Source organism: Denticeps clupeoides, chromosome 16 (genome assembly GCF_900700375.1).
Source record: "Denticeps clupeoides chromosome 16, fDenClu1.1, whole genome shotgun sequence".
Lineage (NCBI taxonomy): Eukaryota > Metazoa > Chordata > Actinopteri > Clupeiformes > Denticipitidae > Denticeps > Denticeps clupeoides.
This window is the reverse complement of record NC_041722.1, coordinates 3,792,546-3,864,340: the sequence shown is the minus strand read 5'-3', so window position 1 is coordinate 3,864,340 and position 71,795 is coordinate 3,792,546. Positions and strand designations below refer to the sequence as shown.

The 71,795-nt window shown below is 43.3% G+C and overlaps 3 protein-coding genes across 6 annotated transcripts; all 3 read left to right on the top strand.

Moving 5' to 3' along the window:
- The first annotated feature begins 15,942 nt into the window (after window positions 1-15,942).
- On the top strand, window positions 15,943-20,216 carry onecut1 (one cut homeobox 1). Of its 2 annotated transcripts, none has more exons than XM_028956663.1 (2): window positions 15,943-17,237; window positions 19,645-20,216. In XM_028956663.1, exons 1-2 carry the CDS (start codon window positions 16,196-16,198, stop codon window positions 19,935-19,937), a joined length of 1,335 nt encoding a protein of 444 aa, XP_028812496.1. In that variant the 5' UTR covers window positions 15,943-16,195; the 3' UTR covers window positions 19,938-20,216. The 2 variants fall into 2 exon arrangements, with proteins under 2 accessions (XP_028812496.1, XP_028812495.1); XM_028956662.1 differs by having other exon boundaries at window positions 15,943-17,252.
- Window positions 20,217-31,639: 11,423 nt separating this feature from the next.
- Window positions 31,640-46,961, top strand: myzap (myocardial zonula adherens protein). Of its 3 annotated transcripts, XM_028957015.1 has the most exons (15): window positions 31,640-31,657; window positions 31,855-32,094; window positions 33,595-33,681; window positions 36,830-36,925; window positions 38,946-39,107; window positions 39,225-39,317; window positions 39,418-39,531; window positions 40,396-40,548; window positions 40,878-41,003; window positions 43,657-43,785; window positions 44,470-44,564; window positions 44,689-44,794; window positions 45,439-45,522; window positions 45,845-45,954; window positions 46,040-46,961. In XM_028957015.1, the coding sequence occupies exons 2-15, from the start codon at window positions 32,032-32,034 to the stop codon at window positions 46,374-46,376; spliced, it is 1,755 nt and encodes a 584-aa protein (XP_028812848.1). In that variant the 5' UTR covers window positions 31,640-31,657; window positions 31,855-32,031; the 3' UTR covers window positions 46,377-46,961. The 3 variants fall into 3 exon arrangements, with proteins under 3 accessions (XP_028812848.1, XP_028812849.1, XP_028812847.1); XM_028957016.1 differs by lacking the exon at window positions 31,640-31,657 and having other exon boundaries at window positions 31,728-32,094; window positions 45,890-45,954; XM_028957014.1 differs by lacking the exon at window positions 31,640-31,657 and having other exon boundaries at window positions 31,729-32,094.
- Window positions 46,962-48,045: 1,084 nt separating this feature from the next.
- Window positions 48,046-51,449, top strand: polr2m (RNA polymerase II subunit M). The gene is made up of 4 exons (XM_028957017.1): window positions 48,046-48,308; window positions 49,237-49,794; window positions 49,887-50,094; window positions 50,782-51,449. Exons 1-4 carry the CDS (start codon window positions 48,199-48,201, stop codon window positions 50,923-50,925), a joined length of 1,020 nt encoding a protein of 339 aa, XP_028812850.1. The 5' UTR covers window positions 48,046-48,198; the 3' UTR covers window positions 50,926-51,449.
- Window positions 51,450-71,795: the final 20,346 nt, after the last annotated feature.

Below are 71,795 nucleotides of genomic sequence, written 5' to 3'. Positions count from 1 at the left end.
TGGGTGGAAAAGGAGAGGGTGGATGGAAGAAAGAAAGAAAGAAAGAAAGAAAGAAAGAAAGAAAGAAAGAAAGAAAGAAAGAAAGGGGAAAAAACACCCACTTTGCTCTACTGCAGTGGAGTGGAGCGGAGGCCGGCGTATCCACACTTGATTACTATAATGAAATGTCCATTGATTGGGCCGGATTCGTGTGAGAGGAGCGGCAGCTGTTGAGTGGCTGACACCTCGGGGCTGCACTGCTTGTGCCGAGTGGAACCTGGGCCGCCCCGCTGCAGCCACCATGGCACAGGAGGAGGGGCTGCTCCACATACCCTGCACTGGCCAGGCAGGACCCTGTGTGTGTGAAAGACTGTGCATGTGTGTGTTTGTATCTCTGTATTGGTAAGATAGAAAGAGAGAGACATTGTAGTGCGTGTGAGGCAGTGTAATACTGTGTGTTAATGTTAGTGTGTGTGTCTCTCTCCCTCGTTCCCATGGCATCTCTCTGAGAGACAGCTCATTGTGTACAGGTCATTTGATTTAGAGGGATTAATTGAATTGAGCGTTTAGTGTGAAGGAGCTGAGGGCAGGGCAGGCGAGGGCCGCCCCCTCTGGACAGGTGACTTTTGTTTAGTCAGGCGACTATAGCTGCACCCGTGCACCCCGACAGACAAAAAAAAAAGATGGCTGACTATGTTCTGGTGCAGGTATGTGTGTGTGAGAGGGTGTGTTTGTGTACTGACCTCACAAATTAATAATCAATACAATAAATAAATTAATAAATAAATACAATTCAGCAGTAACAAATAATAATAATGATGCATAACTGAATGAGTCATTAACAATCAGTATATAAATACTATCTAATTTCTTGCTATTGTGTATACTAGTTCTGTAGTGATACTAGTATATATTGTGTGTACTAGTTCTATATATACAATAAAATCCTTAACCACAAGGTGACTGAAATGAATAGTAACAATGTTTAGTCTTTAAAAAATACATTAAAAGATGACAGTCAAACAATAAATTACATTCATATTTTAAATAAAATTGCCTCCTTGTTAAAATAGTAAAATAGACCAGTATTTTAATGATGGTCAGAGTGACGGGACATTACATTTGACAACTGCTGCTTTAAGAATTTAAGAATTTTCATTTGGATAGTTGCCACTGCTTTAAATAATTGCACATTAGTTTTTTCTAATGATAAATGAAAGAGAACAAGAAAATAAAAAAAATCCTGTGAAACTAAAATAAATGTCATAAATGTATTAGTATGTTGGCACATAAAACTAATTTAGTTCCAACCGCTAGTGTTCCTAAAGTAGTGCACAAAAAATAAGACACAATGTATTTTTAATTTACTGATTTGCAGAATGTATAGATTATAAGCAAGACAACACAATATACATAAAGTGTGTAATGTATGGAATTCATGAGATTAGATCATGTCAAAGAAACACATTGGATCGCATGTGATCATTTTATTGATGATTGGAACCCCAACACACTGACAGACGAACTCGCTGTTGAGTTTTTCGTCTTGATCCAGGCCTTCACAAGCCGGCGGTGACAATGGATCGTCCCGCTGTATCAAGCCGAAACATGGCTGCCATGGCACCGCAGCTATTTACCTTCTGTCAGACAGTCGGGTTCCTCCCCTTCACTGTTCTCCGCTCTCCTCTCCTCTCCTCCATTGTGTTTTCCTCACTTCCTCACTCCTGTCCTCACACATGGCTGTGGACAGGCTGGCCAGGGGCGCTCGGTGCTGTGTGGTGCCATTGATTTTTTTTTTTCCTCTTTCTCCCCCTCTCCGCACAATCCTGACAGAATCATAGCTCCATGGAAACAAAGAAAACTGCTCAGTGACAATAGGGGAGAAAAGGGCTCGCATTTAGGCTGTGGCCAATGACGCTTAATCACAATCTAATATTTCAACGTCCAGTCTCACAAATTGAAGGGAAAATAAAGCACCCAGCATATGTTAAGAGCGCACACTTTTATCGGCACACGTAAAACTTGTGCAGTCCACACAAGCATTATTTTTTATTGTTCATAAACTAAAACGGGTTTGTATTTTACCAGGCTGTGCGATATCTAAATGTCGGCTTTTGACTGCATCCATGAGAGCAGTAAATGTTAAATCAATGTGAAGTGCTGGTGCACCGAGTGCAAATACTGTATCCTTCCCCCAACAGAAATGCGTGATGTGATATTTTTTATGCTTTCTGTAGAAATCAACAGTGAACGTCATGTGATGGAGATCTTTCTGAATGGCATCCGTCTGCGTTTCAGTGAAGATTCCTGTTTTTTGGATTTTCGGATGCATGACTGAGTAAAGAAAATTAAAACAGCCCTATACAAAGAGAGTGGCGGTGATTTTGCTGCATTTAGCTGGAGTTTGATGCTCTGGGCTCGGAGTAATGATTGCGCCTCTCGGTAAAGGAGAGTCTTTAACGTTTACTAACTTGACGGACCCCTTGGGTCTCTTTGTTTTGGATGGGCTGGGAAGGAAATTTCACGGCAAAATAATCAGGCAATCCCAATCAATAGTGCCAGAGGACTGCATTGATTACAGCAAGTCCATTCTTAAGACATTAACCCCGGGTGTTTGAAAAGAGCAGTCACACTTCAAAGCTGCCGCATTCATGCGCCGGAGACCTCGTCTAAATACGGGGCGGAGGGGTGGGCTGTGGTGCTTTCTGTCCTATGGGCATATGTCTATGCACAGGATGCGCCGGCTGTAAATGCTGTCACACATCCTCGAAGAACGAAACCGTACTATTGTACGGCCAGCCTTCCATGCTGTTAGTCTGGACGAAGGGTGGAGACGGGAAATATTTTTTCTCAAAAGAAAAAAGAATAGAAACTTGATGATGGCAACATCACTGGTTCCTATTCACTGCAGCACCTCGGCATGAAGATACACTATCCCCGTAATGCAATTGAGTCAACCGTCTTTTTATCAATATTTAAATGACGCAGGTATCAAAATCGATTCAGTCTCTCGTACGCGAGGAGTCCTTCAGATTGGCAGGGCTCTCGGTGTAATTCATATCCACAGCAGTACGCTGAGTTAATTCTTATTGAATTGTTGCTGTAATCTGAATACGTTGAGTCGGGGGATTTTGGCATAGACCAACTCAATAAAGCAGCACCTCAAACTAGAGATCCGATGGTCAGCTGATGCGTGAAATAATTGGGGCATCAAAATTAAAAAAACATGTATTTTCTGTGCTGCACAATCAAATGACATTTAGGAACATTTGTAACATTGACCAATTAACAGTTAATCTGTTCATACAAATTGTCAAATTCCTATCTATATATGTTCATGTCAGTTTTTTTATGGTAATATCTACCTCCTGTTCCCTAACTGTTTTACTTGTTTGTTGATGATCTTCTGTCAAATTTGCACTTTACGTTTTGCCTTGCATTGTAATTGTTGCACCATTGGTTCTAGAAAACACTGTCTGTGTGCTTGTGCATGGCTGGCCTGACAAAACGACTCCTCACTGCCGTTAAAGAAAGAAGCTTATCTTAAAGTGCATTTTCTGGATTAATATCCAAATACAGGACAGGAATTCTAAAGAAACAGGACAATAAAAATTATTCTTTGCACTTGCAAATTAATGCTACATCACCCCTCAGCCTGTATGTGTTTTGGAATATTACAGTTTTAAAAATTCAAGAACACCACCACATCCCACTTCTGCAGAAATTGGTGCTTCCTGTTATTTGCACATAATGAGACAAACCTGCATTTGTACCCGGACACACTCACAGCCAAATGTCCCATCTGGTAACATTTCCACGACTCAGGGAGAGAAATCAATAGCAATAATTTTCTTAGGTCTCTTTGAAACACACACACGCAGGCTCACACACTCCAGTGTCTGTTTTGTTTAAGTTGCAATTAAATGTTTTTTTTTTATAACCTTTCTTGACTATGTGAGCATGCTACATGCAGAAGCATTTCTGGTCAATTTTTTTGAAAAATGTTTGCCAATTCTCGCTGTGCTGGTAGGTAAGGCTTTTGCTGTAATCGTGACTGGCATTTTGAATGCAGAATGGCAGGATAGGGAGTAGCAGTGTGCTTCAGGTTCTGCCTTCCATTTTGTGCCTTATAGGGATCCCTATAGAACCAAATATTCAGGCCAGACAGCAACATTTTTTTGATTGCATGGCATTATTTAAATTAATTTAAGTCATCATTTGTGTAAACAAACAAAAAAAGTTTTTATTGATTTGCTTCTCGCAAGTGCATCAGTGCATTATCCAATTATTCAAAACACGTGGTGGCTAATCTCATCAAAACGAGACCTTTTATTTTGTTCAGAGGATATACAGCTGTGTGTGTGATTATGCATGTGTGTCTGTGTACCATTTAACATAAGGTGCTATGATGGAATTGTGGAGCACTGAGGGTGCAGTAACGGCATGAGGGGAGCGGCTGTGCATTAGGGCTCGTCTGAAACCTTATCTGTGGGTCAAGTGCTGCAAGCTGTTGTCCGGCATGAGTTTGTTGTCTAAATGCCCATCAGGCAATAGTACAGGCCATATGTGTAGGCAGACACACAAAGACACACACACACACACACACACACATTATTATCCAATCATCTAGGTAATGATGTCCTCTATCACAAATTTCACCAAAACCCTGTTGGGAGGAATTAACACTTCCCGTTAATAGAACAATAATGCAATATACAGTATTTATAATGCCATATTTATAGCCAATATATCTGTAGACCAATATAGCCTGTTTTTTTAATCATTTTCTGCTTCCCCGCAATTATGTTATGTTAAATTTTCATTATCGTTAATCTAACTGTCATCAAATTATTGTAGACAAAAAGGTACAGTATACTATGTGGACAAATCTGTGTTGCCATACTAAATTAATGTTTCATATGCAGTGTCAATGGCAAATGTGTATATAATATTTATAAATCTAATATATAATGTATTATGTGCAAATGTGTTTCAACCACAGTTGATGATGTGTGTGTGTGTGTGTGTGTGTGTGTGTGTGTGTGTGTGTGTGTGTGTGTGTGTTCTGCAGATCTACTGCCCCCCTTCACAGCGACTTGGCACTTAGCCATAAGTTCCAGTCCTCGTCAGTTCACCCGTCTATTCAGAGCCGTTTTCGGCGGCCAGAAGCCCCCTGTACTCTCAATTAAACACCCGTCTGCTGCCACTTACACTAATTAAACAAGCTGCCCCCTTTACACTATCATAAGTGTGCAGTAAGGACTTTAAATAACCAAACTGGCAGGGCATTTAACAACTCCGTCTCCATAACAACTGTTTGCCGCTGTAGAGTGGCCTGTCAGCTAATGCGTTCAGACTCTGGGTAATTAACAGCGAGGTCCGGCTCGCTGGAACCCCACTGGCCTAGAGCTGCCGACAGACCCCGCATGTGCTACCCATCATGCACGGCTACATTACTCAGCATCCTTAAATTAAAGAGCCAACCATCCTAGCCTGAGCAACATCTGTACATACATGTGTGAGTGTGAGATTTGCTTTAGAATAATCCTTTCAGTGTGACTATATCTAAAACAGTTATTATTTTGCACTATGTGCACTACTGTTCATCACCCCTTATTCTATTACCATTATATTAGACTGCTCCAATTATCAATCCCTTTATGGTATTGCATGTTTTTTTATACACAACCTGCTTACCACATTTTTACCAATATTCTATGCCATGTTTCTATCATGTTCTGTTTCTACTCTATAAGTCTAAAATAGTATTGATTAAGTTGTATTGCAGAATATGTCAAAATAGTTTTGGTGTGGTCATCGCATGTGTGTGTGTCCTGGCCCTGGCTTGTGTTGAGATACTGGCCAGTGACATTGTGCAGAGAGGTCACACAACAGAAGGGTGACCAGCTGTTCATTTCCATTTCAAAGATGCAATCAAAGGCCACGAGCCAGTTGATCTTATGGCCTCCTGGTTCCAAATACAACATTTTATACATGTCCTTTTTTTTGCTTTTTACCAAGACCGTTTTTCTGTGTACAATAACTGGCCTAATGGAAGAGTCTTGGGGTGTGTGTGGAAATGTGAGATGTTATGGAGTAATGAGCAGCCATTTGGCATCGGACTTCCAGCGGCCAGACACCTCGTGGATAAATCATCTCCATGATACTTTTCTGTGTGATCGTACAATAGTTGGGGGTAATAGGCAGTTCTCGCATTGCAAATCATTTCTTATCGTATCTGGGGTGGCAGTCCTCAACTCCAATAAATACTTCAGATTGCTCTGCGTTCGGTGTGATGTGGCCACACCGCGATGAGCCGAGCTAAGATTGCCAACTCGATTTATTTGGTTTGCCGTTTCTCTCTTTCTCTCTCTGGGCAGATTTGATTACTTATGTCTGGCGTGGTGTGTGACTGGAGTCTTGCCCGTTGCATTAGTGCGTGTTTGATGGCAAGTCGACCCGTCTTATTCTCTAACGAAGGCCGCCATGTTCCTCTTCCTGCCTCTGAAACATCCCATTTGAACTGAAACAGTGGGTCTTTCATACCTAATAATAGTAATGTTTTAAGTATACATCTGTACATTACGCAGTTCAGCAAATATGAACACCTGCAGCACGATACACAATACGACAATACAAAGTGAAAAAGCAACTGAAAATGTGAAAATATTAATATTTCACTGCTTTGTTTTTTTTTTCATCGCTTTCATGTCTTGTTTCAGATAACACACTGACACACAACGCTCCATGCTGACACAACATGGGCAGCCATGACCGGCGCCCGGGGAGCAGTGTGTGGGGACGGTGCTTTGCTCAGTGGCACCTCAGTGGTACCTTGGCGGATCGGGATTCGAACCGGCAACCTTCTGATTACAGGGCCGCTTCCTTAACCGCTAGGCCACCACTGCCCCAGACGACAGGGACGAGCCGGGGCTAAAAGCTGCGAGCAGTCAGTTGTCCCTCTGCAGCAGTGTGCTGAGGTTGTGACCTCCATCGGATGGCCCCGGGGTTCTGTAACTGAGAGAGAGAGAGAGAGAGAGAGAATGCCGGAGGAGGAAGAGAGCAACATAAGGAGAGAGAGAGACAGGAGCCGCCCCACAAGCATAATAGGGCCAGGACGGCAAGAGATGCAAAGGAGGAGAGAAACATGGTGAGGACCAGTTACCTTGATGGCCGCAAATTTCTGATTGTAAAACCTTCAAGTAGAGGACAGTTGCAGGTCGGGTCAAACCCAATCGCAGCTGGCCTGGAACTCCTCAAAGCCGTTAAGTTTGAACTTTGGATTAATTCTTTCTATTCTATCTGCTATTGGTGTGTAGTACAGGACACCCCAGGAAAGGAAGACCAAGAGTTACCACTGCTGCAGACTCAAGCTCCTCAACATCAGAAAGCTTCTCAGATTAAAGCCCACAAAAATACATGACAGAGTTCAAGTAGCAGACACATCTCAACATCAACTGTACAGAGGAGATTGTGTGAATCAGGCCTTCATGGTCGAATTTCTGCAAAGAAGCCACTTCTGAGGAAGAGAAATGAGTAGACCTCAAGGAATGGACGTTAGACCAAAGGAAATATACATTTGCTTTATTGATGAAGAAAGCGAATGATGGAGTGCTGCATCAGATAACCTGGCTTCCTAAAGCCAACTGAGATGATTTGGGATGAGCTGGACTGCAGACTGAACAAGTGCTCAGAACCTCTGGGAACACATTCCGGTGACGACCTCATGCCAAAGCATATTCTAATTTGTCTAATAGTCCATATTAGATAATAGAAATGAGAAGGTGTGTGAAAGTGAAAGTGAAGTGATTGTCATTGTGAAACACTGCAGCACAGCACACGGTGACTCAACGAAATGTGTCCTCTGGTTTTAACATCACCTTTGGTGAGCAGTGGGCAACCATGACAGGCACCCGGGGAGCAGTGTGTGGAGGATTGGGATTCGAAAGACACTAAAGACATTTAACCCTGAGTGTCTCCAGGGTGACTGTCCCTGTAAATAACATAAATGTATATGATCATTTTAATAGTCATCTGTTAGCACCACTAAATCTAAAATGGACAAAAAATGTATTTATTTAAATTAAATTAATTAAATTACAGGTAAACATTAGAGTCACAATAACTAACTGTACTTTTACTTTTTATACTCAAGTAGATTTGAAGGCAATTACTTTTGTACTTCTACTCAAGTAGAAATTTTAATTTAGCACTTTTACTTGTACTCATCCACCACTGGTAGCTAGATTCATCCTGCTACATAGCTCAATCTGTTTCTTCATTATTTATCATAGAAAGTTCAGTGTATTTTCAGATGCAGATTCCACAGATATCCATCAGCCAGAACATTATTACTGTCTAACATTTTCTACACCTATGTTCTACTGTGAAGGCATGGACTCCGCCATACCTTTGAAGGTCTACTGTGATATCTGGAATCAGGCTGTCAGAAGTCCTGTAAGGTGGTGAGGTGGTGCTTGGTCAGCAACAATGTTTAGGTAGGTGGTCAAAGTCAAAGAAACATTCACATGAATGCAGGACTCTTCCCAGAAGAGCATTGTCCAAAGCATTGCATTGCCTATGCCAGCTTGCCTACTTCTCATAGTGCATCCTGGTACCATGTCTTCCACTGGCAGGGGATGCACACGCACCCGGCCAGCCATGTGGTGTAAAATAAAACGTGCTTCATCAGACCAAGACACCTTCTTCCATTGGTAATTGGTCTAGTTTCAGCATTTGCTGTAAAATTCAGAAATATGAGCTGCAAGATGTCTTCTACTGGACTAAACAACACATTCCATCCTTTTACCCTTCTATCATGATCCTTTTTCTACTTCAGCTATAAACATCACTTTCTGCCCAATTTATCTCACCCACTTTTAGGTGCAATACAGGAATATATGTGTTGACCAGGCTGGTATCGGCCCTGCAGCTAGGTTTTCTAAAGAAGATGATTGGCTGTACCATTAATGCCCCCAAACGGCCACAGCACCCAAAGCCAATGGATCTGAATGGAGAGTCCCTGGGAGGAGGAGCCAATGTGTTCTTTCCAAAAGACAAACACTCATCCACTTTGCCAGAGCCTCACTTTATAATGTGATTAGAGCCGCTCCAATCATTCATATAAACCAATACTAAGTGGCTAGCAGATCTTTCCTTTCCATCTGGCCTTAAACAGAGCCATGAAGAAAATTGTTGCACATTTCTCTCAAAATTAGATTTCCCCAGCCATTGAACGTGATTGAACCCCTGCAGCTTAAAGCCTGGCACGGCTGACATTTTCAGCAGTGCATTTCCACTGGGCTGAATGGAGTGAAGCCAGTCATTGCTTTATAATTTGTCTGTTTTTTTTTTTTTAGAAAGAACTTTGGCCAGTTGGATGATTCTAAATGCCAGTCCTGGCTCGCTGATGGCGGCTACACTCGAAACATCCAGCTGTTCCCCCAGAAGCAGCTCTTCGCATTGCTGGAGAGTCTAAGAGTTCACCGGTGCTCCGAGTCCCCCCTCCTCCCTTCCCGATTCCCTAATCACAAGTCCTTGGCTCCACCTCAGACACTGCGCCGGTGGATCACAACCAGGCCTGAGGTCTCCTGGAAACCGACGCCAGCCTTCTGGATTCCTGCAGCGGTTTGTGTATTGATTATCCTCGAGATTCGCGCCGAGTAAAACACTCGCTGCCTTTTATCTGGTGCCGGGCATGAAGAAACACAAACCTTCAGCGCCGCTCCAGGATCCGTCGACGGCGCCAAATAACTGCACAGACGCGGAAAAAGGAACATTTCTATGCAGAGACAATGGAAGATCCCATGCTCACTTTATACAGTTTGATGAAAGCCATTCTTTTATGTGTTGATCTATTTGGCGTCCTACATCAGGACATGGATTTATGTATTTGAGATTCTTCAACAGATATTGTATCCAACTCCATTTTTGTATTATTTATTAACGTCTTCTGTCCATGGAATTTCCCAACCTTGCGGGGACGATGCACCTCAAGGTCGACATTAAATGAAAATCAAAAGAATCAGCCTTTCAGTCAAAATGTTTCTCTGGGGATGTCATTTTGGAACCCTCCCATGTCATCTGCTGAATGAATCAGGCCCTGGTTAACCTGGCCGAGTGACTGTAAGGATTAATCTGTTGTCCTTTTGTCAAGGAATCCCGTGCTAGCAATTACTTGCCACTTGGAGCCAGTGGTTTAGTAATGCTTTAACCAGCCAAGATTAGCGAAAGAGAGGAGCACAATGGAGCGACTGATAGCGGCGTAGCGCTTTCTATTTACCAGGAGCAACCTGTGAACGGGCCAGGCTCGCACATAAATTAGAGAATGCGCGCCCGCGAAACACTGACACATTAGGCTCGCGCTGTTTTGGGAGCAATAAAGTTAATGCACACAAGCACACACACACACACACACACACACACACACACTCCGGAAGATAATTTATTGGGAGGGTTTCGTGGTTAATTGTTGGGGGCCGTTTTCCCACAGAGTCTGCGCTTTGTAAACACGCGGGGAAAATTCAGAACGGGGGACAATCACTCTTGTCCGAGATATGCAGCCCATCACTCGGTGATTTATTACAGTCATATCCTCCCATAAGCAAGAATTTTACAGCGTTTTATACTAGACCTCAATAGAGGTTTACGTCATATTATAATTCTAGATCTCCAAGCTTTGCATGATGCAATTATTTTTTCCTTTTTTTTTGTATAGCCCAAGATCACAAACAGTATGTTTTTTCAGGTATCTATTTTATTTTAGTTCTAAAGGTGAATGCATGGCCATGTTGCACATTTCATTTTCTTGCATTATCGTATTCATCGGCGTATCCTATAAATATCATTGAAGTATATCCTGTTTCCACATTCTCCACTCCACACGCATGTTGCCCAGAATGGTTCAGTGTGACGCGTTCCTGAAGCCAAATGCGATCCGAATCCGCAGTCGAAACATCTGTGTAGCAGTATAGTGGTTCAAATAGTAAATCCGGAAAGGATGCGCGACAGAGGTGGGCACGCATGGCGACCTGAGCCGGGCCTTTTGCAAATCTAACAGCAGCAGTCCAAGATACTGAGCTGTCCGGGGCGTAATTAAATATTGATGCTGCGAGATTAGCATGGTAAAAGCTCTATTCATCAACGAGCCCGGGTCTGCGAGAAAAACCGCGGTGTACTTCTCAGCAGCGGTACTAATTTGGGCCCCACTGAAACAATGTTAAATTATTCACATGGGTTCCAGTATCATGCTGCAAAAAAAAAAAAGGCTCTGCGGTTTGGAACATCCTGCGTCATACATGCCTGACAACTATTCCTAACCAGATGAGGAGATTTCGGAGGCACGCCGGTGTTCATTTTCTACTGGAGGGGGGGGGGGGGGGGGGCAGAACGGCTCCCGTATCTGAATTAGCTAAAATGCTCCCCGGTCATCAAAAGAGCCCAAATGAATGTCCAGCGTTTATCATCCAAACCTCTTTCCTCCGCCATTGTCCAGAGGTCACTGACCTTTTGCTCTCCATCACATAAACCTTAACTGAATGGCAGATGGGCTGCTTTTTCTTAGAGGTTCATTTCGTGTCGCTGTCTTTCTCTCGGTTAATCCTGGACGAAGAATCTGACGGTGGTCGGTCACCACAATCGCCGCTCAGCCCATAAACAACTGGATCCTGCAAAACGTGGCCACGTCACATCTCAGCACATTCTGACTGGAGCTCTTGGCTGTTAATTAGTTGTTTCTTATCGCCTGCATAACTACATCAGACGTATTTTTTTAATTGCTAAATATTTCACATTTCACACATATTGTACCAAATATGTTAATTATAAGCAAGTTATTAATGTGTTATGTGATTAGCTATGCCTGCAGCTGTTTGTTAGTTGTTATATTAAATTGCATTATAAGACATATTTGACTGTTAAGTTATTTTATGTGTATTGTTTGTAAATCGAAAAAAAAAAAACCTCACTCTCTGCACCGCAGTGGTTTAGAATCAAAATATGAAATGTGCTTTCTGCTAAATCTATATTTGTAATGATTTTTTTATTATTATTATTTGCGTTGTCAGGCCCACGGCGGAGCGGAGGGGTGTGTGCGCGCTGGCAGCTGACATCAGCGATCTCGGATCGAACCTTTCGATTGGAACCGGGACTATTTGCATACTGATCTCCATCCCGGCGCGGCGGCGGCGGCGGCGGCGGCAGCAGGCGGAGAGCAGCGCGGAGGAGAGACGCGACTCGTTTTCTGTCCTTTTCCAACATCATCTCCGCCGACTTTTCCCGACAAGTTTCACGGGACGGACGACGGCGGCGCTGCGGACCGGGAACCGGAGGGAGGCGGCCAAACCACCGATCACGCAGCCACCCATCCTGTCGAATGCTGCTGGACGGCAGCCGAGATGCGGTTTTTACGCTTCGATCTGCTCGGTGGATTGTAACGAGTCGGTGTTCGCGCCGTGATGGAGACGTGACCGTGTCCACCCGAGACCAGCGGCGACCCGGTGGCTTCAGATCAGCAGCGACATAATCTAACAGCCCTGCTCCTTCACCCACACACACACACACACACACACACACACACGCAGAGAAAACAGTACACATTTCTACAGATGAAGAGAAAAGATGGATGTTTCTGCAGAGGACTGTATTTTGTCAGAATAATTAGCCTCGATGATTTCATGTCATATATGAAAATGCGGCAGATTTGCGTGAATTTGTCTGCTCGCCTGCTGTTGGTCGGCTGCGAACTCTCGCGTTAATCGGCGTGATCTTCTCCGTGCTTGTTGAATGTGGCGCCGTGTTTGAGGTTTGATTCACCTGTTACCATTTTTTTTTGTAATCGGATTAACATTAGGAGCGAGATTAAGTAGGAACTGGGCGGGAACAGACTCTCTGTACCTGTTGCAGGGACGCTTTCTCTATCTCCCTGCGCGGGATATTAGTCCTGGAGTCCATCTGCTTTCCGAATTCCACGAAGATCACGGGCCACTCTCCACCTAAACAGCAGACAAGGAATCAAATTAAAAATGCAATCTTTTACTTTACCTCATTTTATTATCGGTTTATGGATTACAACAATCATACACACAAACATATATATGTATACACACACACACACAATTACTTAGGCTTATGTATCAAAATGAATTATGTACAAATTAAAAATCGAAAATATTTAACTTATTCAACTCTTTATGTGTGTGTGTGTGTGTGTGTGTGTGTGTGTGTGTGTGTACTGGCATGAGTGCGTGCGCGAACTCAAAAGTTTGCAAAAAAAATCTTCATCCTCTGTCATATAAATATTATTATTGAAATTTTAATTTTCGTTCAAAAAAGTTTTAATTCAATATTTTGATCCTAATGTGAAAGAATATAATAAAGATATGATAAATAAATGATAACAATTCGATGAGGTCGGCAGTAAGATCATATATTTCCCAATTGAATGTAAGTTTTATTTCATTTCATGGAGGGAAAAAATTATCCAGAGTATGAAGAGACATTAATTATTTTTCACAGTGAAATTTCTGACGAGGCTCTAATTTAAAATGTTAAAAAGGAGGTGATCGAAGCCGTGATGGAAAGAAATGCTCATTCCTCTCTTCTCCACTCGATTGAACTCCCGCGCTTTTTTCCCGTTTAATTCATATTTGCTGGGGGTCACGACAGCTCCTCAAACATTCATAAAAAACCCTTTTGTCCCCTAGAGTGTTATTGATTTTTGCTGGCCGTTTATAAATGCAACGTGTACGGTGTGGCGTAATCTGCAGCAGCTAAAACGAGCATAAAATTCATATTTTAAAACCGCACAAAACTCCAAATTAATCTACTTTTCTTTTCTTTTTTTGGAGGGGGGGATTTTTATAATATTTCTGTAATATTTCTATAATATTTCTATAATGTGTGAACGCGCTTTGTCCCATTCCGGAGCTGGGAAATAAATTGGTTTGAATAAAAGAAGTGTTAATGGTTCGCGGTTCTTTATTAGTAGTGTGGAAGCGCGTCTCGGGGTGCAGGCCGCGCCCCCCCCTTCGCCACGCAGAATATCGACCTGCATGAGAATCCGCGCAGATGCCGCTTCTTATTCCGCCGAAAAGCAGGCCGGGAGTCACCATCACGTTCACTGGTCCAAATGTGGAAATAAATGTGGAAATGTGTCAAATAAATACTCGCGTTGAGAATATTGGAATAAAATGTAAGTAAATGGTAAGTTTGGTGTTATTAGTTAAAGTCGCTCCGGCGTCGTTGGCCGATATAAATGATTGCCTGTAATTGCGTCATTATTCTCGACCCCGCAACCCCCTCCAACCCGCCCGTTATTAATTAAGGCAGCACGACACTGGCTTTACCTCTCGCTCCTCGCCGAGGCGCACGTCGCTGTCGCCGTCGCCGTCCTTGACCCTGACAGATGCGCGTGTGTCGTGTCACCGGCCGCGGCGCGGCGCGCCACAAGAAGCAGGAAAAGTCCGGAAAAGTTCATCTGCTCCCCCGCAGCTGTCGGCTTTTGGAGTCTTGAAGCGTCACCTTTGACACGCCCGCCTTCGGGCCACCGCAATCTGTCGCTGGTTTAACGCGATAAATAACGACACGAGAATAAACTGAACTTACTTCTAATATTAAATATGAATTTAGATTATTCATTATTGGTACTACTAGATGGATGGATGGATGGGCGGGCAGACGGACGGATGGGATTAATGGATGGATGGAAGGATGGATGCACGGTTGGACGGATAGATAGATAGATGGATGGATGGATGGATGGATGGATGGATGGATGCACGGTTGGACGGATGGATGGATGGATGGATGGATGGATGGATGGATGGATGGATGGATGGATAGATAGATAGATAGATAGATAGATAGATAGATAGATAGATAGATAGATAGATAGATAGATAGATAGATAGATAGATAGATAGATAGATAGATAGATAAGAGATGGACGGTTGGACGGATAAATAGATAGACTGATGGATGGATGGATGGATAGATAGATAGGATGTGCTGCATCCTCTGTGTGTGGAGGAGAGCAGGCTGTTTGGCCAAACAATGGTCACATCTGCTAATGTTTTCAGCGCCCCACTGCAACCCCCGGTCTTCTGCTTTCTGATGCATTATTGTTGTAATTAGGAATATTCACAAATAATTTCCAATGGGGAAATAAATGGGAGCGCTGAGTTTAGGCTACTAGATTGCTGCTTTTTGCCATCTGACTCCGGTTGTTCGGCCCTGACCCTGCCGTAATTAATTCCTTGGCGCGACGATAAGTAGCCCTAAGAATGAACCCGGAAGCCAAGACGTTGTATAGGCTATTATATTTTAAGGAAGACCAACCACATCGGCGGTCTAATTAGAGGTTTTGCGTCATGACGTTTATGGCCCAGCAGTTTATCAAACTCGCAGTTTTTCTATTGCCGCGTGGACGAAATGTGCGTTAGTGGCGCCGCTCTGGTGAGAAACGTCTTTAGCGTCATTTAGCTTGTGGCTCGACATGAACCGTTTTGGGGACGTTAAGCACTAAACCTGCACTTGAACTTCCTTAATAAGTGACGTCAGAGACCAGGAGCGGCGCGTGCCTCGTGCTTAATAAGGAAAATGTTGCCAGGTGTGCGCTTAAAATTCAATTTAAGATGGCTGATATCAAATGTGTTCTCGAATGCAGTGTAAAACAATGATGGAACTTTAATTTTATTAGTTAAAAACATAAATTTATATGTACCATTAGTCCCCTTGTTTACGCAGAAAATATGTACAATTCTTGGCAACAGTAACCCCAAAATGAGTTCAGTCTCGCTTTAAAAAAGCACACCTGGCAACCTGATATGTGTATTCGCGTGTGTGTGCGCGGAGTGGGAGGGAGGACGGCAGGGCAGTGAGCGGACTGCGCATGCGTGCGCGGCCGAAGCCGCAGCGGCGGAGCGGCGCGTCTAAAGAAACCCAGACGGCGCCAGACATGGCTAGAGATGGCGAGGGAGACGATCAGACTGCGACCACAGCTGCTGCGGATGCTCTGGCTGTAGATGAACGGGGACATTAAAAAAACAAAAAAAAAAAAAAACAAGCGGAAATATATATTTTAAAAAATACAAACGGAACTTTTGTATATATTTAAATATATATTTCAAATATATATTTTAAATATATATTTCACTTCTTTGGACACCTACAGCGGTGAACGTCAGATAGATGGTTTGTCCACAAGCCTGCGCGGATCATGAACGCCCAGCTGTCGATGGAGAACATGGGCGACCTGCACGGCGTGAGCCATGAAGCCGACCTGCTGAGCGGCGACAGGAGCGCGGTCACCCACCGCGGCGGCGGCGGCGGAGGCGCGCGTCCGATGGGCATGGCGTCCATCCTGGACGCCGGCGACTACCACCACCGGCCCCCGGAGCACGGGCTCGCCGGACACCTGCACCCCGCCATGGGCATGGCGTGCGAGGCGCCGCCCGGCATGAGCATGAGCAGCACCTACACCACCCTGACCCCCCTGCAGCCGCTGCCCCCCATCTCCACCGTCTCGGACAAGTTCCCGCACCACCATCACCACCACCACCATCACCACCATCCCCATCACCCCCACCAGCGGATCCCGGCCAACGTCAGCGGCAGCTTCACCTTGATGCGGGACGACAGGGGCCTGGCCTCCATGAACAACCTGTACGCTCCGTACCACAAGGATGTAACCAGCATGGGCCAGAGCCTCTCCCCGCTGTCCGGCATCCACAACTCCCAGCAGGGCCTGCCCCCGTACGCGCACCCGGGCGCCGCCATGCCCGCGGAGAAGATGCTCACCCCCAGCGGGTTCGAGGCGCATCACCCGGCCATGCTGGCCCGGCACGGGGAGCAGCACATGTCCGCGTCCTCGGCGGGCATGGTGCAGATCAACGGGATCCACCACCACCACCACCACCACCCCCACGCCCACCTCGGCGCCCAGAACCACGCGCAGCAGAATCACGCCTCCGTGCCCGGGTCGCAGGTCGCCGGCGGGGGCGGGGGCGGCTCGGGACAGATGGAGGAGGTCAACACCAAGGAGGTGGCGCAGCGGATCACCACCGAGCTCAAGCGCTACAGCATCCCCCAGGCCATCTTCGCCCAGAGGGTGCTGTGCCGCTCGCAGGGGACCCTGTCCGACCTGTTGCGGAACCCCAAACCCTGGAGCAAGCTCAAGTCCGGCCGGGAGACGTTCCGGAGGATGTGGAAGTGGCTGCAGGAGCCTGAGTTCCAGAGGATGTCGGCACTCAGGCTCGCAGGTGAGCGAAACCTCGGTAATTCACGCCCTTTTCTTACCTTTTACCTTTTAACATTCACGTGCCATAAATCCATCTATTTATATCGTTATATCCACGTGTTTCTAAAAAAAGAATAAAATAAATACCGTTCTGTGTAATGTAGGGCTGGGTGATCAAATACTCACCTTTTTATTTACATTTTCCAATAATCTCTTTCCTGCCTTCGTGGGGCTTTAATCCGTGTAAATTGGTTTGGCCTGTAATGTTGGTTTTAAAATAATGATGATGATTATTATTATTATTATTATTATTATTTTTGTCCCCGCATAAGATATCCTGCCGGGGGTTGTCTTTATTTATAATCATGGACGTGAACGTAGTAGAATTCGTGGTGATGTTTGCGGTAAAATCTCTGATTGATACGGCGATGAATCGATATCGGCCCTGTTGTAATCCCCGTGTTTGGTGAGCGGATCGCTCCGTCCTTGTTGACGCCGTGACCGTCGTGGGCTGTGCGTGGGACGCTCTGGCGGGCCGGAGAATGGCGATTTCGGTACAATCGAGAGATGGCCCTTGAGCCGGATGGATTCAAGGTTCTTTTTTTCTGCTTAATTAACTTAATTTGCTTAATTAAGTTCCTTTAACCGCTCCAGGAGGAGGTGGATAGTGGAAGTGAACGTGGCAGCGGGGCGTGTGAGTGGCAGGCCCTGTTTACCTCCGACATGCAGATTTAAATTTAAATGCAGTTTCCAGCGGTCCTACAAATAATCGCCATGATCGATTATTCGAAGTGGCGTGGAGTCTGCTCCTGCTTCCAATGCTAGAAATCAGTGTGTGTGTGTGTATGTGTGTGATGAAAGTAAAAATTACAGTCGTATATTTTTACACAGAAGAAGCGCATGTTTATGAATTGGATGGACAGTAATTTGCATAAATCAATAAGCGTGGATTACGGTGCAGAAGCGGCAATGAAGCCATCCGGACGTGTTTCCTTAAGACGCAGGGAACTGCGAGCTCAACGAACACGAAGTCTCATTATTCTAAGCATTTAACAACCCGGATTTATTATTTTTTTTAATTAATGGACATTTAATGTTTTCATTTCATAGATTCTGATTGGTCTGGGCTATGTCCTGATTTCTGATAATAACGATAAATAATCATAACAGTCAGAAAAAAGGCCACAACATTCACACCTTGCCATGAAAAATGTCTTGTTATAAAATCTGTTCTGCATTTATCCTATTTTCTGATATTATAATGCCAACTTCTGCCGTTCCTGATTAGTAATGCGTTATACTTATTTATAGGAATTATAACGAGCGATTGCTATGATACTGGATGCGTGCGTGCGTGCGTGCGTGCGTGCGCGTATGAACGTTCCCGGATGTGAGCTCCCTTCTCCCCAGCCTGCGTGTGAAGGCTGACTGTGAAATTATCTCCTGTCTGTATAATCATTTGCAGGCAAACAGAAACCGTCCGGTCGCTGGTTTTGGCGGCCGAGGAGGAGGAATCTGGGAAAAATGTCCGACCTGCTCCCACTGTCAGCGCGGCCTTGTGCGCCGTTCTGATTTATGGCCCCCGATACTGAACCGCGTTGTTAATATTTATCCAAAGCTCGTTCCTTCCCGACTGCCTCAACATAACGAACCAGCCCAAAATAGAAGGGCCTTAATGTACTTCCTGTGGCTAAAACTGCGAACAAGACCATTAAAACGGCCCGGCTGATCGTGGTGTACTTGTCTCGGTTTAGAGGTGATCGAGGTTGGGCAGGAGGCTCTGAATTCGCGGTGCGCTGTCGCCCCCTGGCGGCCGCCAAACTCCTCATGACCAAACTTTCAGCACATTCGACCATGTCAGCTTTCGGCTGGACGTTCAGCACCGTGTATTCATGTAAACATCATAGATAATATGTGGCTTTTGTGGTTGTAAACATGCATAATGGGGGTGGGGCTAGTCGCCCCAGGTTTCGCCGCTATGCCTTGTAGTCCATTGACATTTGTCCATTGATGACTGTTAATGTATTATTCATATTTGATAATAATATAGATAATATGGATAATGGCATAGATTGTACAGTGGGTTAATGCAGTGCATCACAAGCCGTGTCATGACAGATTGTCATAATGTATGCAAGTAAACGTATTATGAAATTGTTTTAAAATAGTATAAATAACACCATCACATGCATGCAGAATTATTTTCTTCATGTATTTTATCTTCAGTTTATGTTAAGTTCAGTATATGTAATTTTAATACTATATATACTATGTTATCCTGCTTTAAGGTTTCTTATTACTCTACTGCAGAATAAAAGTATAAGGAATGTATAATATGTAATATATAATTATAATAAATGAATATTATGTGCTGTAGTAGCGTTTATGACTGCGTTGTTTAAGTGTTACTTGTCTTTGGCCTGTTTCAGCATGCAAAAGGAAGGAACAGGACCACGGCAAGGGCGACCGGGGCAGTGTGAGCAAGAAGCCTCGGCTGGTCTTCACCGATGTCCAGCGTCGGACTTTACATGCAATATTTAAAGAGAACAAGCGGCCGTCCAAAGAATTACAAATCACCATCTCGCAGCAGCTGGGGCTGGAGCTGGCCACCGTCAGCAACTTCTTCATGAACGCGCGCCGGCGCAGCCTGGACAAGTGGATCGACGACGGCTCCAACTCGGCCAGCTCCAACTCCTCATCCAGCACTTGTACCAAAGCGTGAAGGAGTAGTGGCCACAGACTGAATCTTCGGTGGAAAAGCTTTAACTAGAATAAACAAAGAAAAAGACAAAGTTGACAAAAGAACCCTCTACAACAGTGTTTTTTTGCCCTTAAAACTTGTACAATACTGATATTTATAATATCCAAAGAGAAAAAAAAAAACCAAAGACTTATTTGACCTGCGTTAAAGACTCTGGTCTGCGACACCTTCATTTACATACTGCAAAAAAAAAAAAAAAAAAGAACACAGAATCACCAGTCGTACACCTTCTGAAGCCCACACCTCCACCCCTGGCTCCCACTGGCACCATCTCTCCCTGTGATTGGCTGGTTAAATTGACTTTTTTTTTTTTTTTTTCGTTTGTTTCTGGTCAACTCTTGGATGCTAGCTGAGCCTCCTAGCTACTGTGGTTTTTTTTTTTCCTGTTCTATTGTTCTGTTTGTGTCAGATGGGAGGTGTGTGACGTCACAGGGAGAGGAACACTGTGTACAGATCAGCTGGCAGCAGAGCTCCTGTCGAGAACTCCGCACACGACCCTGGTGGGAAAGGGTGTGTTCTCGCTCAGAGCGGTGCTTTCTTCCTGGCCGTAGTGAAAGTCCAGTCCACTTCATCCACACTAACTGCTCCAATCATACGGCAGAATATGACCAAAGAGAAAGCGTGTATTTGTCAAGACACCAACAATCAATCAAATATTCTGCGGTTTATCTTCCTGACTTGTCCCCATCTCTAACTGGAAGGAGAGAAACACAACGCCACGCTTGCAGTGAGCTCACAAGAATGTAAAAGTGATGCTGGCTTTAAGATAATCACCCAACCAACAATACCATGATCAGTTCAACCTTCCATACAATGTGAATGTCAGATAAATGTCACCAATCTCCAAAACCAAAAATCTTTTTCAGTGGCATATACAGACTGTACCTGTAGGCAGGGAGGAGGCGGGAAAATCTTCTATTTTGTAAATTACACATGCCAGTGGCTAACACCAAAGATAGTAAACACCACTTAATCATAAATATGAAGAATACTTCAGGCAGGGAGGAGGTATGTTTTTATTCATTATCATTACATATCTATATACGTATGTTTATTGACATTGATGAAAGTAGAAGTGACACACCATTAATATATATCGATAATTTATACGTTTTACAGTGTAAAAGACTTTCAGATAATCGATCAAGCAGCGATAATTCCACTTTGTTTAAAAAAATAGATTCCAAAAAAATCTCCAATCACAATTGTTGAGACTGCAGAGGTGCCTTTCGTAATTCCAGAACTCAGAACCTGCTGACATCAGCGGTCCTGGCTACAGACGGCGTGCCCACCCGTCTCCATCAGGGACCAAACTGCCCCCCCCCACCCCACCTCCCACTTCAGCTGCTGTGCCCCGTGGATGGAGACCTGGATGGATTCGGATTCTATGCATTCTACAGCTAGGAAGAAAGCACTGCGCGGGCGTGTCCCCGGGGAGACCCTCTGACAAACACAAAATCCACTTTTTCCCGCCTTGATGTCTTATGTTGTGTGATTAGCTTTACTACCAAAAAAAAAAAGAAAATGATTTTATGAGTGATATACCAAATGAAATCAAGGAAACTGCTTCCTCCTGACACAAAACCAAAAAAAAAAAAAAACAAGAAAAATTGTGACTTGTGTTAAGATCTACTGGAACTTCTAGTGTGAACCAAAGATGCTACCTCACTCAGTCTCCATGTTGTGATTTCTATCACTTTATCGATACCAAAGATTACCAAAGATTTTTCTTCTCTCTCTTTGCACGGCCCAAATGAATGATGCGGTGGATAGTCGGTGTGATCCATCTCCCCTTCCCTCAACCCGTCCTCCTCTCTCTCCGCTCTGCCCTTTTCACAGCGTGCTCTCTGCTCGAATAATAATTAAAAGAACAAAAAAAAAAAAGCTTTAGACAGACATGATTCCAAACTTTTTAAAAAGACAAAACACACACATACACACACACAAATACTCACAGGACGAGTGCCTTGCTTCAACCAAAGTGTTAAACCGCCGTTGACCTCTTCGATATCACCTTTTACTCGACGAATACCTCAGCCTCTTCAAGGGCCACTAACAAAAAAAGGAGAAAGGACGAATTCTGTCACCGTGGTGCTTTCCGCCGGCGCAACCATGCAACGAGAAACATACCAAAGGGATTTCCTTTCTTCTACACTTTACCTTTACTTTCCTTTTCTTGTGTTTTTTATTATTTTTATTTCCACTTCTTTGCTGACAAGCCAAAGCTCCTCTCTCCTTCATATGGTCCCCGTGCCCTGGCCATCACACACACACAGAGAGAGAGAAAGACCCCTCCCTCGCTCTCCACGTCACCTGTAGGAATGTCCACCGTCCTGGCCGTGCATGTCTTTTACCAATGTCTCTGAATACCTCATAGTAATAAATCCTGTTGTATAGAGAGTCTATGTCACTTAAGGCAGAGCTGAACTAGTTTGATAAATGTTCACAAAAAGCTTTACGGTTATTTATTTTCGTTTTTTTTTTTTTTTTTGTAATTCGTTGCTCCGTTTGGGTTGTGGAGGGCACGTTTCGACTGGATATGGGGTTGGAGAAAAGGAGGAAAGACTGTCTTCTTTATTTTTTACCAAGGCGTTGTGTTTTTCTGATGTAATGACGATAGAATGATTCTCTTTTACAGGGTACAACCAACTGCTGTGATAATGTGTTTTTGCTCCTTTCCTCGACTTCTGTGTTTGTGACTTAATTGTAATTTAATTTAATTGCATTTTGTATTGCCTACCTACTGCTTTAATTTATGCATTTGTAGAAAATATAGATTTGTACATAGTAAGTTTTTTTTGGGAAAAGAAACTAAAAAAAGAGACAAAAAAAAAAATCCAGACATTCAGTTGTTATGTTACAGCCTTACATCTGAAGCGCCGGCGTGCCGGAGGGGGATCCGGCACGTCAGAATGTGTTCGAAACACTGCCAGACACACCGGAACAGTTCATTTGCTAACAGAGACGTGTCACTTTGTCACTCAGCAGGCAGGAAGCAGTGTCCATCTTTTATGTTGTACTTCCTTTTGATTTTTTTATGGGTATTACTGCACATCCAAAGATTTATTAACAAAACAACCAAAAAAAGCAAACAACAACCAAAAAAAAGAGACTTATTGTATGTTGAAAAGCCCTGGCATTTTGTGAGGTAGATGTTCTTTTCTTTTATTTTTTTTTTTGTGATATTGCCACGCGCACGGGTAATAGAAAGTAGGCGTAGGACTATGTACACAAGCTTATTCCACCATTGGGGACACCATTCCTGTTCGAAAAATCTAAAATGTACAATCTTTTTCCTTCACTGAAACGAGGGCTGCAAGTCCTGCTCACTTTGCTGTCTGGTGCACTGAGTGGGGTGGAGCCTAGACTGGGCAGCCGGTCTGCTGGGGGCGGGGCCACGTTGCTGGGTATGTTTTTATTCACGTGGCACTCTGCCGTCTAGGCCCCACCTTGTATCTGTTATTTTGGTGCAAACTCGTGTATTGACAATGAGCAAAGTCTAATAAATCTTCACAGAAACTTACCAAGGAATCGGTGTGTGTGTGTGTGTGTGTGTGTAGGGCTGCACAGCTCACCTGATCTCCTGCTGTGTCTGTGGATGTTCGTGCTGTCCTTTTCTAGATAGATTCATTACAAAGTGTCTTATCTTTTTAAGTTAAAAGAACCAAAAAAGAAAAGGCCGAAATCGGTACTGAATGAACCCACAAATAACCGTGCCACGTGTGCCGCTGGTGGTGGTTTTATACCATGCAGAGGAAAACAGCGACAACACATGCGACTGTGTCTAATCACGAAACCCGCGATTGTACCAAAGTAAGAGACTTTGGTTTTTTGTGGGTTTGGATGGCACGGAGGCCTTTTCTCTCTAGTTTTCTATCAAAGACCACAAGAACAGAGCACAAGGAACATTCCTTCCTCTGAAGAGTCACACCTCTGTGTGATGTGCTTTAAGTTGTTGTGTGTGTGTGTGTGTGTGTGTGTGTGTGTGTGTGCACGTCCATGTGTCTTCTGATGACTGCTCGATAGTGAATATTTGGAGGAATAAATCGAAGTTCCCTCGTGATTGATGGCTTGGCTACAAAACACCATAATAACAAAGAGCGCCTGAGACAATCATCTGGAAAACATCAAAAACTTTACATTCTCATCACTGGGGAAGGGGCGGGGGTGATAAACAAGGTAGAAGGTTTTCATAAAAAATATATATATATATATACAACGCTGACCATACCAAATAGTTTTTTGGAACAAAACAGTAGCATTCCTTTTCGCATTACAGTAAGTCCCCCACGATGCTCTGATGATGGTTATTATTTCACCAAATCTCTCTTCTTTCTGCTGATATGTACTGCCTCCCGAAGCATCTTATGTGTTCTGTGGTGACCTGGGCTGACACAGTAGGTGTGGCCTCCAGGTTGTGTCTCTGTAACGTCACATGGACATGGTTTTTGTAAAAATTCTGGATTTATTGCCCCCCCCTCGATTCCTTTCTTTCCTTCTGCTTTGCTACTGTTCTCTCTATGCCGTGCAATATCATCTGCTATCTTTGCCTAGTTAAAAAAAAAGGGAAGGGGGGGAAGAAGTGGTGATGTCATCATGCTTTTTCAATGTTAAAATGTTTCAGCATTTCTGTAGCCACACAAGTGTAGAAAATAAAAAGGTTGGTTTTCCAGCACCTCAAATTCAGACTTGTCTACATTCATTGACCTTCTAGAATTTTATTTTAACACATTGAATATGTTATAAAATGCCTAAAATAGTGACACAATGCAATTAATGATATACTGCATAATAAAATGGTAATCATCTATATACACTTTTATTGTAACAGGTTTTACCAGGCCATTAAATATAGTTTTTACATTGTACTATGAAATAACTAATTTGTGGCTATCCCATATACCAAAAAGTTGCAAACAATTATGTCAAATTCTAGGCTCTTCAAAGTGGTAAACTTTTGCAGTGATGACAGCATGTTAAAACATTTGGAGCATTAATTCTTCCTTCCCTTGAGAGCGTATTCCGAAGCTCTGTATCAAGACATAATGATTCAGAAGCATCCTTGTCACTGCTGGTGGGGGAGATAAACATGTTGAAACTGGCATCATTTTTATTGGCAAGTGTTCCCTGGCTTTAAAAGGTCCATACACTATCTCATTTTTTTTCCTGTGTTCTTTTTTCTTGCCCGTGATCATGGTTGGCTGAGGGAATCTGGTTCGGTGTCAGGAGGTCATTGTCATTTCCGCTGGAAGTTTCCTGTACACTCCAATCAATATAAAACTATTTAAATTGGGAACATGCTTCTGTCACATTGTTTCACATTCATTTACAAGGATGTCAACAATTGTGGCAAGTGTTCTTGTTAAAAATATGCATTTTTGATGATGGATTTCTTTTTGTTTTCATATATTTCATACTTTTCTTTCTTTCCATTTTCAGTGTAAGATGAAGGTGCTTTTTATTCATTTTTTACAAGGGATGCCAATTATAGTGGAGGGCATAGCTAGCCTTTTTTTGGCAGTGGTTGCCTAGCAGACAGACTCATATTCGGAAGGATTCCGGTTCAAAACCCGAACCACCAAGGTGCCACTAAATAAAGCACCATCCCCACCCACTGCTCCCCGGGCGCCTGTCATGGCTGCCCACTGCTCACCAAGGGTGATGGTTAAAAGCAGAGGACACATTTCATTGTGTCACCATGTGCTGTGTTTCACAATGACAGTCACTTCACTTTAACTTTTCACTTCACTTCCATGTCACCCATGTCTCAACTAATGTAATAATCTAGATCCAATTGTACACTCAAGTCATGTTAGACACTCATGTGGAACCTGGTCCAAAAAAATGAAGATAAAAAATAAAGATAAAAAAGATTTTAAAAAGATGAAGATATTAACACACAATAAAATATGACAAAATCCACACATCCCCATGGAGTCACAATGTGACTGATATTAATCTTAGCATTTGCTGCCATCTAGTGTTTAACTGGTTTAATGTCGCCTCCTGAAAGTTTTCTTTAACTCACTCACTTCCCAATTTTCCCGTTATTCAGGGTCATAGTCCCATCCCGGCACAATGGACGCAGGGCAGGTACTCACCCAGGGTGGGAAAGTATAGTTTTGCAGGCAATGACTTTAAATGGCTCTAACTTTGACACATTGCTTTTTCATGTTAGTGCCATAGTGTTGTAGATATTTGTAATTATGTAATCATTCCAATTTAATTTCCTCCATTATTAACATAACTGTTTCTGTTTTTTAAACAGAACATTCTTTTTGATTTGATATGGTGAAAGTGCATTCATTGACTTACGCATGCAGTGTATTCTGTGTGGAGGATGAGTGGGTGTGACATAGGGGATGAGACAACGGTACCAAATGTGCTGGGACAGCACTGCCATCAGTGTTTCTTTTAGTCCACTTCCTGGAAAACGGCACTGCAGCTAATCCTTGTTGGTCCGAGGTACGATACAGCAGGTTGAAAACCGAGACAGGCAGGTGAAATTTCAGCACTAGACGCCTGTGAAAAGTCTCCAAAGCAGAAATGTCACTCTCAGATGTGAATGATGAAGTCGCTGCTCTATGGCAAATATTTTCTCATGTGAAAATGTGACCGTCACCTGTAGAACAGGTCACCATGGTTTGAGAGTGGCAGGGTAGAAATCCTACACCAATGATCCAGTGTTCACTTTTTCAGTGTGGATTTCTTATGTGTTTATGTTATCACTGAAGAAGCACTATCTGTGTGTGAATTAATCTGAGCATTTATTTTTGGCCTCATGTGGAGAAATAGATTTGACACATTGTCTGGATTTCATCCTGGATCATCTAAGGACTAAATCTACAGCAAAGACCCAAATGTATCAGGAGTATTTGACACCATGCCGCCTAACCGTGGCAGACCCCTGACACTCTGCTGCCCCCTGTTGGTGACACAGTCTCAGTGTCAGTCGTCCATGCATCTTGTGTCATCTTTAGGGCCTGGTATAACAATGGGGATCATGCGCAGCGTGAGTCAGTTGGTTTGTATGGTATTACAACCTTAACTGGATGCAGACGGTAATGACCATGGCAATAGACATTATTATACTGCAGATATTTGAAAATAACACACATGGAGGGCAGACAGAGAATGAGAGAGCAAGTTGAGGGTATAAGGGTTTATCTTATGAATGACAAAACAGCAATGAAATGATAACCACAATCAGAACAGCCTCTCTGTTCCCGCCGTTTCACTCCACGAACAATCTGTAGAAATAACTTCTTAACATCATCTGATAGTGGCAGTGGCAGAAGCACTGCAGTTTCATATCATCTCATATTACATGTGTATTGTCTTTCTCTTCCTCTCCTTCCTCACAGCATAGTAGTGGCTAATTTTTTTTGAGGTCTAGACACAAAAACATGCAGCAGAACAAGGGGATGTTAATTGCTTGTCAGTGACCTTGTTGCTTCAGGGAAGTTGCGGAAATATTCTGCTATGTGTTTCTTTTAACAAGTTACACTGTGCAAGTATTTGTTCTTTGCACAAGATAGGCGTGTTGTGTGCATTAAACTGTGGGATTTGTTTTCTTGCATTGTCCTGTGACATGCCTCTGGGCCAGTTTCTCAAACACGCAGCTGAGAACAGGGCAATGAGTAGCTTTTATATGGGCAGAGCGGGTACGTGCAGGTGGCATCTTTTCCTTTCTGCAGTGAATCACACACGGCTCACGTTGTTGTGTATACACACACCACTGTTGACTGCAGGCTGATCGTAGAATTTCATTTTTTTTCTAAAGAATGCAGTAATCAGCTTTAATCACAGTTTCATGACAAGCAAGAAAGCAGCTCTGTACTCTACGTTGTACTATACGGCCCACGATACCCTGGCAGTCAGTCAGCTGACTGCACATGAACATGGGTTCGGAGTGTCAGTAACAGATCACATCCTACTTTTTCTGCAGGTGCCCACATGCAAAACATGTTGGCATTTTCTCAGCAATTACCTGTGTGTGTGTGTGTGTGTGTGTGTGTGTGTGTGTGTGTGTGTGGGTGTGTTTATGTTTTCAGATAGCATCGCTTGCTTTTTCTAGGGATAGCAGGTGCAAAGAGTTGGTGTGAGGACAAAAAGGCCGCGTTTCACAATGACAATCACTTCACTTTCACCGTTTACTCACACACTCCCACCTAGAAAAACAGAGGAAACCCACATCAACATGATGAGATCCTATAAACTGTAATGTTAAATAGCAACATTATCATTATCATTGCAACAATACTCACAAAAATCTGCTGCAGTAGAATAGTTACCTCCTATAGAGACAACCTGTACAGTATTATACAGCTTTAGTTTTAGTTAGTATAATTTAGTTTAGCATGTACATACTTATAGCTTTTTCTTTTATGATTGCAGTGTGGAGGGGGGTCTGTGTGAAAAAAATGTTCAATACACGGTATACTGTGTATACTGTTGTACTGGCAATAAACCAATCTTGAATCTTGAATCGTGAATCTTGAAATGCCTTATATAATAACAGATCTAATCATAATATCCTGTCTCTGCCCTAATCAGGATTTCCACACGTCTAGTCACCCCATTACCCCAAGGTTCCAAGTCTCACTTCACCATCTCAGGCTGCTTTGCTGGCCGGACTCTGTTTAGGAAAGTGAAAATTGAAAGTGAAGTGATTGTCATACACTGCAGCACAGCAGTGTAACTCTGCTTTTAACCATCACCCTTAGTGAGCAGTGGGAACAGGCGCCCGGGGAGCAGTGTGTGGGGACGGGGCTTTGCTCAGTGGCACCTTGGCGGACCGGGATTCAAACCGGCAACCTTCTGATTACGGGGCAGCTTCCTGCTAGACCACCACTGCTGAATACTGGGAGGCTGAATACTGGGAGTACTGGTAAGATTCTTGGAAGGAGGATGATTGGACACTAGCTTAGGTGATGTGGACTGTACCAAGAGTGAGGGTGACCACCAACATTTGGTGAGCCTGGACAATTTGGAGTGAGTATAGATGAAGTTTATGTGTCAGTCAGCTTTCCTTTTGCTGCATCCATTTCTGAACAGTGTCCACACGTTCCTAAACATTGGAACCGGTCTGTCCCCATCTGCAACTACCTCCTCCTGATTCGGCTTTCCCTAGCCTCCATGCACCAGTTCTGGATCCGCATCATCTTGTCCCGCCTTCCTTTGTTCATCATCACCTGGCTCTGCTATCATCTGTTCCTTCTGTTCCTTCTCCACATGACCTGCCTCCAGTGGCTGTGACTATCCTCCTGGTGGGGTTGCCAGCACCAGACCCTGTTCTTTTACTAGTTTTGGTAACTTTCTGTCTCTGTCCTAATGAGGATTTCCACATGTGCCTCATTGCTCTGTCTGTATTGCTCTGTCTGTATATTCTACCTCTAGTCCAGGTCGAGGTTTAATTTCTGACTGGTCTGTTTTTTACTTTCTGTTTTGGTCCCTCTAGCCAATTTAAGTTTCATTTCATGTTAATAAACTCATGCATCTATGCCTAATAAATAAACCAAATAAAAACAAAATAACAAAAATGACATATTCTCATTCATTACCTGCTCTGTTGCACCAGTCTATAGAAGCATAGAGGTTTGGGCTCATGTTGTGTGTTATTGTGTTGTATTGTATTGTAATGTATGTTATTGTACTGGATTGTATCGGTCCTGACAATGACCGACTTCTCTTGTGTCACAAGCTTCTCTTATAACCTCAGTATTCAATGTCCAGGTGTTCTCGGTTATTGAGATTTGTGTTTAGGTATGAACAGAGTAAGGCTCTGTCTTACAGTATTTCCTTGTGGCACCAATAGTGCAAACTCACACTAGTCCAGCTCAGCGCACCATCGCCTTTGACTACATGGTCTAACTGTAAAGTTAATGGGACCAATGAAAGACAAAAATTGAGGTCTGCTCATTCGATTGCTAGGAAGGAAAAAACACCTTCATGAAGATCTAGCAGACTCTGTAGATGAATTCTTGTATGGTTCAGTGAAACCCAAACAAATATGACCTTCATTGTAGTCCTATTCAAAACCATCAGTATCAGAGGTTTTTGTGAACATCTAAAGTGAAGTGATGTGATTGTCATTGTGATACACAGCAAGCACAGGACAAGGTGCACACAACGAAATGTGTCTTCTGCATTTAACCATCACCCTTAGTGAGCAGTAGGCAGCCCGAGGAGCCGTGTGTGATGATGGTACCTTGCTCAAGAGTACCTCCGTGGCACCTTGGCGGTTCAGGATTTGAACCTGCAACCCTTCGATTATGTGTCTAAATGCCAGCAAATTCTGGAGGCAAACATCGAAATATCTGTTAGACAGTTGAAGGTAAAACGAGGATGCATCTTGCATCAAGATAATGATCTCACATCCATCATTAAATATACAATGGAATGAATCAAGAGGCAAATTCTGAATGTTTTAACTCTGGATAGAGTCTGGATAGGTCCTTTCCAGTTATTTTTGGTATAACTACTGTAACAGGGTGTCCAAACTTTTGCATGACTCAATTTAATTGAATGCAATTATTTTTAACATTGAGGGGTAAGAATAGAATAGATGTTTTACACTTGCCATTTGCCACAGACAATAGTTTTAATAAGTCAGGTTTATATGTTATTTATGCATTAAATACCCTGTACACACTAAATAATCCATGTGTGGGATTTGTATTGACACAGTTACAACTGAGTCTTACTTCATAATTTACTAAAGTATGTAGTCTTCTGACCAACCCTGTCTCACTTGAAAAACCAGCAGTGGAAAACACTCAAGCAACTTCAGCAAAGCAGCAAAGCACATACCCTCCTCAACACCAACCGCTCTCAGCTGGCCAGCCAGGAAGGAAGGGGTCAGGGTCGTACAAGTCACCCGGATTGTGTCAGGAACACGGAAATATGGAAGCTTTAGACAGTTTAATGATTATAAAGGGGTTTTGGTCTGTGTCTGACGTCTGTTAAATATTAACTATCGTGGTGTGTGTTCATGTAAATAGCGAAGCGTTCTTAAAAGAGATGCTGTACACTCGTTTGTTCATATTGACATTCTCGGCGTGAGTGATCATTTACACGTTGTCAGTTAGCAACTGATCAGTATAAAACATAACTTCAGACCCTTGGGGTATGTGCTGTTGTCTTGTTTTACAATAGTATGCATGTTGACTCTGATGTGGGCGTGACAGAAAGGAAGTCTTAACTCCATCTTATTGTCGTATGTCTTACAAAACGAAAAACGAAACGTAAAAAATTGGATTACAGGACTTACACCTGTCTTCACCTCAATGGGGTGGAGTCGATTCCACAGCCCCACCAACGCTGCAACCGATCACCACAAACAGAAATGTCCTGCCTTCTGAACATTAACTCACACCATATAAGCAACCCGAAGAAAGAGTAAGATCAATTATTTATTCATTCTCTGGTATAGCACATACAGCATATAATTAGCATTTTTATTAAAATAATTGTTACCGCTGCATCATGTCCCATGGCCTTAACACTCAGTAAACTCATGCAGTGTGTACTATAGTCCTCCACACAGCTTCAGTGAGCTCCACCCAAGGTGAGGCAGGGTGGTGCCCAGGTGGAGCTCGGCTCAGGCTCAGATGAATGTGGCTGGACAGGTCTGATCAGAGGCCAGGGCTGCAGAAGTGATAGCAGCTGCTGAGCGACTGGTAGAGCGACTCTCTCTCTCTCTCTCTCTCTCTCTCTCTCTCTCTCTCAGATGTGGGCAGGAGGAGCCTGTGTGAGAAAGACTCTGAACTTTGAGGGACTGGATTGAGTTTTTCCCTCCTGACTGAGAATATTTTTTTTTTGTTCCTCTCCTCTCTCTCTGTCCCTCCCTCTCCCGGTCTCTCTCTGCCTTATCTAGCAGGACAGGAATTCTGCACTGGGCTGAGGTCAGCAGAAGGGAACTTTCTTTGCCTTTTTTTCCCCACACGCAGCATTACAGGCGTGCGGTCGGATTTGTGGCTGACTGCGGCCGTGAGCGAGTGTTTGTCTTTTTTACCCACTGGACAGCGGGAGGTGGGCAGGAAATAACGGAGACATGCTACGTGGGGGGACCGCCGGCAGTGTCACCACTCTTTCAGACACCGGGGACCAAAGTGAGGTAAGGGCTGCTGGAGAGCAACACACACACCCCCCCACCCTGCTTTACTCTTCGTCGTATGTCCTTCTTCCCATTCGTCATGACAGCTTACACAGGGGGGTTAACTGCTGTCTTCATTTTCTTCTGTACCTTTCATTCCGCTCATGGGAGGATTTCAATAGCTCATCCACACCACAGTTAATCATCCATGTGTGTCTGTCTGGTGTTGTGTTAGCATTGTGTATGTTTGTTGTGTGGTGTCTGTGAATCTATGTTTGCATGAGGATGTCTGGATCAGTGGATTATTACTCTGCAGTGTTGACTGTGTTTATCGTCATTGCCAAGTCAACAAATCTTGATATTTTAATATTCCTCACTGTTCTGGGGTACGATTAGGCTTATGCATGGAACATTTATATTTAGAGGTAGTTACATATTTATAAATAAAATCTCCATATTTATTACACTAGATCTTTACAGCGATTTCAAATGGTTGTGTGCGAGTCTGCATGTGTGCTATCAGTCTGCATGTTTGCTGTGTGCATGTGAGAGTCTGTAATGCGATACGTATAGCCAGGGGGCAGGACTGTCATGTTTATTTTATCAGACCTGATGAATACAAAAAAAAAATTCAAATGAACTTACGCCAAGTGTGCATCTTCTGCAGTCTATCTACTGCAGGGTTAAACGTGGTTAACCTGCAGTCATTTATCACTTAGCCCTTTTGTTTCATGCAGTCAAAGACTGTCTGCACTTACAATGTCTAACTTTGCTCTGTCTTGCACTAACAATCTACCTTCTTTACGAAATGGGTTGTTGAAAAATTATATTTAAATTTGCTGCATTGTTATGTGTATTTTAGCATAATACAGTGGCATTTAAAAATGTTTGATCCTCATATTAGTTCTGCATATGTTTCTGCACAAATATGACAAATAAAACATTGTCAGAAAGTCCAAAGATTAGACAAAAAGAAGCTTATGCAACAAATGAGCTAAAAATATTGTACTGTATTCATTTACTGAGAAAAATTCTAGTAAAAATATGTAAATTTAGTAAAAAAAAAAAAAAATGACAAAGCACATGTACATAAGTCTTCACAGCCTTTGCTAAGCTGCAGAAACATTTCAAGGATGATCAGGGGAAACAGAAGGCACCTGAGCGTAATTCTGAGCTTCATGGCCAAGGCAGTGAAAACTTATGTAAATGTGATTTCTCTTTTTTTTTAGTTTTAAGAAATTTGCCAAAACTTTTTTCACATTGTCATTATGGGCTGTGGCGTATAGGACTCTGAGGGGAAAAAATAATTTAATCCATTGTGGAACAAGTCTTGTATAAAATTTGAATCCCTTTTCTGGATGCACTCTATATCTAAGGGGTTGACAGACGTGCAAGCACCGCTGCATATGAGAAGGTGCAGCATTCCAGAGCCTGGTTTCAGTGTTGCTATCATTGAAGATTGTGGTAATCTGAAAATTATGTTTGTGCTTTTGTCTCTACACATGTGTGCGGGTTGTCTAGAGGGCAATAAGGCGTCTCAGACTAACTCTGCATGATGAAACAGTCACCAATGGACAGAAGGACTCCAGACAAACAGCTACAAATGCGGTGAGCCTCACCTCCTGCAGTCCTAACAACAAACACATCTTTAGACTTCCATCCTGTCTGCCCCAGTTCACCCTTGTGATGCTGCCTCCCACTCGTCTGCTATTGTCTAACAGAGCTCAGAAATCCCTTATCTCCCCAACAAAACCCTCTGAGTTTAACACAAGATCTAAGAAAATGGCCCATAAACAACCACGCCGCACTGGCATCGGATATGAAAGTTGTATTCTAAGAGATTTACTGTTCTTATCTTGGCAATTGCTCTTAAGCTAACATTATGGGTGTAGCAGGTTGCATGACGTATGCTTATGCTGAGTTAAGGCTATGCTGTGCTTGAACCGGCTCGGCGGAGAGTGTAACAAAAAAAAGTCTTTCATAACAATCCCAAGGCTGTACACAAGGTTTGAAGAATCTTTTTCAGAATACTTTAGACACAATAACATATCAAGGGGTGAGAATCAGAAGGGAGTAAATGACATTTTGGTCAAAAGACTGACTGTTTGGTTGTAAAAAATATTAAACAGTGAAATTGTTCTCTGATCTCCAAATCGATGAATTATTAATGTGTGCCATTTTGGTAGTAAGAAAGGAGTCATCCAAAACTTTCATTTGGACCTCTAAATGCCACTTACTACCCTCTGGCTCCTAACCCCAAATATTCTATCTCTGCATTGCTATTTATTACATGTTTAAACAATTACAGTCGAATGGGTTTTTATTGTGTTATTGTGTAATCGGATGCACCTTGCCCTGAAATCAATGTGAACCTGCGCATATTTATCCCAACAAAGTCCAACTGATACCAGATACATCCTGACTGCTCCACGGGCTGGGCACATTCAGCGTAGGAGATACCGATTAATCCGAGAAATTCAGGATAGTGGTGTGAGTGGCACATTGTTGTATTAATCGCCAGCTGTGCATCATCCTGGTTAATAACCCCGCCCAGGTTAATAAGTCGCTCGAAGCTGGCTAGGACCCTAAATTGACATATTGCAGATGACATTAATGAGTTTAGCCTGATGTGACTCAGGACGACGGTAGTAATTAGGCACGGAATCAGCTTTGAAAGCATCCAGGCTGAGGAATATTGTGTCCATCTGGCTGTTAGCATTGCTCTAGGTGTCTTCATGATGGGCTGTAGATCTTGAACAGTTATATTCAGATGGCTTGTACAGAGAGCGTGGTAACCTTTATCTGCAGATCATCCACAAGGTTCATAGAAAAAAATTGTATTGTATTTCCACCACTGGGGCAGTGGTGGCCTAGCGGTTAAGGAAGCGGCCCCGTAATCAGAAGGTTGCTGGTTCGAATCCCGATCTGCCAAGGTGCCACTGAGGTGCCACTGAGCAAAGCCCCGTCCCCACACACTGCTCCCTGGGCGCCTGTCATGGCTGCACACTGCTCACTCAGGGTGATGGGTTAAATGCAGAGGACAAATTTCACTGTGTGCTGTGCTGCTGTGTATCACATGTGACAATCACTTCAATTTTAAGGCATGTTAGCTTTAACTGAAGGTGAAGGGCATCACATCCTTATTTGTTTGCATTCATTTAAAAATGACATGTGTATATGATGTTCATTTTGTTTAACCAGCTAAACAGAATGGACTGGTCAGGTGATGTTCTGCTACTCTAGATGTCGAAACGTAAAACCTGCATTGACAGTTGTCACCTGTGCCCTACTTCCTTTACCTTTTGACAGCAGGATGAGATCATTTTCAAGAAGATATAACTACAGATGTAGGACAGGTTTACAGATCCAGATCAGTTTGGTCTACATTGCACAATCTCAGGCTGCATTTCAAACTGGATTTTTTTTAGGTCAGATGCTAGAATAGATGCTCCTATTGAATTTAAACCAGCTTCTTTGAGGTGAATCACTAGTCGTGTGACCATTTTGTGTCACTTTTTTGACTCTGCCAGTGTTTAGAATAAATTTTATTTCCAGAGTGCCTTTCTCAGGGAGCTGCACCTGTTGCATCAAGTTCACAATGCTGAATATTTTATGCCACACTGGAGGACGTGTGCATATAATGAATTATGTATTAATTAATTGTCCTGTATCAATCATCTGTTAGAAGTTAAAGAACATTATAAGCCTATGCTCAGAATTAGAGTAAATGTAAGAATTATATAAATGCATAAAAACAAAATTCCATAGCCTCTCATTTGAAATACATAGATATCAAAATGACAAGGAACTGAGCTGAAAAGATAAGGGAGGGGATGTAGGTTTTAAACAGAGGGATGCTGTTATGGCCACAGCCATGAGAAATGCTGAAGAGCCACATGAAATTAAAAGGGGCGGGGCTGGTAACAATATCCTGTGTGGCTGGATGGCTACAGCCTTGTTGGGATGTAATGAATATGGCAATGTGAGGGGTCCTTCAGAGCAGCCAGAGGGCTTAAGTTAAATGTGTGGTACCTTCATTAATATCAAATGCAAGAGTCCATAAAGTCCACTCCAGTGCAGTGGACCGAAAGTCCTGCACCGTTTAGTGTCCTTACTGTCACTGTGGTGACTTTGCATGTGGGTTTCCTCCTCATAATTCAGTGTATTAGGAAACAATACTCATGAAATATAAAAGTTTGAAGGAACTTTTTGAAGGAAGCCTTATGCAGGAAGCATTTTCAATGTACTTCTTCATGAGTCTTATTGCATTACTCACATACTGAGGCTCAGCTGCAGGCCCAAAAAAACAGTGGCGTCATTGTTCCTCTTCTCTTATCTTCTTTTCTGTCTGGCAGAGCAATGTGGAGGTTGTCCAGCTGAAAAGACATTTAGCAAATATTTGACTCCAGCTAAAAAAAAAAAAAAGTGCAGAATAAAATACTGAATTCCTAACATTTTTATTTGCTGTGTTCAGAGTCCTTCACTGCTTTCTGTCCTGCTTAAGAAGATGAACGATTTAGGACCTAAAAAGGGTGTGGTTTGGTATGTGGCAGATCCAAAAACAAAATCCACTCAAAAACTGCGGGGGGACAAACGCACATCCTGAATCTGTCTTCACAGCTGGTTTAAATTCATTTCACCGGAAAACCAAAAAAAGGTTTAATGGGTGTGTTTGTCTGCATAGGAAAGTTCACTGATTGGACTGTGTGTGTGTGTGTGTGTGTGTGTGTGTGTGTTCGTGTTCGTGTGTGTGTAGGAGCGGAAAGCTGCCTCTGACACCTGGCCTAGGAGGAACGGCCTGATCCATCGTGAGAGACCTGCAGGGAGAGAGTCACCTGTGGAGGTGGAGGAGGTCTGACAAACAAACAAACAAACAAAAGAGTGCAAATATACTCTATTATAATATAGTATGTTATAAAAGTCTTGCTATTTCTACCATAATGCCAAAAATTAATAACATTAATATGGATAATAGACTAATTCACATTCAAGAAGAGAAGCGAATATAAACTGCTCAAAAAGTCAAGGTAGCACTTAAACAACACAATGTTACTCCAAGTCAATCAGACGTCTGTGAAATCAAACTGCCCACTTAGGAAGCAACACTGATGGACAATCAATTTCACATGCTGTTGTGCAAATGGAATAGTCATCAGGTGGAAATTACAGGCAACTAGCAAGACCTCCCCAATAAAGGCATGGTCCTGCAGGTGGAGACCACAGACCACTTCTCACTTCCTATGCTTTCTGGCTGATGTTTTGTCACTTTTGAATGCTGGTGGTGCTTTCACTCTGGTGGTAGCATGAGACAGAATTTACAATTTACCTCCGCCTTTGTCCAGCACGTTTTGCATTTGATTGGCACCAAGATTGGCAAATTTGCCATTGTCGCCCTATGCTCTTCACAGATGAATGTTCACACTGAGCACATGCGACAGACGTGCCAGAGTCTGGGAACACCATGGAGAACGTTCTGCTGCCTGCAACCGCCTCCAGCATGACCAGTTTAGCAGTGGGTCAGTAATAGTGTCGGGTGGCTCCATGTGCTCGCCAGAGGTAGCCTGACTGCCATTAGGTACCGAGATGAGATCCTCAGACCCCTTGTGAGACCATTTGCTGGTGTGGTTGGCACTGGATTTCTCTTAATGAATTGATGCTATGGACTGGCCTGCTCATTCCCCAGACCTGAATCCAATTCAGCACATCTGGGACATCAAGTCTCGTTTCATCCACCAACGCTACGTTGCACCACAGATTGTCCAGGAGTTCATCAGGAGTTTTAAGGAAACAAAAGTGGGATCAGCATGTAGAGTGTTTTTCCACCACAATTTTGAATGTGACTCCAAATCCAGACCTCCATGGGTTGATACATTTTGATTTCCAATTATAATTTTTGTGTGATTTTGTTGTCAGCACATTCAACTGTGTGAAGAACATTCATTCCTCTCATTAATGTAGATCTAGGATGTGTTATTTTTGTTTTTTCCTTTTTTCCTATTTTTTGAGCAGTGTATATAAAATGATGATACAGCACATCTGTTTTATACGTACATTGCGTATGTGTTCTAATTTATTCTGAATATATTACTTTTTATATAATGGAATATATTACTTAATGCACTTATCGTACTTCTTTTGCCCAGCCCTAAGTGTGTACATATTTACAGATAGCAGATGTAAGTACAGTAGGCTTTTACGCAAAAAAAAAAAAAAACATGAGGGCAGTCTGATTGACATTACAGCAGGAATGTGACTGTTTCACACCTGCTGCCCCAAAACGCAAACCGTGAGAATGATACGGTTTCAGTATCATTCAGTATCAGTGATAAGAGGTGTCACTGTGACACATTGACTGAGAAAGGCTGCCTAAATATTAAACCACAGCACAGCAGAGAGCTCTTTTCAACAGTGTCAAACAGACATCTCAGAAAGTTCCTCTGAAATATTTACCGTTCATATTCCTGGTGGAAGCCCGGTTGGCCGGTTCTGGTTTCTGCTTGGGAAACAGGGCTGCACAGACGTCATGTAGCAAGTGACAGGCTGGGAAAGTACAGTGGGCAGCAGAAATACGACTCCATCCAAGAACTAGCCCCTGTTGTTTTGGTGGCAGTTTTTTGAGGCACTCAGCACTAGAGCTGAAATAACCTGAAAAGACATGCGTGGGCTGTCTCACCCCCACACACATTCATATGACTTAAACATACACAGCTACACTCTAGGGCATGAAGATAGCTACAAAGATGATTAAGGACAGGGAAAAATTCAACCATAAATCCATCTAGATGCTGCACGTTCCCAAAGAGCACACACACACACACACCTTCAGAAAAGAGTGTGTATGAAATCTGACCGGGCTGGTTTGTCTCCCTCAGCATCGCGTCACGTTGGCCAATGGGGTGAGAGAGCATCCGACGCAGAACGGGCCCAAGTATTATGGCGTGGTGCAGAGGACCGGATCCAACCAGCATCATGAAGTGATGGCTCGAGAGTGGTCTGCCAATCACCTTGAAGAGGAGATGAAGTACATCAGGGAGGTAAGAGTCCATTGTGGACATTTCGGTGAGGTTCTGGATTCTTGAGAGAAAAAAGCAACAGAGATGCTCTATATGGCAATAATAATAAATGTTCACCGTTATCCCTACGTATGACAGGTGCGAGACTCTCTGGAGAAGGTCAGAGAGAGGATGTATGGCCAGTTTGGAGGAATGCAGCAGACAGTGGAAAAGTTGTCCCGAGAAATCAAGGTATCATGGCACCACAAACTTTTTTTGCAAAAGGAGGCCTCCGTGCACATTTATCTGATCCGCCATATGGGCACTTGCATATGGGCATTTTCTCCTTCAGGCTGCAAATTCTCACCGGCGCAGTCTGGAAGCGGAGGTGAGGGTACGGACAGCAGCCCTCGACAGCTTCGACCAGATGAACAGCTCCCTCATCACGGCCAACATTGATCTGCAGGTAGCGGCTCACTTACTGCTGGTCGCTGCGGGCCCTCTCCACATCTGTCACTCAGCCACAGTCACTGACAGAGACGCCGATTCAGTCGAGCGTACCAAGAGTCTACGTGATAATGAGCATGTAGCTGAAGAACAATTTAATATCCAGTTTAATATTCATGGATCAGGGAACACACTGGAATACAGGCCCAACGGCCCAGCAAATGAATCTGTGTCGTCTGTAGACCCCTGTGTTCCGTGTGGAAGCGAAGCGAAGTGATTGTCATACACAGCAAGCACTCTGTGCACACAACGAAACATGCCCTCTGCATTTAACCAATCATCTTGGTGAGCAGTGGGCAGCCATGACAGGCGCCCAGGGGACAGTGTGTGGGGACGGTGCTTTGCTCAGTGGCACCTCAGTGGCACCTTCGTGGTCCGGGTTCCGAACCGGCAACCTTCAGGTTATGGGTCCGCTTCCTTAACCGCTAGGCCAGTGCCATGATTTCTTCTGTCTGCTCTTTAAAAAAAAAAAAAAAAAAACAAGTCCGTCACACTTCCAGTCCGTCATACCCCCCCTTGTAAATTTGTTCCGGTGATTGGTAAAAGTACTTCGCATGTTGTAAATTACTGTTTAAAATGTTCATTTGTTTTATGAAATATTGTTTATTTAGTTATTTTTCATGAAATATTTGTGATTTGCAGCCACTGTAGTTTTTGCACCCACAGATGTTTTAAAGGGATATGCGAGCATTGCCATGTTTGTTAGACCACCGCTACGCTGTTTCCATCTAAACAGTGTTCAAATATACCGGTTTATATACTAGAGTATAATTAAAGTATAATTTGCCCAGTGTCAACCTGTGTGCTTACTGTTTGCAAGCAGAAGTCCCTGTTGGAGAGATGTCAGGAGCGGGTGGGCTCACGGGATGAGATGAAGACCCTGAGGAAATCCTACAGAGATGCGGAACGGAAGCTGAAGGAGACGGAGAGAGAGCTGGCAACTGCACAGGCTGAGAACCGTGCCCTGTCACTCAAGGTATCCAGTCTTGTCATTCATATTAATACACATATTATTTGCATAAGTCCATATTTACTGATGTTGCAGTGAGAGTTTCACGCCCAAAACCTGTCAAACTTTATCTCCCTTAATCTAGACAGTTGAAAAAAAATCTAATTATATCTTCGCGACGTTTGTAGTGAATCAGTTGGATTTTAACACGACATATTCTCTGAATGGTCATCATCAGCTCATTATTGTCCTCCAGGAACAGACGTAAAATGCATTGTTATAAACTGATACAGGAATGCACTGAATGTAACTGGGTCGGTTTTGCTGCCTTCGGCATGTTCTTGTGTGCTGTGTAGGTGGAGTCGTCACACGAGGCCAGTGCACAGGCCCTGAAGGAGCTCAGCACAAAGCTGCAGAAAGAATACGAGGTGCGGCTGCAGGAGGAACAGCGCAAACACAGGGAGGAGATCGAGGCCCTGCAGGTACAACTCAATATTTACACGTCTTATCGTAAACTGGGCCCGGTACGAAAAACTTTCACATTCAAATCATGTCCAGAACGTTGACCCTAAAACTTTATCCAGTAGTTACAGGGACATTCCCCCCTGGGAGACACTCAGGTATAAGTGTCTTGCTCAGGGACACATTAGTAGTAAGTGGGGTTTAAACCAGGGTCTTCTGGTTTTAGGTGACTGTCTTATCCACTAGTGTTACGTCCCAGGGTCTAAGGACAGGGATGCAACAAAGTGATGAAAAGCGTTTTATAGATTTTATTATATTTTAAAAACAAAAACACAACTGAGGCGAAACCCAAACAAAAACTACACAGCGGTGTAGGTCCAAATATTCTGCTGGCTGTAGCTGCGGACATGACAGTGCTGTCCTCTCCTGTTCGCCTTCCTTCGCCCCTTGTCATTGCACACCACGGCCATATTAAACCTTCCGCCTTGTTTCAGGCCGCCAGTCACAAGCCGGAATGGGAGTAGTCAATCAGGGATCTGTATCAGGGTCAGTCAGTATCAGGGAAGCAGACACAACACCACAACGAGACATCACACTAGGCCTCTACCACCGTAATTAGTATGAGGATTAATGTGAGACATTAAAAAAATGTCATACTGTTCATATTTTTATAAAGAAACACACAAAGAACATTTCCTCCGTTTGCCAATTCATCACACAGATTTGACATTAGCACAACAGCTTACTCTATAAGACATCACTCATCCTCTCAGTGGCATAGATAGGCTCCACCCATAAAAGATCACAACTAACAAAGATCATTTTTTTGTTCTTGCTTTGTTCTGTAATGCTGACATTGGCTCTATTTTGACTCTTTCTGGCAATTTCCCTACAAAATGTGGTTGTACCAGAGACTGTGTTAGTGTGAATTTTATTATTGCTTCTTTAATCGGCGCAACTGTTTTCAGCTCTTCTGGGATCATTCAAATATTGAGATAAATGGGGTGTGGACTGGTGGCAGTCCATGACAAGAGTTTTTGCCAGTGCAGAGCCTTGCCATTTAAATTCAGCAGCTTTATACACTCATAATTATACACAGGTGAACACGACCAGAACGTTGCACAAGACTAACATGAAACTCCAGTCCGAACTCAGAGTCACCCCTTCCGGACCGGATCATAACACCATCAAATGATGCTGATTTACTGGCATTATTTTTTGCAATAGCTCCCTTGAAATTAATTCATGTCATCTTCCAAGCTATGCTAATTAACAAGGCCGTGCGGATCTGGTAGTAGCCTAGTGGTCAAGGGTGGTAGTAGCCTAGTAGGTAACACACTCGCCTGTGAACTAGAAGGCCCAGGTTCAACTCCCGCTTACTACCATTGTGTCCCTGAGCAAGACACTTAACCCTAAGTTGCTCCAGGGGGGACTGTCCCTGTAACTACTGATTGTAAGTCTCTCTGGATAAGGGCGTCTGATAAATAAATAAATGGAAATAAAGTATCTGGGGGAGGTGCCCACAGTGATATCACGCAACACTGCATCGTTTTAATTTTCCTTCCCTATAAAATCCCATATCCTGGAAAGGCAATGAGTACGAGACCCGTTCGCCAGTCCAGAGATGAGTGATCTGCTACCTGTGGTCCAGGATAAACTTTTGGAGCCCTCGTGCAATGCTGGGTTACAGTTGAGATTTGGTTGGCTGTTTCTTTCTGAGTTCTGGCTGTCATGCTGTGAGAAATATCCCCAGCTGAGTGAGATGGCAGTTGGCACATATCTGCGTAACACTGTCTTTATCACTTGACAGCAATGAAAACAAACTAGAGAAAGTAGAGAAAGTGAAAAGTATTTCTCAATTGCTTGGTTCTTATATACAGGCATAGGTACGTAATATTAATAGTAATTATAATTATAGTAATAATATCTATCTGGGGGGATGTTTATGCATCCCCAAAGACTGACATAATAAGTAAAATAAGTTTAAGGAATACTGGGTTAACAAACACAGCTTTCCATGAGACCTGATAATTGGTTTCTCTACATTTATGTAGATAATCCATTCATTTACAACATGAACAATGTTAATCTCTAAAATCGCCCACTAAATCACTCCCATACCATAAATATTCAATTAATTCTCATAACCTTCAAAGTGTCAGGACCATGCGGGCATGACGAGGCGGGTGTACGGAGAGGAGGACGGAGTGACGAGAAGACGAGGAATGAAGGACGCAATCACCTGACATCACGAAACCGGGGTTTAATGGTGAATCACAGGACAGCGGAGACAGCCGAGATGTTGACACTTGTGAACATGGAGCATAACTTTAAAGACCTGACCGCGAATAGAAACGAACAGGACAGCTTTATATAATTAACACAGGTGAAAACGATTAGGGAACATTACACATGACAACAGTGGGATCCGGACCGGAGTAACCCCATTTCGGACCGGATCATGACACAAAGCAATTCTTTCAAGATTATTGTTGAATTCCTTCATTGCTGTCAAGTTTGTGTGTTCAGTTGAGAAGCTGTTGTGGTCCTCTAGTGATAGCTTTGAATACTGCAACCATACGGAACCATCCCCCATGTAGAAGCCTGCAGACAACTACTTTTCAAACCCTTGATGTCCAGATGTCAAACACAAATAATTTCTCTATCATTCAGGCACAAATAGACAATTACATCAAACGCATAGAGCAGCTTGAGAAGAATGCGAAGATTGCTGAGGCAAAGATCGCTGAGAAGGACCAGAGGATAAGTGAGGTAGAGCGGCTGCTGGACTGCATGGGACGGGTGAGAAAAACACATCAAACTAATAAAAAATGTAAAATATAATATACAAGTATACATTTGTATGTATACATTTATACAAGTAGGTACAGCACAGGCCAAAAGTTTGGACACACCTTCTCATTCAATGTGTTTTCTTTATTTTCATGACCCTTTACATTGGTAGATTCTGACTGAAGGCATCAAAACTATGAATGAACACATGTAGAGTTATGTTCTTAACAAAAAAAAGGTGAAATAACTGAAAACATGTTTTATATTCTAGTTTCTTTGCTCTGATTACTGCTTTGCACACTCTTGGCATTCTCTCGATGAGCTTCAAGAGGTCGTCACCTGAAATGGTTTTCCAACAGTCTTGAAGGAGTTCCCAGAGGTGTTTAGCACTTGTTGGCCCCTTTGCCTTCACTCTGCGGTCCAGCTCACCCCAAACCATCTCGATTGGGTTCAGGTCCGGGTTCAGGTGACTGTGGAGACCAGGTCTCCATTTTTGTTAAGTACATAACTCCACATGTGTTCATTCATAGTTTTGATGCCTTCAGTAAGAATATTATTTTTCATCTATCATGAAAATAAAGAAAACACTTTGAATGAGAAGATGTGTCCAAACTTTTGGCCTGTATTGTATACAAGTATAGCGTGTTTTCTGTTGTAATTGCTTATGTGAGTCCCTAATTGTGCCTTTAACAGGAGAAGAATCACCTGATGCTGAAGCTGCAGGACTGTGAACAGAAACTGCAACAACTTGACGTGACAGACCATTGCAGCCCAGCAGCAGCTAGAAGGTAAAACTGTGGTTTCTCAATAAGCTACCTTGTGCTTTTCGTGTATGATGTTAGCAGTTACAGAGATTGTAAAGCATGCAGGGGCAAAAGTGATAACGTTCTGCTCTGCTTTGTCCTCTGCAAGGTCAGAGGAAGTGAAGGAGGAGGCTTCGGAGCTGAGGGAGAGGATTAAGCACCTGAACGACATGGTCTTTTGCCAGCAGAGGAAAGTTAAAGGCATGATAGAGGAGGTAGAACAAAATACAACTGCACCAAAATACAAAAACATTTATTTTTTCATCATTTAAATCACTTCCAGTCTTTAATATCTACACTCCATATAACAGACATAGTGTGAATCAGAAAACCCAAAGTCACAGGTTTAATTCCCATTTACTACCATTGTGTCCCTGAGCAAGACACTTAACCCTGAGTGTCTCCAAGGGGACTGTAACTGTAACTACTGATTGTCTGGAAAGTATTCACATTAAATTGATAAATTGCATTTTGTCCTCAGAATTCTACACACAACACCCCATAACGACAACATGAAAAAAAGTTTACTTTATGTTTTGGAAAATGTATTAAAAATAAAAAAAAAATTAGAAAACGCATGTGCATAAGTATTCACAGCCTTTGCTCAATAGTTTGGTAACATTGAACACCTTTGGCAGCAATTACAGCCTCAAGTCTGAGGAAAGATATGATTTTGATCCATTTTGGAATAATGATATAACAAAGAAATGCACAGTGAATACTTTCCAGGTGTATGTCGCTCTGGATGAAGGCATCTGATAAATGCCATAAATGTAAATGTCAATGTAAAAATGAACGTGCACTATGCCTAGTATATGGAATGCATGACTTTGGTTACTACTCTTCTCCTGTCTTCCAGGTTGAAACACTGCGATCTAAAGTCGCCCAGAAAGACATGTTCATTTCTGAGCTGCTGGACAGGATCGCCATTGTTGAGTGCGAGGTAATGCAGGAGTGCACCTGAACTATGACTGCAGCACAATGCTTTTCTTCACAGGTCCCTTAAGAGGCACAGAAAAGCACGAGGCAGGGCTTTGCATGGGGACATGCAGGTTTTTTTAGTGTGTATCTGTGTGTGTGTGTGTGTGAGTGTGTGTGTGTTATGGGAGAATATGTCTGTCATTCATCTTCTCCCACTCCTATACAGCACCTGTTCTTGGAGCATCAGTGTGGCTCACTTCAGCCTTGGACTGCTGACTGCATGACTTTGCCTTTTCTAGAATCTGAGCTGATGCTGGTTTCTTGCTGTGCTTCCTTTCTTTTAGAATAATGAGTTAGAAGACAAGCTGAAGTATTTTATGTCTGTACAGAAAGAGGCTGAGAAGCGGGTGAACACCCGAGAAATTGGAGTAGGCTGTGATTTGCTTGTCCATCGGTAAGAACTCACATATTCAGAAACAGCGAACAGAGTAAGGATGGAAACCACCTGTCAGGTAAACTTGGTACTTCTGTCTCTACAGACCAGAGCCTGAACGGCCACAGCAGCAGCCGCAGCCACAGCCGCCCGTCTTAACGCAACCCCGAATAGCTTCCATGCCGCCCAGCAGATTGGACTACAGTCTGCTGAAGTTTACTCCTGTGCAGTACAGCCAGATGCTGCAGAGTCACCCTCTAATCTCCGGTCGAGCCGAACCCACAGAATCCCCAACCGAGAGGTCCACTGAGGTGCAGACCTCTCCCGTCTCCCCAACGTTGGCACAGTCCCCCCCCAACCCATATGGCCCCCGAACCAGGACTGGAGTCTACACTCCTTTCATGAAACTTATGGAAATATCAGCCAATATCAATATCGAGTAATCTTGTCTGTTTGAGACGTGAAAACGTGACAAAATTTTGTAGCTTACCATGTACCTTGTTGTAAATATTATCCATCTCTCTTTGCATAACTTATTTTATAATCACACAAAATTTTTCGTTATCTGTTAACAAATGTTTCGGTTTGAAAGAAAATTTGATAATGTATATATATTCAATACATCCCTGGCACTGAGCTCTTTAATATTTGGTACTGTGATGAGTATTTTTTTACAGAGCAATAAAGATCTATGTAGCTGAACCATTTCTAAGCCAATTTGTTATAGTTTTAATGGTTAAGCACAGTAATGCTTCATTAGAAGTAGATATTTACTTCTAGTGTGTACACATTGTATGTGCTGCTCCTTACATTTTCAAAACAGGCTTGTCATAATAGATTCATTTATTTTTTATTAAGCCATTGTCAACCCAATCAGATGGGGCTTAGAAACACATAACACATACAGAATCCCAATGGTGGATCCATGTATTATGCGATTTTCTTAGGCCTAGAAAAATCATCATATATAATGGATGTATCTTCGTATTGCTTTAAACTGTTACCAGCTACTAAAAGAGGTTTATGTAGCTTTGGTTGTTTCGTCCTTCGTGTTGTTTTATTTTAATCTTCACTGTGTTTCCCTTTAACATTAGAAAACAGATACTGGTGCTGTATTCCTAAGAAGAATTGAGCTGCAATGTTTCATCTTCTCCAGTAGATGGCAGCAACGCTGCGCCGAGTGTTCGAGAGGCTTGTTTTAAATGTTTGGATATATTCCAGATCAAAACTTTATTGTCGTGTTTTTAACTGTTTTGAGAAAAAAACTAAACAAAAATAAATTCTTAATTATTATTATCTACATATATATGTATGTATAGCATTTTAAATAATGTGATATCTTTAAATGTTTAAAGCGCAATGTTCAAACAGAACACAAATGTCAATGTCGGTACCTTAACATTCCATCCATGAAAAACACGCTTAAATTTAAATATTGTTTGAAAAATCCAAAGTTTACAGACGTTTATAAATGTCCTTGTTTTTAATAAGAAACATTTGTTTTGTGCAGTCAAAAGACCTCAAATGGGTGGAAACTCCAGTCCAGACAAAGTTCATGTTGTAAATTACTGTAATAATGTAATATCTGCATAAATGTAGAAAGTTCCAATGGAATGCCAAGTCTTCCTCTATTAAAGCTTCATTAATTTTTAGACTTGTATGCAGTGGTGGCCTATCGGTTAAGGAAGCGGCCCCGTAATCAGGTTGCCGGTTAGGATCCTGAGCCAGAGGTGCCACTGAGCAAAGCACCGTCCCCACACACTGCACCCCGGGGCCAGACATGGCTGCCCACTGCTCACCAAGGGTGATGGTTAAAAGCAGAGGACACATTTCGTTGTGTCACCATGTGCTGTGCTGCAGTGTTGCACAATGACAATCACTTCACTTTCGATTTTCTTACAGTTGCACAAATGAAAGAAACAATACATCTTGCCAAATTTTTCACGTTGTAATTTTTCAATTCAACTCTTACTGTGTGTTTTCCATAGGAACAAAAAAAAACTGACAGTGTCTAAATTACCCCAAACTTTTGAACCACGGTCTAGATTTGGCGCGTTTTCCGCTCGCGCTCACTTTATACTTCCGGAACGGTGACGCGCCCAGAAGGCGAGTCGCTGATTGGCTGCTGGGAGGAGCGCGGCTGTAGTCCTCCAGATGTAGTCCGCGTCGACAACGCGTGTCTGGTTTTATCATGTAGATATACAGTAGCATAACGCTTTATGGCTTTACTTCCGCTGTAAAGCTCAAACCTCTTACCGGCGAGCAATGAGCTCAGCGCGGACTAACCGGCAGGGATACACCGGCGACCTACGGAGCAGGAGCCCGGCGGAGCTGCGGGAACTATTACAGCGCCAGGAGAAACTGCTGAGTAATAAGTGCGTTCCCGCGTCTTTCTTGACGTGATGTGCCACTTGAAGACGTTTCAGTGGCATAAATTACAAATAAACCCCGCGATTGGTGTCCCTCTCTCGGCCGCGTACGGGTGTTCTTCGTTATGCTAAGCTAATTTACCTTGGCCGCCTAAAACTACAGGTGGTGGCGATAACATTAACATTAAACTGTTACATGGAAAAAAATCGAATTAATCATAACTCTGTGTCAAATAAACTAACCGAGGTGAAGTGTTTGTCGCTGAAGTGCTGCATAATAAACAAAGCACTACACCGTCCCCACACACTGCTCCCCGGGCGCCTGTCATGGCTGCCCACTGCTCACCGAGGGTGATGGTTAAAAGCAGAGGACACATTTCACCGTGACATCATGTTCTGTGCTGCAGTGTTTCACAATGACAATCACTTTCACTTCACTTCTTAATGGCTGTCAAATTAGAATTTAAAATGAAAATTAAAGTCAAGTGTACAGGACTCTGTAATACTCGACCCTGATATTATGTGAAGTGTATTTTTTTTTCAAGGCTCTGACGTGTCACTTTACTTTTGGTGAGGAAAGTGGAAGTGAAGTGATTGTCATTGTGAAACTGCAGCCCAGCACACAGTGAAACGTGTCCTCTGCACTTAACCATCACCCTTAGTGAGCAGATGGGCAGCCGTGACAGGCGCCCGGGGAGCAGTGTGTGGGGACGGTGCTTTTGCTCAGTGGCATCCCTCATCGGCATTCGAACCAGCAACCTTCTGATTACGGGGACGCTTCCTTAAACGCTAGGCTATGATTATGTTTTATAGTTACACATTATTAGTCATAAATCATGTAGGGTTAGAATTTGTAGAATTTGTGTTTATTTAGTTGTCCTGTTTAGCTGCTTGAAATCCACTAAACTGGATTTTTATTGTTGTTCTTGCACAGGAAATTCGTCCAGACCCTGCCTGACAAAGGGAAAAAGATCTCTGACTTTCTTCAGAGGGTGCAGCTTGCGCTTGACCATGTTCTGGAACAGGAGAAGAAACACAACGACTTGTTGTCTGTCCGGAGTGAATTTGAATCCCGGTATCAGAAGGCCCTGAGCCAGCGGCAGCCTGACAGATACGCCCATCAGGAAGAATGGGGAAGCCAGCAAAACGCCGAACCAGCGCCTGGAGATGCTTCGAAGACAGGGGACGCCCTTGCACCACGTACTGCCTTGGAAAACCCTGATGTCCACCAGCAGCAGGCACATGTTCCTTCTTTAGCATGTGAGACTGAAGCTATGGAGTCCAGTGGTCAACAAATCCCTCTGGAAACTAAAAAGTGTGGCCTTTTGGAAGCTCTGGAGAGGATGGAACTGTCCGAATCAAGTGCTGGTTCTGGAAGTTCCAGCAACCCTTTCTTTGGAAAACAGCCACAGATGAAGCTTCACTATGTAAAGGTTTTAGAAGATGCAGAGAAAAGTCCAACAACCAGGAAGGCAAAATTCAAGCTTAATCAGTGTGTATTATTCAGCGTTATTCCTTTTTCCGTGATATCGTAGGCTGAGTTGACTTGTCTACATAGAGTTGTTTGTGGCCTTTCTTTGACAGGACACTCCCCAAATCAGGCAGCCCATCTCCCAGCCAGTCTCCTGTGGGTCCTACACTACTGTCAGCAGAAACCCGAAAGCAGCGAGACCGGAAGCACCTTGATGACATCACAGCAGCCAAGCTACCTCCTCTCCGTCACACACCAGCCCAGCTTCTCACACTGCAGGATTCAGTCAGCTTGCTTAGAGAGCAAACTCTGAAACAGGAGGTGAGCACCCTGAGCACAACTTTTACATCAGCTTTCACACATTAAGGCTGTAGGGTCCCGTTTCACTCATTTTTCTTTTGGGACCAAAAAAAAGTAATAATACCCATTGACAGAGATGTAAGATGTGTTTATTAGCATTTCTTTGAGTTGCAACATTGGTTATGTATAGCTGAGATATTGCTTAACATGCTTAAACTTTTCTTAAATGTTATTTAAACGTTATTAAAGTAGGTCCTTATGAAAAGGACACTATAGAGAGTCTGATTATGGGTCTGTTTCCTTACCACATATGATGACAAAAGAATGTGTTACCCTTTATACCATTTAAGGGAAATCTGGGAGGTTAATTAAAGGAAAAATCCAAGTAGGATGAGAAATAAATCCAGAATTTTTTTTATATAATATTTTCCTTTTTTTCTACTGAAAAAAGAAAGAAGGCTCCTTAATTTATTGACCGAGTGCTTAGCTTAATTTAGCTGTGAGCCTGTGGCAGTTGGCAGTAAACCCCCCCTGCTTAATTTAAGACAAAGTTTTCCTCTAAGGTCCCATTCACATTGCTCTATTTAGCCTAACAGGCTGCTCCACAGACCTGCTCTGTTTTCAGGGTGATGCTGTGTGATGTTTGCTTGCTTGTTAAAGCTCTTGACAGCAGCTAAAGCGTCTCCGGGGTGTTCATCTGTGTTTCAGGAACTCCAGGCCAAGCTGGCTGCTCAGAAGCTGGCAGAGGGGCTGGGCTTCAGCATGGGGGACTGCCACCCTGAGGGGGGCCTGCGGGGTGCCTACAGGGAGGTGTATGACAACGGGGCCCAGCTCTCCTCGGAGGAGGACTAACCTCAAGGGGACCTGTTGGGGGTGGGTGGAGAGGGATCCCTGTCACCCCTGGCCTCCGTATGGGCCACGGACCCCGCACCCACAGCTCTCCAAAAAAAGGGGGGATTTTCACTTCAAAGACGCCAAGGGCTGTCAGCGGAGAATCTGGACGTGGCGCATTGTGAGGAGCACAATAGCTGCCTCGGCCAGACACATGGGACTTAGCTAAGTGGCATTGAGTTGTCACTTTGTTAGTGGCATGCTTAATGTAAAGGGAAGGCTGGGTCTATCCGGGAGGGCCTGGGCTGTAATGAACAGGCCGTGAACTGTGTCAGGCCGGGGTTTTTATGTGGCCCAGCCGCTGTTTGCTGGGAGCTGGTTTGTGTGAGTATGGAGTGAATGTGTCCCATCATTGTGCTCTGTGTTTCTCCCAAACATTTCAATTAGAGTACAGCTCTCACGCGCCTCATCATTGAGTGGATCTGGGTCACTTCCACCGCGGAGCCAACAGAACATAATTTAAAATAAATTCTATCTTTTCATAATTTTTTTTTTTCTTTGGTGCGGGGATGTTTCTGGTATCACACAACACTACTCTTTAAGTAATTTGAGATCAACACACCTAAAAGACTTTTTTTTCTCATCAATTCCCCAAGTGTTTTGTTAACCTTCTGGTTTGATGAGCATGGCGAGACTGCAGGCGGTGTTATCAGCGAAAGAAATCTGTGACACGCCGTTGATGATTTATACCTAACCAAGTGAATTATTGATGCCTGAAGGAGCTGGACCAGTGTTGAGGGCTGGGCTACATCTGGAACACATTTAGGTCGTGTTACTCCACTGACTGGCAGCACACGCGTAGATGCAGCCCAGGCATGCAGACAGACACACAGACGTGACATATGGAGAGCACAATTTCCAGCCCCTCAAACGCAGATAAGGGCTGCCAATGACGCGCCGGTGCTGCCACAGCCATTCACTAAATCTCTCCGCACTCCGGTTCCCTCAAGATTGAGGGAGGGAGAGTAATTCTCTTGAAATGGAATTCAGGAAGTTAAATTTGGGATAAACAAAAAGAAAAGCATCTCGTGAGTCAGGCCGCTGATTTCTTTTGATAACCTTTGGTAATTGCTGCTGCATTGTCAGCACGGGCTGTTTATAAAGAAAAACACATCTGGCACAGCGGTGCATTTAGATGTTGCATCTAGTCGATTCCAGAAACTGAGACCTCAGAATAATAAATGCCAGGCTTTTGCAGAGTCTTCCTGCCGTTCGGTGAATTGAGTGCTTTCTGTGCCCAGGGCTCTTCAGGAAGCTGTTTATACTTCGGTTTGTCCCAAACTCCTCACCGCCTCAATCATAAACTCCAGGTCTGTAAGTGATTTCTCCCAAATGCAAGTCCAGAATCATTTGTTCCCAGTGACCCGGAGTAATCTGCAGGAGAAATGGTGTATCGTTTAAGGAAAAGGCCCTTTGTTACGCTTGCCAGAACATTGTGAGAGCCGACGTGATCAGTAGACTGATATTAAGCTCAATTTGAATTCCCTGTGGACTGGCCACATTGTGTTTGCCAGGTTTAGGCTTGGCTAATTCACATATTCTTCTATATTCTTCACTGTGTACCGTAAAACTACAAAAAAAATCCGAGGTCGCACTGGTGCAACCACTCGTTGGGGGAAACGTCTCCTCAACTCTGAAAGCCCATATCATATTCTAAGCCAATCAAAAAATGGCTCTGATTGACCATGGTCCAAATATTCCTGTATGTTCGAAAGTGTGTGTGCTGCAGTCAGAGAGTTGCCAGAGGAGCCGTGGATAAGAGCTTTAATCGGACCTTAAAAGGTTGCCCCGAGCCTGACAAGTGTAGCTTGAACCCAACATTATTTTAGTGGCGGCCATCCTGACTGTACCAACATGCATTGTGCCCTTTACAAGTCTTTTATATAAAAAAAAAAAGCATCCAGTTTCTCACTAACTGAAATGCATCACCTGAACGTCCATTTACCGTGCAAACCAAAGTCAGAGTAAAATGATAGAAATTAAATGCTGAGTTAAAAAATGCATTACAAAACAAATTACATTAACTGTCCCCACTGCCTTTTACCAACAGGCAGAAGCAAACACATCATCAAGCCGAGATGATAATCAAGTTCAAGCTTAAAAGGTCCACTATCATGAAAATGTAAAAGGGGACAGGCTACCTCCTGTTTCTGCCCAGAGAATTTCCCACCCCTCCCCTAAAAGAGTAGCTTTACTACTTGTACTACTTGTTGTGGCATGAAAAAATTGAGAAGCGTTGCAGTTGCTCAGTGATTGGATGTAAAAATGACCAGAAATTTTTTTTGTTGTTTTTTGGTTCCACATGAGACTGAAGAAACAAAGGGTTAAATGTATTTTTTTCCTGGAACAACGTCACTCTCCTCCTCGGTAGTGTTTAAAGCAACTGAAACCGAAATGGCGCGTCCTGGGAAATCTCACTGCTGGGCTGGATCAAAGTGGCTGGAATTCTGCACCGCGGATGGATTTTGGGAAGAGACTTCAGATACAGAATTAACTACGTCACAGTATAGCACAAGTTCGCTTTCTGAAAACAGCCATCTACTGGACTGAGGGGTTAGCACTGGAGCAAAGCGGGTGGCCAGAGTTTCAGGAAAATTGCAGGACCTTGAGAACATGAGACCAAATGTCAACTGATTAGCTCAAACTGCCTCCACTGGATTGTCATGTTACCGTAATGCAGCGCTTTAATACTCAAATACCCCACACACTGCTCCCCGGGCGCCTGTCATGGCTGCCCACTGCTCACTCAGGGTGATGGGTTAAATGCAGAGGACAAATTTCACTGTGTGCTGTGCTGCTGTATATCACATGTGACAATCACTTCACTTTTATTAATGAATTTAAGAAAGAAAATAAGTGTTTCTTAAAACTAGTTTGCATTAATGTGTAATTTGAAATATTTACTTGTTCCTGTGGCATAATATTACTCATATCTTCCCCAAGTAAACCATGCGTTCACACCAGGCTCTATATGACTTGTGATAAGATGTCAACCGTCATACCACAGCTTACCAACAGCTTAAATTGACCCTTGGACCAGTTCATTGTGTCATAGTCATAGTATCTCCAGTCCAGCAGCTCATGTGGGATGCTACTACACCGCAGAGGTCTGGACCTTCCAATATTGGTGCAAGGAAGGAAAACCGATGAAGATCATATGGTGCTATGGCTTACAAAAACTGGACCACGTGGCAAGGGAGTATGGTGGCCTGGTCTGATGAATCACATGGATGAGCCGGTGCTTGGGACCATATTCTGCTGAGGAACCTTGGCTCGTAAACATTGTTTTTGACCAAGTACAGCCCATCATGAAAACTTTCAGTCTCTTTCAGTCACACTGCCAAAATGGATGAAGAATGTTTTGAACACAATAATGAGTCTGAGGTGTTGATTTAGCCACCAAATTCTCCCGATGTCAAGCCATCGATCATCTGTGGGATGTGCTGTCCAATTCAATTCATGGGGGCACCACCTCACAACTACTGATGGCTTTGTACAGATAACACAGCATACCTTCAGAGTTCTTGTGGAGTCCATGCCTTGATAGGTCAGGCCTAATTTTTCAGCAAAAGGGGGGATTAATAGGTCATAATGATGTCTGACCAGTCTATATCGCACCCTGTGACCGGTGGAATTGTAAGCACTGTAATTCAAAAGCCCTCCAGGGCTTTTATTGCTGCTGCTGATCAGTATCACAAAGCACAGAGCATCAGCAACTTAAAATGTGTGTTCTTTGAGACCAGGGTTATTACGGCCATTAAAATTTTGGAAAAGTCATGGACTTTTGAAAAGAGAATTTTCCAGACCTTGAAAAGGTTTTAAATACAAAATAAGCATATAAAGTTCTGGAAAAGTCATTGAAATCTGATTGACACATGAATGTATAACAAAGTACATAGCTCCTGTCAGACTGCACATTTACAACTACAACGTTTAAAACCAGCACTGGTCTGTAGTTTCTTTGCGGGATTTACGTTGTGCACCACGTCACATGGTGCTGTGTGCGTCGCTTCCATATTCCAGCACCTCCGCCGCCTCCTTTTAAAAGTCGTGTAAAATACAGCTGATCTATTCTGGAACATGGCTGGGGCCATTTTACTCAGGCTCAGGCTGTGTGAGCTTGGAGGAACTAACACTGTCTTCCAAGTTTGCACAGAACTTTCAGAGAACATATGGTCATGGGCAAAATTTGCCTTGGAGTAATTGAAAAGTCATGGAATTTCTTTTCTAAAAATGTGTAAGAACCCTGTGAGATGACTCTAACATGTAAAATTAGAAGTGAATCAGCGCAATCTTTAAAAAAAAATAATAAATTTGCAAAACGAAACACTGTTTAAAGCGAATTATAGGCCTGCGTTTGTACTGACATATTATTTGCATGGTAGTGGAGTTAAACAGACCTTTAAACAACTCATACCTCATGCTGTGGATATATGAAGAACAGATAGTCGTGGTTTCTGCATCCAAGCAGATCATGTTTCTCCTTATCGACTGAAACGCCGCCATCTCCCCACTGTTTGTGGCTTCCTTGTAATGATTTTTGTTATTTATTTATGCTGTTCCTTCATTCATTTTAAAGTCTTTTTCTCGTTATTCAGGCGGTGTCCAGTTCCACCCTGAATTGTGACAGTAAATTGGAACCTCAATCTTTTTATTAATTCCTGTCAGGAAAATAAGCTGTAACCTATTGCAGGTTTTAATGAGCGTGCACTGAGCAGGCCGCGTTTCAGCGTGCCGCTGCTGGCATGTGATGGGGATCGTTTGTACTGATGTATGCCGGAGTGTTTCTGAAGCTGTTTATGCCTCGCGTCGTCCAGCATTACTGTCACATGATGGGGACGGACATGAAAGCTTGTGCACATCTGGATCATCGACTACTCCACATGAAACGAAAGTGCCGTAAGATCTCGAGGATGTTTTCCTTTCCTCTACGCCAATCGACGGTTGGACGTGTGGAAACAATTCTCTGCCATAATGATCCTTTATCTCTGCAGAGGAGCCTGTGTCACTGATGGATGATTATCGCGTCACAATAAACAAGTTGAATTTATTTATGGCTTCTTCTTTTTTTCCTGTCACAGAATCAGTCAAAGAAATGCGGCAGTGGGTGGGTTTCCCACTCATGTGACGAGACATTTTATATTGAGGCACTGTCAGCTCGAGTCCTTGATTAGATTTGAATGGGGGGGGGGGGGGGGGGGGGGGGGTGTGGGCATGGATCCTGGTTTATTATCTGCAATGTGACGCTAGATCTGGTTTATTATCCGCAAGTGTGGTGCTCTGTGTGTGTAGAGGCCGGTATAAACAGGGCATGGTGGTTTTGATGCCTTGACACCAGATGGCAGCAGTGGCACTTGTTCTGCCATTGTTCTAAAAAACTGAGCAAACTAATGCATGGGCTGTTAAAGTATCTCAGTAATGCTATATTGAGCTTAATTTGATGTATATTATTATTTTGGTTCTTTTTATTCTTATTTTGATCACCTATGCTTTTGATTTTGGGTCCATGAAACCGTCAAGCTGACGTCGTGTGTGCCGTCAGACGCTCTTAAGTTAGGGAGTTGTAAAGTGAGTGAGCCGCGGTTCTCCAAAACCCTCTGCACCTGCAGAGTCTCGATACGATCCCAGCAGAAATCTCCATCGTTACCACGCTCCCAAGAGAGCGAAAGGAGAGGTCTTGAAAGCGGGACACCCCGCACATGACAGTTATCAAGCAGCTGCAATGTCGTTGTGGAGAGAGAAGACAAGATGAACACACATTAAGAGCAAACTATGAAGGAAAAAGAAAAGAAAGACGAGCAGAAAATGGGAGGGGGTGCAAAAGAGGGAGGTTAGTGTGCAAAAGTGGCCAAATATCTGCCAGAAGCCTCACTGCCCCACGCCTGGCCTGGCAGGCCTGTAAGTGGGCATCGAGGAGGCCTGTCAAAAGCTCATCACGGCGAGGAAGCCGTCTCAGCAGGGAGGCAGCAGGGGTGCCAGGGCACGGCAGGGGAGGGAACGGGGAAGGCTCCTGCCCGGCAGTCCGGGAATAATGAGGAGGCGCATTCCCATTCCCCCATCCACACTAATGTAACCAAAACAATGCACTGTTGTCCAAATTTCCTGCTTTCGCTCACTGTCGTTTTAATGCCTTCTCAGACACATGTTAACGTCATTACCCTTCATCAACATATAAGTCACCTTCACCGTTATTGTTAATCTTATCATTAATAGAAAAATATTCTTGTTATTATTATTGCCAGGAAATGTGCTTTTCTCTTTCACTGTAGTGACTAGCCAGTAGTGTCTCTGGTGGTGGGTATGAGGTCAGCCTGGTCCTGTCACAGAAAAGAATCCAACGGTTTCTTTATTTTGACCATCTTGTCGGGGTGAAATCATGCCACCTTCTTTGCGAACGCCCCACCAGGGTCGTGAATGAGCAGAGAGAAAGATCTGCTACACGAGGAGGAGTGCCAGGCATCACTCAACAAGTACGCTAACTTTGTCTAAGGGGCCGTGAAATACAACCCGCAAATTGTCAAATATCATTAATGCCGCCATTCCTGAAGCTGCAGGTGTCAACGTGGCTGTGTGAAGGAATCAAAAGCTCAAGGAGGGTTTGGTTGTGTGATCATTGGCTGTTTGGAAAGATGTAATTGGTTCATTGTTTTTTTTTTTTTTTTTCTAGATTTTATCAGCCGTAGTATCTTGTAATCTATAAAGCCTGTCCTGGGTAGTAAAGCTGCACTCTCTGGGCCTTGTGTCTTGCAACAGTAGTAAAATTGCGCTGTAAAAAACTGGCGATCCTCCTCAGTGCGGTTCATGGTGATTACGGGGGCCTATGCATGGAGCTGCGCGCTTGTTTATATGCTGTCATGCACTCCCTGTGCCAAATCTACACCGAGCTCCCAAGCAGGGCCCTCTCCGCTGCACAGCTGGGGCATGGGTGTGTGTGTGTGTGTGTGTGTGTGTATGTGTGTGTTGTACAAACTTTAATCATGTTAAGATGTTTAAAACAATCAGAGAGAAATACTTGCAAAAATTAGGCATAGTGTTTGTTTTTCTTGGTCACTGAACTTTTACGTGCTTGTGTATTTTGGCAAGGATTTACAATAAGGTCTGCAATAGTTGGTACATACTAAACCAGCCAGTGTGTGTGTGTGTGTGTGTGTGTGTGTGTGTGTGTGTGTGAGGGAGTGTGTGTGTCATGGTTGTGTGGAGCTGGAGTCCTGGATTGACCAGCAGTGGGCTAAGATTGCAGATCTCTGTGTCTCTGTACCGTTATTCATCCAATGGTCTTTTTTTGTAGAGGTGTGTGACGTTTCTCAGATTTGTTGATTAAACTATTATTTTAATTTTTTGAATGAAATTTAGCACGGGCCCAAAAAAAAGCTTGAAGACATTTCTTATGCCAAGTTTGGTTGTACAGGTCACACCTAGAAATATAAGTAAATAAGTAAAAGTAATATCGTTTCAGAAGCAAAAAGAAAAGTTCTGATTCAGTCATTATTAATATTTTGGAGGTTATGCATACTGAGTTTTGTGACACGTGGGTCCGAGTTTCTCATAAGGTTTCTGACTTCGTGTGTGCAGAGGTTCCATTATCCCCTCGTGTTGTCTACACAACCCTGAGTAGGACTAACCGGTTATGAAAAGTAAGTCAATGAGTGACGGTTCCTGAGATTTAAACGGGCTTTATATAGCGCCACCTGTTGGTGTCTGTGGTGTGAGAAGCCACAATCAGGCCTACAGCACAACTTTTAGATACAGAGGAAAAAACTGTTTGGTTTGCATAGCTTGCATCCAATAATCATGTTGATACATAAACAGGAAATGCAGACTTTTTTACCTTGGGACTTCTTACCTGAGAATTAACAAAAAAATGTTCTAATCAGGTTACTGATTGGTTCATTCATATCAGTGGATCGCGGGACATGCATAATTATAAACTACATGCCCGCACAGACACTGTCTGTGAAAAGTGTCTTTCCTGCAGGTGGACGGGCTGGGAGAGACTCCAACTTTACACTGACCCTGACAAGGAGAATCAGTTTTAGGAAATGGACGCCTGGCAAATGTGTGTTTCATTTGAGTGAAAATTTAATCAAGTGTTTTCTTTACTCTCCTAGAAAACTTTGTTTCCCTTTCTTTCCCAGCGTTTGCAGGCGGACTCGAGTGGTGCCTTCGGTGAGATTGTGGTGGTTATGCACTGAGAGACCATCCACACAAGATACTGGTACAGATACAGGTTCCACCCTTCAACAGATGGTCGAGATTCAATATCCTCTCTGTTTTATCTTCAGCCTGTTTGACTCATTCCCAGTTTGGGGGGGTAAGAAAGAGGAAGGAGATTGTTGGTGGTTCAGTTATGACAGGGTGGAGTGTCTCATGAACCAAATCCATGTGGGATCTCGGCCTTCCTGTGTGTCTTTGTTCTCTGCCAGTACAAAAACAAAACAAAAAAATTAGGCCAAGGACCATGACAAATGGTGAATGTATCACATTTTGGCAAAGGCCTTCCAGGCTCCGCTAGTTATCTACTCGTCTTACCTCTACGCATCTCAACTCCAGTAAAGTGTACATAGATAGATAGATAGATAGATAGACAGACAGACAGACAGACAGACAGACAGACAGACAGATAGATAGATAGATTTTATTGATGCCAAGCGATATTTAGACATCAAGTAGCTTGTTTTAAACACGGCAGAATCGGTGGACACGAATTCACTGAAAATATACGCAACGCACAGCAGTATGGAGCCTGCAGACGTGCCGCAAAAGTTCTTCAGGTCTCATTAAGACTGTTTTAAAAAGACACATTTATAAAAATTAGTTTGAGTTTAGTGAAAAATTGAAAAAAAACATCTTTACTTGGTGTTGTCTCTACCCGTCTTGTCTATACGTTTATTACTTGGCAGCTTTCTGTCTCTCGGCTCTTGTACCGTGTTGTGCCAGAGTGTGTCCCTTCGATAGGCTGTCACCCAGAACGACCATCTCCAGACCCCCACGGATCTCACGTCTCCTTGGGTTCTCACAAACAGTATGCATTTCAAGGGCCGGTAGGAGGGCCAGTGCTCAAAGATGGAGCCAAAGGGTGTTTTCTCTCTGTCCCCGTTCCTGCACACTCCCTTTTTCTCAGAGATCCTTTTCATCTCTACATACTTTCACCAAGAGAAATATGTCACCCTTGACAGTTATTGAAATTCCTTTAACGACACAACATAATCTTCTAGCTCTTCCAGATTAATACTTCTTCAGGGGACGATCCATCCACAGAGTACGTCTGCTGGCCATATAAATCTGCCAAATGAGAGACCCCCCTCTCTTTCTGTGCCTCGTCTCTCAGTGCCTCGGACCCCGCTCTCGTTTGCTCACGACACTCGTTTGCCCACTCTGACAATCTGGAGGGTTCTTATGTTCCTCTGACAGCGGCCATCAATCCACTCGCAACAGTATGGCCATTATCAGCCCAGCCGCAGGAGAGTTTTCTTCACCCCGACTCCCTCTCTCGCCCAACTCTTTAGCGCAGGAAGGGGGTACAAGTTCTATGGAGGGGCTGTTCTCTGAAATATCATCGACCATGCAAAGCCTGCTCCGCGGGGGTCCTTCAGTGATGTTACTGGTGAACTGTCCGCCAAGCCCCGTTCCTCACCCCCACCCTCTCCCGATCAAGCCCACCGGCCATGGTTCTGCACGGGAGGGGTTTCTCTGAGCAGCCCTGTCTCGGCTGATGTCTTTACTCGTTCCCCCCGGAGACGCTTGCATCAGCAGGCGACTGCTGTTTGACAGAATCTGACAGCCTTAAACGATATCAAAGCTGCCATGACAGCAAGTGTCATTTCACACAGGGGAGGATATAACAAGCGAGGAGACAGGTTCCTTTGTTCTGTGTGTGTGTGAGTGTGTGTGGTTTTTCTCCCCTTTTTTTCTGACACGCATCTGCTCCCTAAAAAGATTAGCATTTTTATTAATTGTCATGTCCAGATAAAGCTGCAGAATGTGTGAACTGCTGGAGATCTTCAGACAGCCATTCTGTGAAGGCTTCTCCCCCTGTTTGAACTGTCTACGGTTAATCCTACAGTTTTGCTGTGGAAAATCAGTCAAATCTTCCCCACACAACAATAATACAATTTACTCAGTCAAAAGAATTTCATTTTTTATTAAATCCCTTACCAGGTCACCTGTGAGAGCTTATTATTTTACTTTCAGTTTAGGGTTGTGACGTTTACAACCAAAATTAATCCATTCTGATGATGATGGTTTAGTAAATTTTAAAACAGAGTCAGTTCTGTCTAACTATATTTTGTGTCATTATTATAAAATATGGATAATGTTGGGAAAAACACTATCATTACAGTGCATACATGAAAATAAATGTATTCAGAAAAGTAAAATGTATTCTTAAAATCAATGTACAAAACATTTGCTGTATTCATGTGCAGTTCTTCTGAGAGGTGAATTGTAAGTGTCAAAACAACTAAAATATTAACATGAATATTATTTATTGTTAATCAGAATCATGTTTATTGGCCAAGCAAGCGATTTGGTTCCAGCCATTGCTGCCTCTTAAGCAATACAGTACAATAATTATATGGTATACAGCAGAGGGCAATAAATAGAATATAATACTAAGACTTTTTTTTCTCTCGTAGCAGAGCACAAGGTGCAGACAAGGAAATGTGTCCTCTGCATTTAACCCATCACAGTACCTTGCTCAAGGGAACCTCAAAAATTACATCCTTTACTAGACCTTATTGAGAACAAAGGAGATGTTGCTTTTCCACATCAGTGCCAAACAGACTTATGGAAAAAATGAAACTGTGAAAAATCTGTTATTTGGACATGTTCTGATTCTGTTCATCCCCTCAATCAACCTCATAGGTTGTGTGAATGCTCTCACAATGATGACAGCGATGATGGATTAAAACTCACATGTAGCCATATCTTTCTCTCTCTCTTCCCTCCCCGTTTGCCTTGTGAAATGACCCGGCCAATTTCACATTTTCTGTACCCCCTTTCAATTCTTTGGCAATCAATTCAAATAAAAGAGCACTGGGCTATAAAGCAATTGTTTGGGCACCACTGTTTAAAACAGAGCCCCCTTCAAGACCAACCCAGGGCTCTTAAAAAGCATCTCAGTGTTCAAATTGCTCTCATTATTGTGGTTTTGCTCTGTTAATACTGTGATTTCTGTTGAAATGTCACTTTGGCACTGGTCATTTGGACTCACCCTGTGTTCTGTGAGCATGGTACAGGATGCCTTTGGTGTAATTGCCCAGGCGTGGTACTCTAAATTCCACATTCCACTCAGCAAGGCCCAGAAAATGTGTTTGCGATGGGGCCAAAACAAATGCAGCATTGAGAACTGGACTTAACACCTTTGTCTGCAGGGAACAGTAAAGTTGCATTGGGGGAGTGGGGCTGCATTCAGTTCATTATGAAATAACAAGCCCAAAGCATTAACGAGACTCCTCACAGTCTATCCAGAAAAACACCCCACTGCTTGGAGCACCTCACATCAGCCCACGTCCATGCCAAATAGGGCTGTGATGTCATCAGCGTTGGACAGAACTGTCAGAAGCCTCCCACCCTGCATACAGCAGAACCAAGCACAATAGTGGGGCAGTGGTGGCCTAGCGGGTAAGGAAGCGGACCCGTATTCAGAAGGTTGTCGAGTTCAAATCCCAATCCACCAAGGTGCCACTGAGCAAAGTACTGTCCCCACACACTTCTCCCCTGTCACTCTGTAACAAATCTTTGAAAATGACCTGTCTTGGTCCCCCAAAACGCAGTCTCCATGTGGACTCGACGCCAGATTGAATAGAAATTTTCACAGTTTTGTAGATTTAATTATAAATGCCAAAGCAACAGTCACAGTATGCGATTACTATATCATAGAAATATATATACATAAGCAGTTGTGTTTTTCTAACATTATAATACAAAATGCATTTCATGGACAAAGTGACATTCTGTCGATGACAATGCATTTAGTAGATGATGTCACATTCTGTCATTGACAAAATGAATTTTTGTCTTATAATACAACCTTGTCCTCAAAACGGAAGGTGCTGTTTTCAGCTCACAGCATAAAATAAATTTTTGATCAAAAACTGAATCCTGTTAACAAAGTATATTTCTTGCTTTTGTGGACATATGCAACAAGACGTAAGCTATAAAATTCATTTTGTGGCACAGGAATAAACTCTCACATTCACTTATTGAAATGGATGACATGAGAAAAAATCTTAATAATTGAGACTCAAACCCAAAACAATCATTTCTTGCACTGACATCATGCAATTTCATGGACACGTTTAAATGGAACTGAAATCTGGTCCCACCCAGAGCATTACAGATTCTTCTCTACACTTATGGCATCTTTGATGAAATAATTGTTTGACAATCAGCATCGTTGCACTCATTGTCCAGACAGTGAAAAAATGCTGGTTCCAGACAGACCCTCGGGATTGGCTGAAATTTGCATCCCTCAGCTGAGTTGCTGGTGTTCATTTTCCACCCTCTGACTGGTCTGGTTTGCTGGCTCTGAGCTGCCTCTGCATTTTGCTCTGCAGTCGGCTCGACTGAGTGTGGCAGGGGAGCATCTGCAGCACACATCCTCTCTGGCAGCCTGCTGACACGCGGCGCTACGCTCCACGGCCCGTGGCAACTCGTAACCCCACAGCGTTTTCGTTGCTTTCCTCACACGCCCCTCCAATTTCACCCTCATTATCTAATGATGGCTCGTAGAAGAAACTGCTGAAGATAATGTGCCATTAATCATCCTCACTTGGCTGCATCCTGCTGGATGTATGACGGTAAAGGGAACACGCATGCCAGGGGTATGCTCAAGATTTTATTTTTTTTTGTCTGTCCATTCGCTTAACCGTGATTACTGTAAATATCGGCAATTAAAGCACGCTTGGCTACAGAGCGATGCACGTGTCCTTGAGAAAGAAAGAGCAAAGTAGGGAAGATTGTAATCAGTGGAAAGGAAAACGCAACACCTGGTCATGTATTCATGGACAAAATACCCCCAATCAAACGAAAATTAATACAGCTCAGAGATCATAATTAAGATTTGTCCACTTGACAAATTTATGTCATCAAATATGGGAGAGGTTATACTCAAATTCATAGGAAACAACTAATCCTTTTTCTTTTTTTGCATATTTGGTAAATCGGGGATATGTTGCTTATTTATCCACTCAGATTCCATTTTCCAGTGGACATCAACAGAACATCTGTCCGGATTATGGAATCTTCAACTACAAAATTGCTTCATTTGGAACACCCGGAAAACAGATGGCATCAGCCTGGGGAGGGTAAACACCTCAGAATCCTACCGTTGCTACTGTGGACAAACAAAATGATGAATACAGCTAACTTTGGACAATGGACATAACAGCTTAAAATAATTACAAACATATGTCAAATCATTTGCCAACTTTTTTTTTTTGTGCTCCATCAGGGCAATTTTGTTCGCCAGCTCCGAGCAGAAATCCACCCTCTGTCAATCCCTTGTTTTTTAGTTTTTACAAAAATTTTGGCCCCTAAGGTTTGGAATCTCACTTATAATGTCTGAGTGACCTGTGGAGTCCACTAAGCAGAAACTAGTGGATGAGCAGAATGCACACATGGACTGAACACAGACTTGACTCCTCCATAACTCATTATTGCCCCTTATCAAGCGCGACTTATAATCAGTACTTACAGTGTTACACAATGGTAGTAAGTGGGATTTGAACCTGTGTGAAGTAACCATCTGGTTACTAACTAGACTGCAAACACTAACTGGCTAGCAGGCCAACTTCAGTAATATCATTAAAATGTTCAATTCTTTTTTTTCTTTGTGAGTAACCCTGTCCCCTGTGCCCATATAAGGAAGGTTCTGCTTTTAGCAGGAACAGGTTTCGAGATCATTTTAACTTTACTCTTTCTTTACTTTTTTACAACTTTTACAGTGCTTTTTTAATGGCTTCTTTTCTGGTTTCAGAAGTGAATGATCAGAGATGCAAAGCATTTGTTTCACTTGTCTACTTTTCCAATAATACTGCCAGGGCCAGTGTCGCAATGGATAACTTGTCTGACCACGGATCAGAAGGTTCTAGGTTCGACGCCTGGCTGGCTCGTGCTTTGGGTCAGTGGTGACCTAGGGGTTAAGGAAGCGGCCCCTTAATCAGAAGGTTGATCGTTATACCGATCCTCCAAGGTGCCACTGAGGTGCCACTGAGCAAAGCACCGTCCCCACACACTGCTCCCCGGGCGCCTGTCATGACTGCCCACTGCTCACCAAGGGTGATGGGTTAAAAGCAGAGGACACATTTCATTGTGTCACCGTGTGCTGTGCTGCAGTGTATCACAATGACAATCACTTTCACATCTAATCTATCCTCGGAGATGTCTGGTTTTAATTCATTTTGGTCAACTTGTATTTGTTTTGAGTATACCACTTCTTATTTGCAGTTGTGACCGCCCTCCAGCCATCTTTAGTTTAAATCCGCAGGTTTTGCTCAGGTTGACCCAGCTACTTCCTCTTCTTTGTCTGTCGAAGACAAGCTGTTTTAATTCCAGGCGCAAATCCCCTATTAATGCCTTCCTCCTGGCAGCACACATCCCCTCCTCATCAAGAGTGACAGAGAGACCCATACAGATGGCTAATAGGAACCAGTTGTTAGACAAGTACAGCAGCCAAAACGTTTCAGCGCTGGCACTTGGTCAAGAGTATTTTTGCAACAGATCGTTGAACAATTTATAACAGCAATTACAGCTGGTCTCTGTTTTTCTAACTGCAGACCTCAGTCTTGCGTACATGAACACACTGATGTGTACGGTTCATATACTTGCTATCAAGCTCTGGATTCAGCCTTGGCTGCTGAGGTACAACAGATGCAGGGATCCTTGGTTGCATTTTATTTCTACGTGGTTTTGGGTTTGACAATAGCGATGACTACAGTTTTGATTGGTTTCTGATCAATGGTTTCAGTCACACATTTTGTCACAGCAGCCCGCTCACACTCCGGGCCACCAGAGGGCACCATAGTGACCTTGACCTCACCGACCGGGAAGAACCATACGTCCAGGACAACGCACAGTATAAAAAGGTGGCGAAGACGAAGGACAACCACTAACTCATTCATCGAATGTATTCGCGATTGCTGTACGCCGTTTCTTGGATTGACTTCACCTCAGGCGACTTACTTCGACCCGACCACGCTTTTGGATTAGTCTTCTGACTCTTGTTTGCCCCAATGTTACCGACCACCATTTTCGAAAACCTGGGGCTTCATTGCTAGTGTAAAGTCATCTGCTTCCGGAAGGAATTATGTATAAAATTATATAAAAAACATGAAAGTGCTGTTGATCATAAGCCTCCTCCCAATTTAAACTCAGCATTAAAAACAGCATTAAAGATTGTAAATTTCTCAAGATACAAATAACTACTAACAGATTTTTCTCTCTTTTTAATTCTGAGACCTCACACTATCCAACAGGCCCCATTCTTATAACGTAGTGTGGCGCATATGGACAGTTTCAAAACAGAGCCCAGTGTATTTTCAGCTCTGTTTGACTTATGAGAGGAACTAATAGGCACCTCGTGCAAAATATGATATGATGTGATGTGAACACATGACATTTTCACAAGATGGTTTGTGGTGCTTGCATTATGGGTGTGCAATGACTTATTTCTAGATTCAACTCAAATTAGTTAGAATAAGTTGATGGGCTTTCCCATGACAGTTAACAGCTTATGATTTACTGATCTTGCAGGGTATAAAACATTTGAGTTTGGTTTATAATGTAAATCAGGTTTAGGGAGACTGCTTGTGACTTTGCTGGATGATCAGATCAGGTCGGTTATGATTCTTCACGACTGGAGATTATTAACATTTTACAGTGGATGACAGTGAAGATTTACTGACTGTTGTGTTTATAAATGTGGACTATGCACATAAAGTCTTTCTGTTTCCTGCACTCCATATTTCTTAACCCTTAGCCACCGTCCTTCCCAAGAGAAAGCTGTCGGGCCAAGAAGTGCAACTTTTCTCTTCCTCTCCTATTCCACAATCTCCGGTTTCCTATTCGACCACAGTCACAACATTCCCCGAGTCTGTTACTGCAAGCCTGCACAGTCTGTTTGTGTATTATCAGTGTATTATCTTCCACATCTGTAAAAGCAAATATACCCGCTCATTATTTTCCACCATTTTTTTTTGTTTTTCGTAGTGGTTGTATTTTTGATCAGACATTTCTATTGTACGGCTGCCCCGTTGGCCAGAAGCGGAGCTTTGTTTGTCGAAAGAAACATCCATGCCACATCTCCATAGCCTCAACAATTTGTGGTCCAAAAAAAAAAGTCCATCACGCCACAAACACAAACATTTTTAACAAAAGGGGATAAACCTCAGAATTCTGCAGCGCTGCTCATGTGTCTTTATTACCCTTCTTTTTTTTTTTTTTTTTTTGCCTTAATGGGGAAATCTGATCCCATCTGTTGGATAAGAGAGATACTATAAAGAATGAAAAGCTTTTAATGATAAGTAGCTACAGGAGTGTGTGTGTGTGTGTGTGTGTGTGTGTGTGTGCTCGCACGCTGGTGCATGTAATCCTGGTTTTGTTATCCTGTCCTTTCATCCTCTTACACACCTACCTGTTTCCAGTCAGGGGATTTATAAGAGTCTTTGCTTTCTTTCTCTTTCTCTCCCCCTCTTTTTATCCTCTCTTTTTCCATCGCTCTCTCTCTTTCGCTCAGATTGCGGTTCCAGCTCTGCTCTCATTGTATGGCATCCGTCCCACATCCACACTACCTCCATCACACTGCTTGTTTTATTTCTCTCCCTTGCTCGCTGTCTATTTCCCTCTCTTTCCCTCTCTTCCCTCGATTCCTGCCCTCCCTCCCTCTTCCCTTCCTCTCAAGCCACGCTTTCCCAGAAATGACAGTGTCGGATTGAAACATCTCTTTCCCCGTTGGCACTTTGTTGTGTTTTCCTCCTCCGTGTGTCTGTCTGTCTCAGTGGAGGGAGGACCACACAGCGGCCCTTCCATTCTGGGTGGCCCTGGCGAAGAAGGAACGCGGGGTGACAGCAGCGGTCCTCAGCCATCTTGAGGAGTAATGCATGGAGACAGTGTAAAAAAGGCAGCTTCTTTGGAGAGGGAGAGAAAGGTTGGGGTTAAAGAGGAAGGGGAAGGAGGGGTCCAGTAGAAGAAGTGCCGGGAGCGTGTTGGCAGTGTCACAAGCCAAGTCCCCTGCTCCACATCTCGCCTGAAGCTTTCCTTCACATGTTAGAGTGGAGCTGAGATCAGCGAGTTAAATGGACTTCCTTCCCCGGCACCCCTCACCTCCCCAGCCTTGTCTTGGGCATCTCATGAGCTACTCCAGTTGAAGTGACTTGATCTTGGGGACCTAAATAAAGGGCCATTCTCATGAAAATGAGGCAGTTGGCGTTGTAGTGAAAAGAAATACCCGCTTTGCTCTGAGACCAAACTGGTAGCTGGTGCATTTCCACTGCACAGAATAGTGGAAATGTTCTACAAACCGAATTTCCCATCCAGAAGAAAATGTCTCACAGTAAAATTATCACACAGTAATGATGTGGATTGCAATGTTTTTAGAGGAATTATTTCAAGCTTCTTTTCCAGTTTGGATGCGTAAACGATCAGAAACGGATCAATTTGAGAAATTTGTTGCAGTATGTTTAGTAATGTCAAGTTGTTCACCAACTGGTGGTATAAAACTTCTAACAGCATTCTGAATAGAATTTCCCAGTGGCTGTTCACTGTCACACGGCCATTGCTCACAAGAGAAGGTCGTCTGTAGTAGACTTGGCTTTGGTCCTCTTCCGTTTCACATCATCTGTCAGAGATGGGAAATCAGGGGATAATATTGTTTTTGAGATGAAAGAATGAAAAACGCAAGTCAAATCCAATTTTCTTTCAGCTTTTCAAACTTTGTGCTCCGCAGCTGTAAAAAAAAAAAAAGCTTTGTGCTTCACAGCTGTATACTGAAGAAGAATGATGCAGGGAGTGCAGCTGTAAATCAAAACTATGCATTGTTTAGCAATAAAACTGCTCCACATAGCCAAAATCTCCTAAAATTCCTGTAAAATCTGCATGATTGCAATCCCCTGGATAATCCATGGACGTGCATATTTTTCCTGTGCGTGTTGTTTTGCAGTGTAACGGATATTTGTGTTGCTGCTTAGACACAGAACAGAAGGTTCACTGAGTGCAGAAGATTCAGGTTCAGATTTTTGACAGTCCAGAGGATACACACCATCACCAGATTTGTATTTTTGAATGGAAGAAGCTTTGGTGTAGGAGTTTGAATGGCGCAGTACCAGATCCTGGGACGTCCTCGCCCTAGTCACTGTGCAGCTTGGTGTGTGGCCTGAAATCGATCGCTGTCTTCCTGGAAGGCCAGTTGCTGCATCGAAAGGAGCAGCCAAATTTCTTATCAGAGGCAGGATCTGAAACTGCACTGCTTGATGTAACTTGTGTTCACTAGCAGGGCAGTCGAGGCAAAGCCACGCTCTAAGAAATGCATGCTACTCTAACTCTAACTCTTATATTGGAGGAGGTGAATCCACCCGATTATTTAATTCTTACTTCAAAATAGCAGCATTATTGTGTTTTTGTGTGTGGTCACTATTTTCAAACTGTCTCGAAGAGCTGACTATGCACTACGTGAGGCTTGTTCGCTAAGGTCCATGGATGAGACTTGTTTTCCAGCATATCCCACACATCGTGTAAAGCATCCTCAGGATTTACATAAATTGAAAGAACAAGAACAGCTTTGTAGTTATATGTATTGTGAACTAACTACCCTTACTCTGCTACTCAACACAATCTTTAATTATGCTAATATGAACAGTTAAAATGGGTGTCTGACGACCGACAGCTCTCCTATGCCTGTCAATACATTACGTGCACAAAAATATGACTTTTTTATCTTTTTATTTTTGTAAATCCTGAGGGTCTCCTTAATCTTAAACTAGGACACCAGTCCCATGCTTAGTGCATAGTGCTACGCTTATCACCAGTTTGAAAATAGAGCCCCGTCTATGTGCCTGTTCATCATTGTTAGCTGGGAACAGTATACTCACACAGATCCCCAGCTGTTGTGTGCAAAAACAGACTTGTTTAGAACGCATTTCCATATGTGGGTTTTTCAATGGCACTATGGGAAAATTAGGCGGTCAGCTGCACGTTCAGTCCACAGACACACAAGTCCTCTGTGACTCTCATTTCAGCCTCTACTTCCTTCCTCCTTCCTCCAGTCCTTGGCTCTGCCGAGCAGGAAATGATTCGATCCTCTTGTGTGTTTGGCTGCTCAGGCGGCTCTGAGGCTTTAATTGAGAAGCCAGCGGTTTGCAGCCCGGTTAAATGCTTAAATTACTGGCTGCACACCAGCTCCTCCAGTACGGTACTCTGATACTGGACAGGTGACATCTGCTGCCTTAGATGTGGCAAGAGGCGCAATGCAAATCATCCCAAAAGTGGGCGGTGACTCAGGACTGTGTGTGTGTGTGTGTGTGGGCCGTAACAGGTGGCCCTGGCTGGTGCACCCCTGAGCGCCGCTTTTAAGCTCAATTATCACAACTGAGTTTAATTGGGCCAATAAACCAATCCAGCTGCACAAACATGTTACAGAACGTGTGAGATCAAGAGCAGGGGAGGGACACTCAGTCGCCCACAGAATAAGGCCGGGCGGGGCGGGGCTCGGGTTTGCCCCCAAAGCAAATGAATCACTTCACACTCTATGCGCAATGATTTACACGCAGCGGCCTTGTCGCGTAGCCCCGGGGCTCCATGCTGGGGCGACGCATTCATTTCTTATGCATCCATCTCGCCCTGAACGACCCTCTACCCAAATGGTGCTCCACACACTGTTTGAAGAGGATCCCATTTGGACTGGGTTTTTTTGGTGAGACTTCAACCGACTCTGCAGCATGCCGCTGAGACGACGGCCGGGGGGCTTTGCACCTGGGTTCTTGGGGAGAAGGGTCTGCACCACTCAGAGCAACCAGTGGGAATTTCTAACCTTGGCAGAACCTCCAATGATTCCAGTTTCCATAACAGCTAACCAACCTTTTTTTAAAACCACACTCTCACAAATGGACAGCACACAATGTGTGTGGAGCAGTGTGTGGGGACCTCAGTGGAACCTTGGGAGTTCGGGATTATGAACCCGCAACCTTCTAATTACAGGCCCACTTCCTTACCCTCTAGGCCACCACTGTACAAAAGACATTCCTCTCATCACAACCTCTGTTTCTGTAGTGGAGAAAAATGTGTGTTTTTTAACGTGCCTATTTTTAGTTAATTTTCACCACCAAAATAAACATACAGGCAGATTATTAGTTAGTTTCCAAAAATCTGCCTGTATCATGGCATTGTTTTTCATTTCACCGCACGAAACACACAGATTACGGGGTTTTATCGAAGCGCATATTTTACATGTGCACAGATGTTAATGTTACAATTCAAGCTGATACGATAGAATAATCACCTAAAACAATATATTGTCAATACAGTAGTAGATGGAGAAACAAAATGTCCATTAAAATGTACATTTTAACTGTTTATTGTACCTGTACTCTGCATCAGTTCTCAATATTGGCGCACGCTCAGTAACTCGCACTCAGTACTAGCATTCAGTTCTACAATTTTCACAGGTTCAGCTTCCAAAGACAAAAATATAAAGGTGGTCTGAAACCACAGTCCCTGAGCAAGACACTTAAGCCTGAGTGTCTCCAGGGTGACTGTCTCTGTAACTACTGATTGTAAGTTGTTGTGATAAGGGTGTCTGATCAATTTAAAGGTAAATATCTGATCATTTTTAATAGTTC

Excerpts from the sequence above, each read along its gene's own strand:
- polr2m (XM_028957017.1), top strand. The coding sequence starts at position 48,199 with ATGAGCTCAGCGCGGACTAACCGGCAGGGATACACCGGCGACCTACGG. Across the intron at positions 49,795-49,886 it reads GCAAAATTCAAGCTTAATCA|GACACTCCCCAAATCAGGCA; the intron begins GTGTGTATTATT and ends TTTCTTTGACAG. Across the intron at positions 50,095-50,781 it reads AGCAAACTCTGAAACAGGAG|GAACTCCAGGCCAAGCTGGC; the intron begins GTGAGCACCCTG and ends TCTGTGTTTCAG.
- onecut1 (XM_028956662.1), top strand. The coding sequence starts at position 16,196 with ATGAACGCCCAGCTGTCGATGGAGAACATGGGCGACCTGCACGGCGTG. Across the intron at positions 17,253-19,644 it reads CGCAGGTGAGCGAAACCTCG|CATGCAAAAGGAAGGAACAG; the intron begins GTAATTCACGCC and ends GGCCTGTTTCAG.
- myzap (XM_028957015.1), top strand. The coding sequence starts at position 32,032 with ATGCTACGTGGGGGGACCGCCGGCAGTGTCACCACTCTTTCAGACACC. Across the intron at positions 44,565-44,688 it reads AGCCCAGCAGCAGCTAGAAG|GTCAGAGGAAGTGAAGGAGG; the intron begins GTAAAACTGTGG and ends GTCCTCTGCAAG. Across the intron at positions 45,523-45,844 it reads TCGCCATTGTTGAGTGCGAG|AATAATGAGTTAGAAGACAA; the intron begins GTAATGCAGGAG and ends CCTTTCTTTTAG.